Here is a 72,089-nt window from a genome sequence, read left to right as displayed (position 1 = left end):
CCTAGGTAAATTTAAATTCTCCGAAAGCAAAATTCGTTGGTCTTTCAAAATTAAATTTTAATAGGTCCAGGGACTAAGGTAAATTAATTATTTTGCTAAATTTTAACCCTTGGTCCCTAGGGTTAAGTCAAAGTCAAAATTTTGAGGAAATTAATTCAAAAATTTAATTTTTGAATTAATTAAAATGCATTAAATTGAAAAATTTGAATTTCCTTAAGAATTTACAATTTTGACGGATGAGATTAAAAGAAATTTTGATTATCATCAACGGTAAAAAATGCTTTAACGAAGATCACTCGAACTAGCCGTTGGAGGATTTATCTTTAAATAGGAGGTCAATTGTCAGTCAGTTGATCCGATCTTTTGATCGTGTGCTAAATGAAAATCTCTCTTGTAATAATTTTATTAGCAATAAATAAAGAATTTGGGGTTAATTTTTGCTGGTGTTACTCTCCGTGGAAATAATGTTAGATGTGTTATTTTCATGCATAGATTTCTTTTTAGCCATTGATAATAGCTTTCTGAAGAGCGATTTGAGTATAGGTATCTTGCTCAGTCGTTGGGGTTTGAATGATAATTTAAGTTTTGAATATAATAGTAGGCATTTCTATTTATTTGAATTTAATTATCGTTTTCTCGGTCTATGTTGATGGTTGAATTGAGTTTTGCAGTGAATTCTTGATTATTAGATTAGCGAGCGTTCGGTGTTGAAAATGCAACAAGATGATGGCGCTTAGTGAAAGGAAGTCGCCTTCACTGAGTGGGCCCGCAGGCTATTTTTGGCGCAAAGTCTATTTTTAGACTATATCCAATTTTAGACATATGGATCATGGTTTATGAGTTGCAGGATGCTATTTGTGGATGATTGGTCATGTCGGTAAAAATAGATGGACTTCTATTTTTAGACATATGGGCGGAGTCTAATTTTAGACTGCCAGTCTAAAAATAGTACAGTCGAATATTATTAACTTTTAATAATATTAGGACTATAAACATTAACTTATCCTTTTGGAGCACTTCAGTTCGAGCTACGAATGTGGCACATGCAGTTTCCAGAAGGAAATACGCTTTTCTTATGGGTCAGTTGAGCTATTGCATGATGGACTTCTGTTAGAACTCAAGTGATTGAGTTTGGTGGAGTTGATTGAGGAGTTGATGGAGTTGTGTTCAGTTTGACTTAGTTGAACTAGTTGTATTTAGTCTAACTGCAGAATACACTAGTGATGAGTGATGTGAATTAATTATTAATTAATTCACTAATTATTAACTCATAAAGCAACTAAAGAATACATTAATTAACTCAGTGCATGGACAATTCAATGGAGACAAGTGTTAGAGGTGAGTGAAGGGGCAAGATTGCTATCAGTTGTGACTATAGTTGTGCATGAGATCTTGCACAATCAATGGGATTGAGTAATGCCAATGAGGATTGCGTGGCTCAGCCAAGGAAATACGAGTTTTCTTCAGCCATTCATCATTATTCTCATGCATGATTGCGTAGTGGAGGCAGGCAAAGCAATGGAGGAGATTTGAACCTGTGATTGATTCAGATCTGAGCTAGTTTTGTGTGTAACAAGTGGAGATAGTACTGAGTACTTGTGAGGAGTATTGTACTAGGTATCGTTACATGTTCTCAATCATTATAATATACAGATAGTGTGGGGTTTTCAGCTGTATTCTTTCCTCGGGTTACATACTGTGTTAATATGTGCATGCGATTGATGTTTCATTGTTTTTAATGCTACTAAATTGATGATCAACGTAGAGGAGGTTATGTATTATGCATGTATTCTGAAATAGTGTGTAATCGGGATAATCTCTATGAATAAGTGTCATATTATTCAAAATTTCTACATGGTATCAGCGCTGTTGATCATCAGATCTATTATTCAGAAAGTGTTTACATTTTATTTCTTCAGGCAGAGTCTGTAATCGGGCCAGGTAACCTCTGGATTCATCCTTCCTTTGGAAGGTGAGATATCCGGTAAAATCCTATACAGTCAATCTCTGTACGAGAAATACTTTGTTCTCACGAATTCTAGATAAGAGGCGGTTGAGTTTTGATCTGGTGGAATTCGAATTTGCAGCAGTGTTTTCTTGGCGTCAACGTGGCAATGTCTTTCAACGGATTACGATTGGAGTATGCTCTTGAGGGCAGCTCGAATTATATTGCATGGAAAGACAGGATGGAGGCGTTATTAGATGATAATGGGTTGAAGGAGTTCATAGAGGTTAAGGTCCCAAATCCTACTGATACTGCACAAGTTGATGCTTGGAAAAATAAGACAACAAAGTGTCGAAGGATTCTATTGGAGGGTGTGAAGGATCACATTGTATCCAGCCTGCATGGAAAGGATTCTCTATACTTGATGTGGAAAGCGTTGACAGATTTATTCCAAAACAAGAGCGACCAGAGGAAGTTGGCGCTCAAGGATAAACTCAGAAACATTAAATGTGAGAAAATAGACAGTATGCCCAAGTATCTCACGAAGTTCACCCAATACCTGGATGTGCTGGGAAGTGTGGGGGTGACTGTCGATGATGAGGACTTGGTGAGCTTGGCTCTCCTTGGTCTTCCGAAGAGTTGGCATTCCTATCAGGACTCTGTCAATGGTTGGGAGAAATTTCCAGGATGGGAGAGACTTTGGTCAGATCTTGTGCAAGGGGAGATCAGGCGGAATACCAGGGATGGACCTTCATCAAAGGCATCTGATGAAGAAAATTGTGCTTTGGCTGCCAAAGCAAAGAAGGGGAAGGAGAAGGGTTCTCTTTCTGAATCCAGTTCTTCCAATGATGGGAAGAAGGTTGAAAAATCGAAAGTGTGATGCTTTCGTTGTCATGAGGTGGGCCATATTGCTGCAAATTGTCCATGGAGGAAATCCAAGAAGGGATCCGGGGAAGGATCTAAAGGTGAGGCACTTGCTTCACAGTTTTATTTGGATTTCACACTCTTTTCATGCATGGTTTCATCTATGGTGGGAAGTGGTTGGTTTCTTGACAGTGGAGCTTCTTTCCACATGACCGGTGACAAGAGTTTGTTCAGTACTTTGGAGGAGAAAGATCTCCAGATACTCATAGCGATGGGTAATGATGAGTAGTATAGTGTCTCAGGTGTAGGCACGGTTATTTTTCAGAGGGGGCATGGAGCTCGCCTTACCTTGACCGATGTCAAGTATGTACCAGGACTGAAGAGAAACTTGGTGTCGATCGCGATGCTGGAAGACGAAGGCTATGATGTAGTCTTCAGTAAGGGAAAGGTTTTCCTTAGACACATCATCACTAGACAGGTGAAGCAAATTGGTTCACGGGTCAAGAACCTGTATGCTCTTGAGGTTTAACATACATGCAAAGCCTTGAGCAGCGAGGCAACTAATGGAGACTTGGTGGTTGAGAGGGAGTGTATATTACCTCTCAACATGCAGAGCCAGAAGAAGTCTCAGACGATTGTGGAGGAGCCACGATTGGTGCAGCAGCTTCAGGAGGTTGTGGAGCAGCCACAACAAGGGGAGCTGAGAGGAGATCGAGTAGAGACATCTACTCATGCAGAGACCTCCAGTAGGGGGAAACTTCGAGCCAGGTGGGCTGAGGGATCACATGCAGCGATACCTCCAGGTAGGAGGTGGGGCGATATAGAGTGATCATCCTAAGGAGGAGGGGCAGGATCCTTGAGGTACCCAACCTCTTGGATGAGACCTTGCTATGGGAGCCCCGATGTGGAGTAGCAGGAACTGACTGATTGGGTAGAGACAGATGCGGTTGGAGCGGCAGAGAGAGCGACGATGTATGGAATCCCAGGACAACGCATAGCTAGCAGGCTACAACAATGCTAGAGGCACAAGTGTTTTTCATAGTGCTAGGTGGCACAGAGAAGTGTGCAATGGTGCGAGATGCATGGAGACATTGCAGTAGCGCAGATGTCAGAGAGGGAGCACTTGTCAGCAGCAGGTAGAGCTTCAGCATCAGAGTATGTTCCTAGCCCAACAGAGTGGTCAGTTGGGAGTGTTTTTTTGTTCCTAGTGTTGTTGGAGTAAGTGGACCGGGCAAATGTGTTGCATGCAGAACATTCTAGAGTTGCAGGATACGGGTTGCAGATAATCCATATCTTGTTGAGAGGGAGTGTTGAAAATGCAACAAGATGATGGAGCTTAGTGAAAAGAAGTCGCCTTCACTAAGTGGGCCCGAAGGCTATTTTTGGCGCAAAGTCTATTTTTAGACTGTCTATTTTTAGACATATGGATCATGGTCTATGAGTTGCAAGATGCTATTTGTGGATGATTGGTCATGTTGGTAACAATAGATGGACTTCTATTTTTAGACATATGGGCGAAGTCTAATTTTAGACTGCCAGTCTAAAAATAGAACAGTCGAATATTATTAGCTCTTAATAATATTTTGACTATAAACATTATCTTATCCTCTTGGAGCACTCCAGTTCGAGATATGGATGTGGTACATGCAGCTGCCAGAAGGAAATACGCTTTTTTTATGGGTTAGTTGAGCTATTGCATGATGGACTTCAGTTAGAACTCAAGTGATTGAGTTTGGTGGAGTTGATTGAGGAGTTGTGTTCAGTTTGACTTAGTTGAACTAGTTGTATTTAGTCTAACTACAGAATACACTAGTGATGAGTGATGTGAATTAATTATTAATTAATTCACTAATTATTAACTCATAAAGAAACTAAAGAATACATCAGTTAACTCAGTGCATGAACAGTTTAGTGGGGACAAGTGTTAGAGGTGAGTGAAAGGGCAAGATTGCTATCAGTTGTGACTATAGTTGTGCATGAGATCTTGCACAATCAATGGGATTGAGTAATGCCAATGAGGATTGCGTGGTTCAGCCAAGGAAATACGAGTTTGATTCAGCCATTCATCATTATTCTCGTGCAGGGTTGCGCAGTGGAGGCAGGCAAAGCAGTGGAGGATATTGGAACCTGTGACTGATTCAGATTTGAGCTAGTTTTGTGTGTAACAGGTGGAGATAGTACTGAGTACTTGTGAGGAGTATTGTACTATGTCTTGTTACATGTTCTCAATCATTATAATATACAGATAGTGTGGGGTTTTCAGCTGTATGCTTTCCCCAGGTTACATACTGTGTTAATGTGCGCATGCGATTGATGTTTCATTGTTTTTAATGCTGCTAAATTGATGATCAACGTAGAGGAGGTTGTGTATTATGCATGTATTCCGCAATAGTGTGTAATCGGGATAATTTCTATGAATAAGTGTCATATTATTCAAAATTTCTACATTCGGGGAGGTTTTCAGTTGGACCAGCCAACTTCTGATTCTTGTTTTCTGAAGAGCCCAACTTAATTTGATTTTAGGTTTATCATAAGATATTTTTTATGGGTGATGCATGAAGGGTTTTGAGCTCAATACCTCTTCTAAAATTCAATATATATATATATATATATGTGTGTGTGTGTGTGTGTATGTATGTATATATATATATATGTGTGTGTGTATGTGTGTGTGTGTGTGTGTATATATATTGGTGCTAAATCGATAGATCTGGTTGTAGGGAGCTTCAAAGTATCAGATCTAGGAGCGGAGTTGGACTCACATTCCCTAGATCTTATAGATCTTCCATTCATGTACATAGATCTGTAATTATTTCGGTTTTCTGACTTGGGTTTTTGTATATATCGTTTGGGTGTTTTATCGTTATCTTGCAGTTACAGATCTGAAGGAGAAATCTGTATAGAGTCCAGATCTAGGCCCTACAGGGTAAGATTTGGATCTATGGGGTTCATCAACATCATTTTGTAGGAATATTTTTCAGCGTTTTGTAGTCTGGGGGTTTAAATTTAAATTCAGATTTGGAAATTTTGTGAAGGTTTCAAGGTTAAATTTGAAGCAAGTGGATTCAAAGTTTTAAATTATTAAGATTTATGGGAATTTTTTAAAGAGGGTTTAGTGGATTTAAAGAGTTTTTGGGCCACCTTTCGCAGATTTTGATTTGATGTATGGATTTAGGGTTTATTGTGCAAATTTCAAATTTTTTATAGTCCTCACTGTCATATCTCTCTGCCTGTGTTTTCTCTATATCTCCTCTCTTCGCGCAGTCCATTACTTGTTATCCCTCTTTTTTCCCTTCGATCTATTGTCCACGCTTTCTGTTTGCAGCCTCCTGTGATTTCCGTCAACTCTCATTCGACTATCATGTTCACACCTATAGTCCCTTTTCCTTCCACGCAGTCCTCCAAACGCTGCCCCTTCTCGTTCTGATCCGCATCAATTATTATCGCAACTCTACAAACCTAATTCCATCTATGTATCCATTTATCCCTCCTCGCCGCCTCTATCAAATCCGCAACCCTTTGAAAGCTCTGCCCATCAGCACCTGCCCAACTCTCTGCTCCTCCTTCCTTACCCGCAGATCTGCCCTCACGGGCCCCTATCCTTCTCCGTTCCTTTGCGGCACTTTGACACTCACTACCACAATCATGTTTTTCTCCTAAGCTCCCATGAAAGCATTCACATCATCCCTCTTTGATCTTTGCTGACCTGCAAACTATAGCCCTAGCTCTATTCCTCTCCCGCCGCTGTCCAAGACTCTCACAAACCTGCGTTCACAACAACAAACATTCGATTTTTTTTATTTGCTATGTATGCGTAGGATTAGGGTTAGATTTGGTTGTTCTCTCAATTTGCTTTATTTTGTATAGTTTTGATTTATTTCGATTTCATTTTGTTTAGTTTTAGGTTTGTATTTAGTTGGGGTTAATGTATGTATTATATTTTTTATTTTCCTTTTTTTTTTTTTTTAACTTAGATTTGATTTGATTTTTTGGTTTTGGATTTCTTTTTATTATTTTTTGTTTGCTTATTTCAAATTTGATTTTGTTTTGATCTTTTTAGATTTTGAATCTATTCATTTTCTTTTTCATTTTTATCTTCTTATATCTCGATTTGATTCTTTTTCATTTCATTTTTATTTTTTATTTTTTTGTAATTTATGACTTTTATTTTTGACTTTAAAAAATCTAAAATATTCGAAATCATAAAAAAAAATCCTAAAGGTTAAAAATCTAAAAAAATTAAAAAATTTCTAAACATTTAAAAATCATAAAAAAATTAAAATTAAAAGAAAAATAAAAAAATTATGACTTTGGAATTTGGGAATAAAATAAATTGAAGGATTTACACTTTCACATTAAGCATTTTTAATGTGGCCTATGACTCATTAAAAATCTATTTTATTGACCCTTTGATTTATTTGCCACATCTTTCACATTAAATTAAGTTCCTAAGGAATAATTACATTTAAACCTAAAGTACCTTAGTATTATTTGGTGATTAAATGCATTTTTTATATTTCTCTATGGTCAAGATGCTAGAAATGTTTTAAATTATATTGGTTGTACGAGAAATTTAATTGTTCTAGATTTGGGCCATTAAGTGAAGATCATTTGAAATCTGGAATCTCTTGCTTGTTAAAGTTTTGGGCATTCACATTAATTGTTCATGATCATCGCTTTGTCATATCTATAAGTTTTCTAGATGACTTGTTATTACTTAATCTATGGTTAATTCAATATAAAAGGCATTGGTCCGTAGTCATTTATATTTTGCGATTGTGCCTTATTTTATCCATCCATTTTAATTGACCGATACTTATTCTACATTCGTCAAGTTGTCCATCATTAAAATCTCTTAGAGCCTGTGTTCCGCACGCTTTCTCAGCCATTTACCTTAGGGACTACCCCCCTTGACTTGTTTAGGAGAGAGTCTAAACGGCGTGAGTAAGGATCAAGAGTGACAACCCTTACTCTGAGTGTTGTCGCAGTGCCTAGACTCTTTGTACGACAACATATTTTGGCGCCGTTGCTGGGATTGATTTATTGGGCCTTGGCTTTACGACATTCATCTTTCATCTTTCTCGTCTCTCAATTGAGCCGACAAAGCCAACACTTCATGGCATTGCCATTGAGGGCAAAGTTTTTTATGTCCTTGGTTTCTTCGACATCGTTTTAGTCATCTCATCTTTTTTTCCATTCATTAGCCTATCAAGCAGCACAACATTTCCTGGCGTCATTTGCTCTTTTCATCACCTTGCCTTTCGTCATCTCATTAATCATTTCATCTACACCTTTAGCACCTGGACATATCGATTCGTTTCTTTTTTGGTTGGCGACTCCACTTATTCATCAATTATTTCTTAAACAAGAAACCCTCCCTTATATCCAGTTGTTTTCCTTTTGGATCTTAGATCTAGAGTCATGTTCAAGTGGCGACTCTACTTCTTTCATTTCTTACAAGAATTTCTAATAGAAGCTCGCTTCTTGTTGATCTCTTTATTTTCTTGAGCAGGGGTTTCTCTCTGGCATCCATTTGGTCCCTCCTATCCCTTCAAGCAAGTCATCATGGATGATTCGTTTACCCCATGTCATTTTATTGATTTTCTCCATGATATACTGGAAGAAGCCATTTGTAAATTGCATTTGTTCTCAGGTGGTGATTTAGTCATTGTTAGAAAGCATCTATTCATGTTTACTCATATAATAATCAAATATTGTAGTTCTCCCCAATATCAACATGAAGATTTCAAGATGCATCTATTTGTCTTTTCTTTAGAGGGTGATGATTTGAATTGGTTTAATAATTGTTCCAAAGATTATTTCGCTTCTTTACAAGACATCATCAATGTTTTTTCAGATAGATATGGTTATCAAGGTAGTTCGCCTTGTGCCCCTAAAATTATGCAACAGAATGAAAGTGATCTTGTAAAGGATCCAACTATCAGTGAAAGATTTCAAGATTCTCCATATCAGAATGTGCCATCCGCTCGTACCGTTTCAAGTCAAATCCATGAAAATGGGAAGACAAGGACAAGTTGTAAGATTAGTGTCGATAATGAAAGGGAAAATGATAAGAAAATTATAAAAGAACTAACACAGCTCGTAAAAAATATGGAGCTTAATCAAGAAAAATTTGTAACCGATTACGTTAAGGATATGAGAACTTTGTACACCCACCTGGAAAAATGTGAAATCATGAAAATTAAACACTCTGATCATGTAACCGACATGCAGAGTCAGCATGCTAACGAAATGGAAACCATAAAAGCTAATAATGACAGGGAAATTAATTCTATGTAAAGAGGGTTATTAGTCCTAGAGGAAAAGATGACGATCATGGAATTCAATCTTTCAAATCAAGTGACTGCCATGGAAGCAAGTTATCAAGAAGAAATAAGTTCGATTCAGAACAAATTGTTAACTATGGATGAAGAAATGACCATCATGAGATTCAAATATAATAATCAGTGAGCTCCCATGCAAGAAAATCATAAGAAAGAGATAAAATATATGAAAAATTGTTTCATGGTCATGAAAGCAAAGAATGATAAAATTATAAAGGACATGGAAGTTGGTCAAATATCTCTTCAGAATAGATTATTGGCCATAGAAGAAAAGAAAGTACCATGTGTCATAAATACAGATGGAATACATATCACTGAAAACATATTAAAGATAATGGAAGTTAATCATTCTAATCAGATGTCCATTATTCAGAATCAAATAAAGGCTATGCAAGCTAATCATGTCACTCTGCAAGAAAAATTCATGAAAATTGAACTCAATCAAGCGAAGTTAATAGTAACACATGCTAGAGAAATGGGTTCATTACATAAGAGGTTGGAAGAGAGGAAATCACAGGTCCCGTCTTGTTGTGAATATCCCGAGAAAGAGGCTAACTCCATTAACGAAGATTTAACTAAGAATGACATGATCAAAGAAGAAATTAAAAGAGGTCAAGTTATAAGTCATGACACCTGTGAGACTCATCCATCAGTCTTGACAGAGTAGATGCAAAATGAAGAAATACATGTCACACATATCTTACATACTTCATCTGAGAGTTTTGAAACAGAATGTTTCACATCATTAGTGATATAGCCTGCCACAAAGAAAAAACGCAAGAGAAACAGAATGAGAAAGCAATTTGATGCATCCGATGGTCGCGAAAAAATTGATTTTCAGATAGGAAAAAGTCCTACCGTATGCAGGATTGGAAATGGCACATCCAAGAAACAACCGACAGATTTCCCTGAAAGCAAGCAAATGCTCAGTATGAACTATATTGAACACATTTGATTCCATGGGGCATCTTTGTATTGTATTTCTAACCTTATGTCGGTTATTTCAATATTTCATTTTGTAGTTAGATTTGTGTTTTTCATGTTATTAGACTAGTTAATAAATGAATAGCTTATATCTTTCCCGTGCTTAATGTCATATGATGATTTTTGGATGGACACTACTTATGTTATGTTGTGTGTTGCGTGGATGTAGATTCTGGATTCTCACATTCCTCTAGTGTAGCAACGTGTTCCCAAGTAGAGCCAGATGTTGACCACTACATCTCAACGACCCATAGCAGTACACCCCTTTTTTTCCGCAAAAGGGATAGTGCCTGATTGATGTGTTTGTGTCATCCAGCTATCATCATCAGCTTGATCATCATCTTATAATGTAAACCCAATATGCATGTGTATAATGTAAATAATCTCAGCAGATCCGTGTTGTGTATGTAATTACCTAGGCAAACCTACTTTTCTGGTGACGATCTACATTCCGGGAGGTTTTTTGTCTTACCGATCCATTCTCAGATGGTCAACAGAGTTTTCCTTCAGCCTTACCCCAAAGCTGAAATGGATTTTGTCACTGGGATCTTAGGGGAGTCCTAGTGTTCTAGATCGAGTCCATGTAAAAGTGATTTGGGAATGATCCTAACTATTTGGTTAGGTTATTTTATTACAAATTGATTAATCTGCTAGATTATATTTGTGTCGCAGAACTGGGTAGTCTATGAGGGTCTTTTGCAAATGGGTTTCCCCCCTTGAGATGTAAAATATTTGAAAATCATGACGTAATGTGTTTTGAGGGTTGGAAAAATAATTTATCCCCTCATAGTTTAATTACTTAAATTTTTTGGTCAAAAATTAATTTAAATCCTAAGCCAGAGATTTAATTAATTCTAGGTCCTAGGTAAATTCAAATTCTTTGAAGGCAAAATTCATTGGTCCTTCAAAATTAAATTTTAAGAAGTCTAGGGACTAAGGAAAATTAATTATTTTGCTAAATTTTAAGCCTTTGGTCCTTGGGGTTAATTCAAAGTCAAAATTTTGAGGAAATTAATTCAAAAATTTATTTTTTGAATTAATTAAAATGCATTAAATTGAAAAATTCGAATTTCCTCAAGAATTTACAATTTCGACGGATTTGATTAAAAGAAATTTTGATCATCATCAAAGGTTGAGATTGCTTTGGCAAAGATCACTCGAACTAACCATTGGAGGATCTATCTTTAAATAGGAGGTCATTTGTTAGTCAGTTGATCCGATCTTTTGATCGTGTGCTAAGCGAAAAACTTTCTTGTAATCTTTTTATGAGCAATAAAGAAAGGCTTTGGGTTTAGTTTCTACCGGTGTTACTCTTCGTGGAAAGACTGTAAGAAGTGTCATTTTCATGCATATATTTCTTTTTAGCCATTGATGATAACTTTCTGAAGAGTGATTTGAGTACATATATCTTGCTCAGTTGTTGGGGTTTGAAAGATAATTTAAGTTTTGAATATAATAGCAGGTATCTCTATTTATCTGAATTTTATTATCATTTTCTCGGTCTATGTTAATGGTTGAGTTGAGGTTTGCAGGAAATTCTTGATTATTAGATCATTGGGCATTCGGGGAAGTTTTCAATTGGACCAGCCAACTCTCGATTTGTGTTTTTTGAAGAGCCCAACTTAATTTGATCTCAGGTTTATCATAAGATATTTTTTATGGGTGATGCATGAAGGGTTTTGAGCTCAACACCTCCTTAAAAAAATGTTGTGCTAAATCGATAGATCTGGCTGTTGAGAGCCTCAGATTATCAGATCTGGGAGCAGAGTTGGACTCACACTCCCTAGATCTAATAGATCTGCATGTGCATAGATATGTAATTATTTTTGGTTTTCTGACTTGGGTTTTTCTAGGTTTTTGTATATATCGTTTGGGTGTTTTATTGTTGTCTTGCAGTTACATATCTAAAGGAAAAATCTGTATAGAATCCAGATCTAGGCCCCAGAGGGTAAGATATGGATCTGTGGGGTTCATCAACATCATTTTGTAGGAATTTTTTTAGCGTTTTGCAGTCTGGGGGTTTACATTTAAATTCAGATCTGGAAATTCCGTGAAGGTTTCAAGGTTAAATCTGAAGCAAGTGGATTCAAAGTTTTAAATTATTAAGATTTCTGGGAATTTTTTATAGAGGGTTTGGTGGATTTAAAGAGTTTCTGGGCCACCTTTTGTAGATTTTGATTTGCTACCTAGTTTTAGGGTTTACTATGCAAATTCAAATCTTTTACAGACCTTGCTGTCATATCTCTCTGCCTGCATTTTCTCTATATCTCCTCTCTTTAGGTAGTCCATTACCTGCTATCCCTCATTTTTCCCTTCGATCTGCTATCCATGCTTTCTGTTTGTAGCCTCCTCCTATGATTTCCATCACCTCTCCATTCGACTGTCATGTTCACACTTGCAGTCCCTTTTCCTTCCATGCAGTCCTCCAAATGTTGCCCCTTCTCATTATGATCCGCATCCATTTTTCTCATAGCTCTATAGCCCTCATTCCATCTACGTATCCCTTTGTCCTTCCTCTCTTCCTTTATCAAATCCGCAGCCCTTGGAAAGCTCTGCCCATCAGCACCTGCCCACCTCTCCGCTCCTCCTTCCTTACCCACAGATCTGCCCTCACGCGTCCCTATCCTTCTCCATCCCTCTACGGCTTTCCAATGCTCACTATCGCAATCACGTTCTTCTCCTTAGCTCCCACAAAAGCATTCACAACGTCCCTCTTTCATCTTCGCTAACCTACAAACCGTAGCCCTAGCTCCATTTCTCTGTCGCTGCTGTCCAAGACTCCCACAAACTTGCATTCTTAACAGCAAACATTCAATTTTTTTTTATTTGCTATGTATGCGTAGGATTAGGGTTAGATTTGGTTGTTCTCTCGATTTGCTTTATTTTGTATAATTGTGATTTATTTTTATTTCATTTTGTTTAGTTTTAGGTTTGTATTTAGTTGGGGTTATTGTATGTATTATATTTTTTATTTTCATTAAATTTTAACTTAGGTTTGATTTTACTTTTTGGTTTTGGATTTCTTTTTATTATTTTTATTTTCTTATTTCAAATTCGATTTTGTTTTGATCTTTTTAGATTTTGACTCTATTCTTTTTCTTTTTCATTTTTATCTTTTTAGATTTTTACTTGACTCTTTTTCATTTCGATAGTGAGAATAATTTCGGCAAAATCACATAGAGAATCATTTGTCGATGCGTTTCAAACCAACTGGTGTGGTTCATCGTCAGGACAAGTTGAGGAACAAATTTGAGCGATCAGTTAAATAGGGAATGCAGGTTCTTCAATGACTATATTTGACCGGGCAATGGCTAAAAAGACTCCTAACGACTAGATTAGATCTGGGCTCAAGGTTTGTTAACTAAATTATTCAAATAATATTATAATTTCTAATCTTATGGTAAATCATATTTAAAGAGACCATAGTTTAATTTTATATTATTATTCCAATTATTAAATAAATATTATTAATCTAATAATAGACTACGACAAATTTTTTTTTTAATATTATCAATAGTCATATTATTATATTAACTTCAAATTAATATTATTAATACTATTAGCCTAGGGTAAATTTACTAATTAATAATGTGAGTAATTTGATCAAAGGAATAATATTACTATTGTTACTATTTTAATCGTCTTTTGATGATACTCGTTATATTTAAAGAGACTAAACTGACATAATTATTACCTTAATTCTCTGGTAAAAATTCACTATTACTAAATAATAGTAATATTATACTTAAAACTAATTGTATTGGTCTAGGATAAATAATTAATTATTATTAATTAATAAAGTGACTAATGTTATTAAAAGAATGATATTATTATTACTAAACTATTGTTACCATATGAAAACAACGGACAGCTAAACAAACAGAGAAGGGTAAGGCAAGGAAAAAACGAAGAAGAGGCTAAGACAAAAGAGTTGGGATCCAACAACTACTAATCTTTTTCATTTCATTTTTTTTTTGGTAATTAATGACTCTTATTTTTTACTTTAAAAGATCTAAAATATTCAAAACCATAACAATAAAAAAATCCTAAAAGTTAAAAATCTAAAAACATTAAAAAATTTCTAAGCATTTAAAATCATAAAAAAATTAAAATTTTCTAAAAATTTTAAAAATCTAAAAATTAAAAAAAAAAAATGTGACTTTGAAATTTGGGAATAAAATAAATTGAAGGATTTATGCTTTCACATTAAATATTTTTAATGTGACCTATGGCCCATTAAAAAACTATTTTATTGACCCTTTGATTTATTTACCTTATCTTTCACATTAAATTAAGTTCCCAAGGAATAATTAAATTTAAACCTAAAGTTTCTTATTATTATTTGGTGATTAAATGCGTTTTTTATATTTCTCTATGGTCAAGATGCTATAAATGTTTTAAATTATATTGGTTGTAGGAGAAAGTCAAGTGTTCTGGATTTGGGCCATTAAATGAAGATCATTTTAAATCTGGAATCTCTTGCATGTTAAAGTTTTGGGCATTTACATTAATTGTTCATGATCGTCGCTTTGTCATATCTATAAGTTTTCTGGATGACTTGTTATTACTTAATCTATGGCTAATTCAATATAAAAGGCATTGGTCCTAGTCATTTGTATTTTGCGATTGTGTCTTATTTTATCCATCCATTTTAATTGACCGATATTTATTCTACATTCATCAAGTTGTCTATCATTAAAATCTCTTAGAGCCCATATTCCACAAGGTTTCTCATCCATTTACCTTAGGGACTACCCCCCTTGAGTTGCCTAGGAGAGAGTCTAAATGGAATGAGTAAGGATCAAGAGTGACAACCCTTACTTTGAGAGTTGTCGCGGTGCCTAGACACTCTGTGCAATAAGAAACCCATAGGGAGATAAGTTGAAAATACGAGTTGAAAAATAGTTTTTCATTTTTCCATCTAAAATTTGATGATTTAATCTAATATTATTTTATTATTTCCTTAGGAGGCCCATTTTAGACCGTCAAATTTCCCCTAATGGTTAATGACTAAGCTGTGATTGACTTTTATTGATTCTTTTGTATGAAATCTACGATTTGTATGAATCTCTAGTGAGAAGTCTTATGAATTTTGAAAGATTTTTAGATGCCTTGTAGATATATATTTGTGTGAACTGTTTCTAGGGCTTGATATATGTTGATGTAATGTATGTCATACCTTTGGAAGGAACATTGAAAACCTAGATGGAATGAAAATTGTCATGAAGTAGTCTAGGGTCTATGATAAAGCCCTATTGTAGCGACTACAACCACCCTCCAAAATTTTGCTTATGCTTCATTTTGGAGCCTCCCTCCTAAATCATAACAACTCATCTCGCACTTACCCAGGTATTTGTGCTTTGATTGAGTTTATCCTATGCATTATGGCTTGTGTTTTCTTACTTGGTTTACTGTCTAACCCACAAGTCAATCTCTTGATTTGGTCTTCACTTGGTTCCAGGATTGCTTTAGTGAACTGCACAATCCTTGAGGGTAACCAACCTTGCTCTTGGGAATTGCGCAGTTCAAGCTAACGGTGAGCCTTCAACTCCAAAATTGTGCAGAGCGAGTGGAAAACCAACCTTCAGCTGGGAAATTGCACAGAACATAAGAGGCAACCCAAAGCCACTCAACCCAAAAATTGCACAGGACCTCACTATGCTCAGAAACTGCGTAGTGCATGAGCCAGAGAGTTGCCCAGTCCTTCACAGAAATATGCAATATTTTTAGGCAATGCATGGCAGGTCCCCCCTAGGAAAAGAAAGAAAACTAAAGGGAAAGAAGCATCCCTAGGAAGAAGGGATCTATTATTAGTTTCTCGTGGGTGACACATTGCTATCCTTAGAAGTTTCCGCCAAGTGTCGCTTTTGTCCTTGATCTCATGCATGTGCATCATAAATTCCAGTTTGCTCAATTATATGTAATGAATGCCTCTAGATCCAATTTTACATTCGATCATCAAGCCCTAGCATTCCCAAGGAGATCAAGGAGCTTTCAGAGCATTGTCATCGCCTTTCTAGGTGAGTTTTGTTTTTATCGTCTTTTGCCACTTTTTTTTATCGCATTTCATTGTTTAGATTGTCAGAGTGTTGTTTCACTTGTTTTTTTGAACGACCATTGGAATTTTAACTTGTTTTAGGTTCTAGAAGTTTTGTTTCAAGTTATAGACTGCCTTTCTCAAGTGTTGCATGAGATTTCCCGTTTTTCACTAACAGTAGCTGTTGCGGCGACTCTTTTCACATCCCTCATTTTCGTTCAATTTAATCAATTGTTGCAATTGTTTCACATGCATGCATCAACATAGTCAGATTTGCACCCATCATCCTTTAGATTTGCTTGATTTTAACACTCCCCATGGGAAAATTTTGGCTCCCCTTGCCTGGATCTCACACTGCACTGCATGCATTGTGCAATCTGGGAGCTCAAGGTCTCTGCCTTGGCTTCTGGAATTGCATAGAGTTTGTCCTAGCTTGGCTCCAACTGTGCGCACAATTCCAGGAGTTAGTATCCCAAATTGGACACTAAGACTACGAATGCGCAATCTCTCCTAGGCCTTGGCCCAGATTGAACTGCGCATTGCACAATTCTAGTCATTAAGATTACACACTGACTATTAGGACTGCACAATGTGTAATTCCCACAGTCAGTCAGTCACCCCCGTCAGTCAAACTTGCACAATCCCTCTCACTAGATGCCCTGATTGCAGCTTGATATTATTGTGAAATTAGATTTGTAAGAGCTAATGTTTGCTTGCCATGGGTATCCCTTTTGTCCCACAAGTACCACACTCATGAAGCACTTCTCTGCAATAGTCATTGTACCATGGCACCAAAGAAAGCTGCTTCAAGAGAGACCACTAAAAGAAGTACTGGGGAGTAGTGGAGCAAGCGCAAATTTACTTGCCAATATATGTGGACACTCAACTGTTTATAGAAAAGGAGTCAACACTAACATGGCAGCAAGTCCAACAATAGTAGCAGAAGGCAGAAATCTAGTACAATATCAGGGAAAGGGGAAGTTGTTGACACAATAAAGGGAGAACAAAGTTGTAGAGTGAAAGTAGATTCAATATTCATGGAAGCATATTTGGGAGTAGAAGCAAAAGGAAGCAGAGGACACATACAACAGATCAAAGGAAGAAAGAAAAGTAGAGCTTGCAAGTAGGAGAGCTAAGATCGTAGCAAGTAGAATAAGAACTGGAGAAAGAACGAGAGTCGAGGAGGAAAGAACAGGAAGAGAAGAAGAAGTAGGAATAAGAACAAATGTAAGGTGCAATGACAAAGAAAACAACGACAATACAGGTTGATGAGCCAAAACAACCAACAACTGAGGAAGAGAGTGAACATATGTAGGTTCCCTCACCGATGCTGAACACAAGAACTGAGTCCGGTTTGAGATCGATGAGTACATGGAAAAAATAAGGCGAGCGGCCACCAAAGATGACTTGGAGTTGAGTGCAAAAAACATGCAGAAGTACATTGATGGTCATGTCATGGTCAACACCATACTACACATTCTCTAGGATGAGATGGACACAGGTTCCAAGACCATATACCCAGAAGCTATGGAGGTAAGGGCCCGCTATCAGAAATACACCATCAAGTAGTTTGGGGACATCATCGCATAGTACCAAGCTTGGCATCAGTAAGTGACTGAGAAGCATCAAGTGGAGGTGTCGAGTTGGTCTTTCCCCAAACTTCAAAGTCATAGTTTTTTATCTTGTTATGTTGTCTCTATTGTATTTTGTCTCACATGGGTACTTATGGAAAATGTATGTTATTTTTAAATATGTTATAAGTGAAATTCCAAGCGTCACTAGCAGAATGTAAACAATCACTATGTATTGTAATGAGTTATCTGTAAAGATGTTGAAGAGTCATTAGGATAGTCAAAGAGTCACAAAGGGGAATGTCAAGGGTCACCCCACCCTTTATTATAAATAGAATTTCATAACTCATAGAAGAGGCTTTTGGGAGCCAAGTTTTTGGCTAGGCTTAGGCTTAGAAAAGGGTTGGTAGTATTGTGATGAGCCTTGGCTTCTCCAAAACATAGAGCGAGTATATTTCTTTAGAGGAGCAGGTGTTCTTAATTGTAATGTTTCACTATTGGGACTAGTGGTTGTCAATGATGTATGTATGGATGGAAGTTTAACTCATAATAATAATAACAAAGGCAACACATTTTCTTGCATATGTTGTTATTGTAGTTGGACTATTCTGGTTGCTTTAGAAATGTATGTTATTCAACTTACACATGTGCTTATGAACTAATTTGTATGAAACTGTATGAATCTTGTTGAATGCATGTTGTTGGATTAATCGATCACTTTAACTTGTGGACTATTCTGCATCTTAGCCTATGATGTCATTTTGCTCGCGTATTCCTTTCAAGTTGCGTACTATTACAACCTTCTAAGGGGCACACTTCCTTTTCCCCTTTGTGTGTTAGAACTCCCATGCATCTCACTTGACGTGTTGCAAAGTCACACACTTGCTTCCACCCATAGTCGCTTCCACCCATAGTCATCATACTGTTGTGTTGTACAACAACTCCCATTTGTTAGAATCCTTTAGATAACAAATGGGGACCCTTTAGAAAATAATTTGATTTAAAATACATTAAAATCTAAGCAAAAATCCAAAAAACCACTCCAAAGATCAAATCGCATTTCGCATTTTGCGATATGAACAAATCTTGTGTGTAGTAGTTAACGTTACCAATTTAAGCACCACGGATTTGCGATATGAACAGAATCCAAGTATATTCTTTTCGGGTCAAATCAAGCCAAACTTTTCGCATCACAAAAAAGAAATGAAACATGTTAAAACCTTCCTTTAGGTATTGCAATAGCCGTAGTCTAAATAGCTAGAGGAATTGCTCGGAAAGTTATGGAAATTTCAGGCATATTTAGAGAAAATACAACAATGATTTTTGTAAATCCAAATTATAGTTGTTAAACTTCAAAATTTTAGGTGTCCTAGACGTTTTTGATGGTGTTGAATCCATTTCCACGATCAAAAACACGATTCAAGCACTTTCTCTACAAGATTTTTTGAATTTTTTTTGCCTGGATTTCGGCCACTTTTGGCTGTCCGGGCAATTCCTCTGCCTTGTTAGACAACTCCATTGTAATATCCTGATGGACCCGAAAAACGAATTAATTGTAATATCATAATAATTTCACATCCATCGTATCGCGATTTCGCAAATCACATAATTGTGAAATTGACAATTAAACATACGATGTGACATTGCGAATAGCTAATTTGCGATGGAATACAGACCCACTGACACATCATTAAAGTTATATTTCACATATTAAGGGTGGTACATTAATAGGTTTTAATAACTTGCTCTGAAAAGATCGTTAGCATAATGTGAATTAATCCGAATCTTACGCGGATATCGTTTCAGATTATGGATATTTATGATTCCGCGGCTCAAGAAATTCAATATCTTTTCACCATTACAGATGCATTTAAGTGTTTCAGTTTCATTAATTTGAATAAGGTTTTCATATTTGCATGTCGTTATACTCTTATTTCTCATTCTCTGCAATATCACTCTCGTCTTCTTTGTGGTGACAGGACTGTAACAGAGACTCGATTACTCAGTTGAATGATCAAGATGAATAAGGGAAAGGGAACACAGTCCATGACTGAAGATGTACTAGAGTCATCACCTTTGTTTTCTGATACAACTTGTATACCAGAGTGTGGTACCGACTCCTGGGAAAATGTTTATAGCTTATTCGAGAGGGAAATACAGAAGGAAGCCATGATAGATGATATGCAATCTTCAAACGCTTCTTATCCTGAAGTTGCATGCTTTATCTTGCATAAGATAACAGCTAGACCAAATTTATTACCCTATCTTGATATGGTCAAATGGATTATTGAAAATGTAAATATTGAGGATAGAGAATTCGTGACCTCAAGGCAAGTGGTCATCGACTCCTTCAAATCAGAGGATATCAGAAAAATGTATCATCTACCTTTGCCGCACAAGGATTATGATAAAGAATTTGTGGAGAAATTTGCTGCTAAAAATGAAGAAGCCTCTGAAGTTATAAAACAATGGAGGGCAAATCCGAGCAAACAAAAAATGGATAGAACTGGTATGTATTCAGTAGCCTCTCTCGCTGCTCCTTATTTATACATTGCTGCAATGCTATGTAGGTTATTTGGGTACGCAGATGCTACCAAGTTTTCGGTGGAATGGGTACCTCTCATTGACGCTTCTTCTAATTATATAGTCATGGAGTGGGCCACAATTTTGTCAAATAACTTAGCCTGCCATATCATAGAATATAGAATGAACCATTATGTTACTACAAGAAGCATTCCTCCATTTTATATGTCTACCTATGTCATGGATGCTGTATGTTTCGTTTTTCCTTTTCCAATTATGGGATGGAAGTGGACTCCTCAGGATCATGTACATGAGGGTGGCATTCTTATCTCGTGCCTTTTCCGTCGAGGGAATTCCTTGTCCTCTCTTGAGCCACTCCCCTTCTAAGGAAAGAAGTAGCGGGTTGTGTCTTTGTTCCTCCCTTTGGATTGTGGGTTTTTCATGGGACTTGGTCATTTCTGATTTCGTGGTGTGCGCTTTGCGGACATCCCTCTCTTTAGTGGCCTTGCACCATCGATGTATTTGTGGCTCATGGATTTCTCTGGAATTGAGTGTTGGCTTGTGACAACTCCTCTTTGGAGTTTGATTCTTGACCTTGTTAACTTTCTCGCTAGAAAGGTTGTTGGGCGTTTTGTACACGGAGGGATGCAATAGAGAGGTGGGTTTGTTATTAGTCTATTTGTCATTTGAAGCCTTGTACCAGGTTGGGTGGTTGTTTACCTCCTAGTGACGTGCTCCAGACACTGGTCTCGTCGTGGCCCTCGTCTTTTCTAGTGGTCAAGTTTAGGTTGTGATTTATTTTCTTGGTTGTTTGATTGTTGATTGTTATGTTGTAAGCTAGAAAGGGTGTTGTGACGTAATGTATGTGGGAGGGTGAAGTGGTGGGATGATTTTTGATTGGGTGCCTTGTTTTCTCTCTTTTTGGTTAGGAAACATCTCCTTGTTGTGCTGTTGAGCTTCTCTCTTTTCTTGGGATTTTTGTTTCTTTGGTGTTGTTTTCTTCCCTTCTTCCTTTTGCCCCTAGCTTTATGGAGAAAAGGTGGGATTGTTGTGGAATGGTGCTCGGGAAGGACGAAAAGCAGTGCAAGTTCCTGGGGTGCCCACCCTATCCTTCTCGATTGTCATCCCCTGCAGTTCCCCCCTTTTTGCGAAGGCATGGGGTTTGGGAAGCTTGTTCTCTATTTGAGCCTCCCCTTGTGAGCCAGTAGCCACATTTGATATCTCTTTCTTTCATGTTGTTTTCTTCCCTTCTTCCTTTTGGCCCCTAGATTTACGGAGAAAAGGTGGGATTGTTGTGGATTGGTGTTCGGGAAGGATGAAAAGCAGTGCGAGTTCTTGGGGTGGCCACCCTAGTCCTTCTTGATCGTCGTCCCCTGCAGTTCCCCCCTTTTTGTGAAGGCACGGGGTTTGGGAAGCTTGTTCTCTGTTTGAGCCTCCCATTGTGATCCAGTAGCCACGTTTGATATCTATTTCTTTCATCTTGTTTTCTTCCCTTCTTCCTTTTGGCCCCTAGCTTTACGAAGAAAAGGTGGGATTGTTGTGGATTGGTGGTCGGGAAGGACGAAAAGCAGTGCGAGTTCCCGGGGTAGCCACCCTAGTCCTTCTCGATTGTCATCCCCTGCAGTTCCCCCCTTTTTACGAAGGCACAGGGTTGGCGAAGCTTGTTATATTTTTGAGCCTCCCCTTGTGAGCTGGTAGACACGTTTGATATCTCTCTTTCTTTCATGTTTTTTTCTTCCCTTCTTCCTTTTGGCCCCTAGCTTTATGGAGAAAAGGTGGGATTTTTGTGGATTGGTGTTTGAGAAGGACGAAATGCAGTGTGAGCTCCCGGGATGGACACCCTAGTCCTTCTCAATTGTTATCCCCTTCAATTCCCCCCTTTTTGCGAAGGCACGGGGCTTGGGAGGCTTGTGCTTTGTTTGAGCCTCCCCTTGTGAGCCAGTAGCCATGTTTGATCTCTATTTCGTTCACCTTGTTTTCTTCCCTTCTTCCTTTCGGTCCCTAGCTTTACGAAGAAAAGGGGGAATTATTGTGGACTGGTGTTCGGGAAGGATTAAAAGCAGTGTGAGCTCCCGAGGTGGCCACCCTAGTCCTTCTTGATTGCTTTTCCATGCATTTCCCCCCTTTTTTGAGGGCGTGGGGCTCGGGAAGATTGTTCTCTGTTTCAGCCTCCTCCTGTGATGGGGTAGACATCTTTGTTTCTCTTTCTTTCATGCATTTTTCTTCCTTTCCTCCTTTTGGACTTTAGCCTTACATTTGTGGTGGTGGGTGCCCCTATTCGGTGTTGTGGCAGATTTTTCGATAATACGTGGAAACGAATCTCGGCAACGGATATCTCGGCTCTTGTTACAATGAAGAACGTAGAGAAATGCGATACTTAGTGTGAATTGCAGAATCCCGTGAATCATCGAGTTTTTGAACGCAATTTGTGCCCAAGGCCTTGGTTGAGGGCACGTCTGTCTGGGAATCGCATCCCATTCAAATGCGCTTGCTATAATATGTTAGGGAGCAACGGATCTGGTCATCCATGCACAATGTGGTGCACTTAGCTGAAATACCTCAGGCGATGTTTCGTGGCGTGCGTCGGCGAGCGGCGATTTTGTCCCCTTGAATGGGTAGTTGGTGTTAGCTAATGCGGGCTTTTTGTGGCATCGCTCGAACTTGCTTTTCTCTCTCTTACCCTCCCATCGGGTAGGGCAGATTTAGCTCCAACTTTGTGACCTTAGCTCAGGTGAGAACACCCATTGAGTTTAAGCATATAATTAAGCGAAGGAAAAGAAACTTACAAGGATTCCCCTAGTAGCGGCAAGCGAATCGGGAAGAGTCCAACATAAAAATCGGGCGGCAGCGTTGCTTGAATTATAGTCTGTAGAAGCATCCTCAGCGGCGGACTTGGGCCAAGTCCCTTGGAAGGGGGCGCCTGAGATGGTGAGAGACCCGTTGGGCAGGACCCTGTCGCATCATGAGGTGTTGTCGTTGAGTCAGGTTGTTTGGGAATGCAACCCTAATTGGGTGGTAAATCCATCCAAGGCTAAATACGAGCGAGAGACCGATAGCGAACAAGTACCATGAGGGAAAGATGAAAAGGACTTTGAAAAGAGAGTTAAAGAGTGCTTGAAATTGCCGGGAGGGAAGTGGATGGAGGCTATCAATGCATCTCAATTGGATGTGGAACGGCTCGGGCCGGTCTGTCACTTGACTTGAGGTGCAAACCACATGGGCTGCTATATCATCACAAGCGCAGGTGGATTATTGCCTGTTGGTTTGCCGTTGTAGTGGTCGAGGAACAAAGCGTGCACCCTTGTGGCGGGCTGTGTGCACCTGCACGCTCATGGTGTTGGTTGTGTTGTCGCGCAGATTGACACGACAACGCTCAGACCGGGGGCTGCCACTTTGATCCCCAATCCCTCCGTTTAAGCCTGTCTCCCACGGCTAAGGGGGGTAGACCCTATGATATGACGAAGACCAACTGTCGACCAGTTGGTTGGGAGACAGGAGACATGATATGATAAGCACTAAAAGGATTTGATTAATTTAGCAGACCAGTGCCTTAAGTGATTGTTGTTAAAATTATTACTTGTTAGATGATATAAAAACATAAACCGTGAACAACAATCATTTGTCATCAGCTAAACTCACAATGCTCTTAAAATGACCAAAACGATATCCAGCAACTGAGAATTTTGAAAAGATGAATGCTTTAAACCACCACGAGAATCATAAATCATTAACCAAATATCATATTCGTATCCAGACTTGAAAATTTAAATCTCAGCATAAAAGATATAACATGATAATTCCGTGAGGAAAACAACTGAATCTGGCAAAATTTCCACGATGCTTTTTACGCTTTTCAATTTTTTTTTTTTTTTTCTAAAGGTAAAATTAAAACTAAAATAAAATCTGAATAAAATTTAATCTAATCTAAAACCTAATTCAAAACCAAAATAAAACAAAATATATTTATTTTTTATTAAAACCTAAAAGCTCAAATCTATTAAAATAAAACTAAATGAAATTGAATTAAGCTAAAATAGAAATTAACTCTAAACTAAAACGTAATGTTCAAAAATAAAAAAAATTAAAGATTATTAAACATCTAAATTAAAATAAATTCAAATCTAAAATAATCTGAACAATATACAAAAGACCTAAACCTAAAGAACGACATTCGATTTCTTTACATAAAATATATATATATATATATATATATATATATATATATATATATATATATATATATATATATATATATATATATATATACAAACCTATGCTATGAAAATGAAACGACTAAAAAAAAACTACGTTATACCTGCTACTTACCATACCGCATATGTGAAAGGTCTGAGCCAAATCGCAGTCACGTTCTTCATGTGTACGCAGAGAAAAACTCCCACCGTTGACGGCTACGCATATACAAACCAGCCCGATACGTTTCGTTTTACAATTCTTTTTCTTGACGGCGGACAGAGAAAGCTCCACGCCTGCGATTTTATTTCCTTGATATTTCCTTTCAGCACAAGTTGCAGGTAGAGAAAGGCGGCGACAGTGGTTTGAGAGGCCTGCTTGTCAATTTTGGACGGCGGACAGAGCAGCGTGGAGACAGGTGCCCGCGCGGAATGACCTTTGACACTCATCCACAGGCATTTGCTCAACCAATACGTTAAGCCGTTTGCGTGGAATGTCCAAACACTGGCGGATGATGAGAGTTTCGATGGTCTTTGCGCAGGTAGTAGAGAAGCAGTGGGAAGACTTCGACTTGAAGACTTGCCAATGGCGTGAGGAGGAGTAAGAACCTCAGTCCACGCAGCACGTGAGATGCTGGATAAACAGAGGACCTTAACGCTGATGATCCGTTTTTATTGATACTCTCACACAGCCATACCCACACAAAAATTTAAGAAAAGAGTTCGATGCTTGATGTTAGACTCCTGATCAATAACAAAGCTCTGAGCATGCACATGAAATTTCGACCAGCATCCAGTTCTTTTAGAGATTGAAGGATAGATGCCTCTGCGGGTTCATAGACCAAACAGCGACGATTTGAAGAAAAACGTGTGGGCTGCTTTGAGGCCAGTGCTGTTATTTAAGTCGAAATGCCTCAGTGGAAACCACACGCCGGCTTCTGGGGATGCGATGAAAGCATACAGGTTCACGCTGATCACAAAACTTTCTGTTTTTCTCGCTCAGAAACCCCTGGAGAAAAACCCTATACCTGCAATTTCAAGGAAACAAAACCCTAATGAAAACTGTATAAAAAAAAATTTGAAACCCTAGAACAACTGATTAATGTACAGATTTTTGGCCCTTTCACAGCCAGATTCAGCAATAAGAACAGAAATATTTTAAAGAACAAAGATTTCAGATTTTCACTGTGAAGAACTTCAGAAAATCTCTCATGCAAATTAGGAAAAATAAACTGAATGATAGACCCAGGATCAAATCCAACTGGGCTCAGCAAAAAATGCTTGCGGGAGTTGGCTGGTTCAGCCGAGAACTTCCCCAAACGCCCACAAATTTTCTTCAGAAAGGGTTTTCTGCACAGCTCAAAACAACCATCAGTAAAGAGGGCAAAAATGCTGCTAGATCTCAAAAAGTAATGGAGATACCTGCCATTACTTCAGAAACCCTAACAACACTCAAACCCTAGCAAGTGAACAAGATACCTGTGCTCACAATACTCTACAATAAGCTATTATTAATGGCTGAAAATAACATATGCAGAAAATTAAACAATCTCACAGCATTTCCAGAGAGTAACACCAGCAAGATTTGGACCCCAAAGTCTTCTTTTATTAACCAGAAAACAGATTACAAGAGAGCTTCTTCAGTACCAGACTCACAGATCCAATTATCTGAAATGACCCCTAGCACCCTATTTAAAGGAAATGATCCTAACGGCTAGTTCGAGTGATCCATGTCGAAATGATCTCGACTGTCGATGAGGATCAAGACATCTCTTAATCTCATCCGTCGATTTATTAAAAAATGATATTTTGCATGCATTCACTTAAAATATTATTATTTTATTATTTAGGGTTTTTTGCTTTATTTTATAAATTTTATTATTATTATTTTTTATTTCATTTTTTAATTTTTATTTATTTTATTATTTTATTTATTTTCTTAAATGGATCATCGAACTAAGCCTTTGGAAACATCACCTAGGACCTAGGACTTAGGACTCATGAGGGGATTTAAAACATTTTCCAACCCTCAAGACACATTACATCATGACTTTTACAATTTACATCCTAAGGGGGAAAACCCCTTTATCATAGACCCTCATAAATCACCCAGTTTCTGCGACACAACTATAATCTAGCAGATTAACACACTAGGATTCTCCTAAAATTCTAATGACAAAATCAATCCCGGCTTTGGGGTCAGGCTGAAGGAAAACTCTGCCGATCGTAGATCGGTGAGACGAAAAACCTTCCGGGACATAGATTATCATTAGAAAGTTAGGTCCACCTAGGCAATTTTACATAAACGACTCATATTTGCTAAGATTATTTACAATTCATACATGCAGATTGGGTTTACAATTAAAATGATCAAGCTGCTGATGACTGCAGGCTGGCACGAACACGTCGATCAAGTGCTACCCCTTTTTGTGAAGAAAAGGGGGTGTACTACATGGGTAGTTGACCGGTGGTGGTCAACAGGTTGGCAGGCTTTCCATTCGACCTGTCTTGAAACACAGAGCAAGGAGTCTAACATGTGTGCGAGTCGGTGGGTTTGAAAACCTACGAGGCACAAGGAAGTTGACGGGCGAGATCCCCTCTCTGGGGGGTGCATCATCAACTGAACTTGAGCTTATGCAAAGGGTTCGAGTGCAAGCACACCTTTTGGGACCCGAAAGATGGTGAACTATGCCTGAGTAGGGTGAAGCCAGAGGAAACTATGGTGGAGGCACATAGCGATATTGACGTGCACATCGTTCGTCTAACTTGGGTATAGGGGTGAAAGACTAATCGAACCATCTAGTAGCTAATTTCCTCCGAAGTTTCCCTCAGGATAGCTAGATCTCATGCGCGAGCTTTATCGGGTAAAGCAAATGATTAGAGGCGTTGGGGGCGTAACACCCTCAACCTATTCTCCTTTTGGCCCCCATCTTTATGGAGAAAAGGTGGGATTGTTGTGGATTGGTGTTCGGGAAGGACAAAAAGCAGTGCGAGTTCTTGGGGAGGTGACCCGAGTCCTTCTCAATCACAGTCCCTTACAGTTCCCCCCTTTTTGCAAAGGCATGAGGTTTGAGAAGCTTGTTCTCTGTTTGAGCCTCTCCTTGTGAGCCAGTAGCCACGTTTGATATCTCTTTCTTTCATGTTGTTTTCTTCCCTTCTTCATTTTGGCCTGTAGCTTTACGAAGAAAAGGTGGGATTGTTGTGGATTGGTGGGCGGAAAGGATGAAAAGCAGTTCGAGTTCCTGGTGTGGCCACTCTAGTCCTTCTCGATCGTCATCCCTTGCAGTTCCCCCTTTTTACGAAGGCACAGGGTTGGGGACGCTTGTTCTCTGTTTGAGCCTCCCCTTGTGAGCCGGTAGACACGTTTGATATCTCTCTTTCTTTCATGTTGTTTTCTCCCCTTCTTCCTTTTGATCCCTAGCTTTATAGAGAAAAGGTGGGATTGTTGTGGATTGGTGTTCGGGAAGGATGAAACGCAGTGTGAGCTCCCGAGGTGGCTACTCTAGTCCTTCTCGATCGTTGTCCCCTTTAATTCCCCCCTTTTTGCAAAGGCATGGGGCTTGGGAGGCTTGTGCTTTGTTTGAGCATCCTCTTGTGAGCCAGTAGCCACGTTTGATCTCTATTTCTTTCACCTTGTTTTCTTCCCTTCTTCCTTTCGGTCCCTAGCTTTATGGAGAAAGGGGGGAATTGTTGTGGACTGGTGTTCGGGAAGGATTAAAAGCAGTGCGAACTCCTGGGGTGGCCACCCTAGTCCTTCTCGATTGTTGTTCCATGCATTTCCCCCCTTTTGCGAGGGTGTGGGGCTCAAGAAGATTGTTCTCTGTTTAAGCCTCCTCTTGTGAGGGGGTAGACACCTTTGTTTCTCTTTCTTTCATGCAATTTTCTTCCTTTCCTCCTTTTGGCCCTTAGCCTTACATTTGTGGTGGGGGGTGCCCCTATTCAATGTTGTGGCGGATTTTTCGGTAATACGTGGAGATGACTCTCGGCTCTTGTTACGATGAAGAACGTAGAAAAATGTGATACTTAGTGTGAATTGCAGAATCCCATGAATCATCGAGTTTTTGAACGCAGTTTGTGCCTGAGGCCTCGGTTGAGGGCACGTTTGTCTGGGCGTCGCATCCCATTCAAATGTGTGCCCTGCAATATGTTAGGGAGTAGCTGAGCTGGTCGTCCGTGCCTAATGCAGTGCGGTTGGCTAAAATACCTCAAACGATGTTTTGTGGCATGTGTTGGCGAGCGGTGATCTTGTCCCCTTGGATGGGCAGTTCGTGCTTCGAACTTGCTTTTCTCTCTCTTTCCCTCCCATCGGGTAGGGTGGATTTAGCTCCATCTTTGCGGCCTCAGCTTAGGCGAGAACACCCGCTGAGTTTAAGCATATAATTTAGCATAGCAAAAGAAACTTACAAGGATTCCCCTAGTAGCGACGAGCGAACCGGGAAGAGCCCAACATGAAAATCGGGCGACAACATCACCTGAATTGTAGTTTGTAGAAGTGTCCTCAACGATGGACCTAGGCCAAGTCCCTTGGAAGGGGGCGCCTGAGAGGGTGATAGCCCCATCAGGCCGGGACCCTGCCACATCACGAGGCATTGTCGATGAGTCAGGTTGTTTGAGAATGCAGCCCTAATTGGGTGGTAAATTCCGTCCAAGGCTACATACGAGAGAGAGACCGCTAGCGAACAAGTACCCAAAGGGAAAGATGAAAAGGACTTTGAAAAGAGAGTTAAAGTGTGCTTGAAATTTCCGAGAGGGAAGTGGATGGAGGTTGTCGATGTGTCTTGGTCGGATGTGGAATGGCTCGGGCTGGTCCACTGCTTGACTTGAGGTGCAAAACAACACAGGCTGCTGCATCATCAAAAGCGCGGGTGGATTACTCCTTGTCGGTTTGTCATTGTGGCGGTCGAGGAACGAAGTGTGCGCCCTTGTGGCGGGTGTGTGCACCTGCACGCTCGTGGTGTTGGTTCGCGGGCTTTCCATTCAACCTGCCTTGAAACACGGACCAAGGAGTCTAACATGTGTGCGAGTCGGCGGGTTTGAAAACCTGTGAGGCGCAAGGAAGCTGATTGGTGAGATCCCCTCTCTAGGGGGGTGCATTGTCGACCGACCTTGTTCTTATGTGAAGGGTTCGAGTGCGAGCACATCTGTTGGGACCCGAAAGATGGTGAAATATGCTTGAACAGGGCGAAGCCAGAGGAAACTATGGTGGAGGTTCATAGCGATATTGACGTGCAAACCGTTCATCTGACTTGGGTATATGGGTGAAATACTAATCGAACCATCTAGTAGCCGGTTTCCTCCAAAGTTTCCCTCGGGATAGCTGGAGCTCACGTGCAAGTTTTATCAGGTAAAGCAAATTATTAGAGACATCGGGGGCATAATTCCCTCGACCTATTCTCAAACTTTAATTAGGTAAGAGGGAGCAGCTGCTCCATTGAGCCGTGCTATGGAATTGAGAGCTCCAAGTGGGCCATTTTTGGTAAGTAGAACTGGCGATGCGTGATGAATTGAAAGTTGAGTTACGGTGCCGAATTGTGCGCTAACCTTGATCCCACAATGGGTGTTGGTTGATTAAGACAACAAGATGGTGGTCATGGAAGTCAAAATCCGCTAAGGAGTGTGTAATAACTCACCAGTCAAATCAACTAGACTTGAAAATGGATGGCGTTGAAGCATGCAACCTATACTCGACCGTTGGAGAAATTTCCTGGCTCTGATGAGTAGGAGGACGCGGGGGTCGTTGAGAAACCTCGAGCGTGAGGTTGGGTGGATCAACCCTCGGTGCAGATCTTGGTGGTAGTAGAAAATATTCAAATGAGAACTTTGAAGACTGAAGTGGGCAAAGGTTCCATATGAACAACACTTGGACATGGGTTAGTCAATCCTGAGAGATGGAGAAGCCTTGTATCAGGGGTGCACTCTGCACGAGCATCGAAAGGGAATCGGGTTAATATTCCCGAACCAGGATATGGCGGTGGGCGACAACATTAGGAAATCTGGAGACGTCATTGGGGGCCCCGAGAAGAGTTATCTTTTATTTTTAACAGCTTTCCCACCTTGGAATCAATTTACCCAGAGATAGGGTCCAACCGCTGGAGGAGCACCACACGTCTTGCGATGTACGGTGTGCCCTTGATAGCCCTTGAAAATCTGGAGGACCGAGTACCATTCATGCCCGGTGGTACTCTTTAACTGCATCAGGTCTCCAAGGTGAAAAACCTATGGTCAATAGAACAATGTAGGTGAGGGAAGTCGACAAAATGGATTCATAACTTTGGGAAAAGGATTGGATCTGAGGGTTGGGCCTAGGGGTCTGCGCCTTCAACTCATGGGTTGTCGGCAGTCTACCCAAGCTGTTCTCACTGCGAGGGCGGGCAGTCGCTTGCCAATTGGGCTATAGGCGTAGAATTCCCCCTGCTGGCGGATTTTCCCTAGGTGGCGGGCGGTGAACAATAGACTCATAACTAGTACGGACAAGGGGAATCTGACTGTTTAATTAAAACAAAGCATTGCGATGGCCCCTGCGAATGCTGATGCAATGTGATTTCTTCCCAGTGCTCTGAATGTCAAAGTGAAGAAATTCAACCAAGCCTGGGTAAACGGAGGGAGTAACTATGACTCTCTTAAGGTAGCCAAATGCCTCATCATCTAATTAGTGACGTGCATGAATGGATTAACGAGATTCCCACAGTCCCTATCTATTATCTAGCGAAACCACAATGAAGGGAACGGGCTTGACAAAATCAACTGGGAAAGAAGACCCTCTTGAGCTTGACTCTAGTCCGACTTTGTGAGATGACTTGAGAGGTGTAGAATAAGTGGGAGTCATTTTCAGTGCAAGTGAAATACCACTACTTTTAACGTTATTTTACTTATTCCGTGGGGCGGAGACGAGGCACTGCCCCTGTTTTTGGCCTTAAGGTACGTTTTGACGGGTCGATTTGGGCGGAAGACATTGTCAGGTGGGGAGTTTGGTTGGGACGGTACATCTGCTAAAAGATAATGCAGATGTCCTAAGACGAGCTCAACGAGAATAGAAATCTCGTGTGGAACGAAAGAGTAAAAGCTCATTTGATTTTGATTTTCAGTATGAATATAAACGTGAAAGAATGGCCTATCTATCCATTAGATTTTCAGAATTTGAAGCTAGAGGTGTCAGAAAAGTTACCACAGGGATAAATAGTTTTTGGCAGCCAAGCGTTCATAGCAACATTGCTTTTTGATCCTTCGATGTCGACTCTTCCTATCATTGTGAAGCAGAATTTACCAAGTGTTGGATGGTTCACCCACCAATAGGGAACGTGATCTGGGTTTAGACCATCGTGAGATAGGTTAATTTTACCCTACTCATGAACTGCACAACAATAATAATTCAACTTAGTATGAGAGGAACCGTTGATTGACAGAATTGGTCATCACGCTTGGTTGAAAAGACAGTGGCGCAAAGCTACCATGTGCCAGATTATGACTGAACGGTTGAATTGACCAGTGCGTGTCAACTACCCATAGCAGTACACCCCCTTTTTTCGCAAAAGGGATAGCGCTTGATCGATGTGTCCGTGCCATTCAACTTCCATCATCAACCTGATCGTGTTATGTTGTAAACCCAGTCTGCATGTGTAAATTGTAAATAATCTTAGCAGATATGAGTCATGTATGTAAATTGCCTAGGTGGACCTAGTTTTCTAGTGATAATCTACGTTCTGGAAGGTTTTTTGTCTCACTGATCCATGATCGGCAGAGTTTTCTTTCAGCCTAACCCCAAAGCTAGAATGAATTTTGTCATTAGAATCTTAGGGGAATCCTAGTGTGTTGATCTGCTAGATTATATTTGGTCGCAGAACTGGGTGGTCTATGAGGGTCTATGTCAAATGGGTTTTCCCCCTTGAAATGTAAAATTGTAAAAGTCATGATGTAAAGTGTCTTGAGGGTTAGAAAATGTTTTCTTCCTCTCATAAGTCGTAAGTCCTAGGTCCTAGGTAATTTTTCCAAAGGCTAAGTTCGAGGATCCAAAAAAAAAAAAATTAAAGAAATTAAAATAAATAAATATTTAAAAAATAAAAATAAAATAAAATTTAGAAAAATAAAAAAAATAAAATAAAATAGTAAAATAAGTCGAAATTTTGAGAAAACAAATGCAAAATTTTAATTTTTAATTTATTAAAATTCGACGGATGAGATTAAATGATATCTTCATCCTCATCGACAGTCGAGATCATTTTGACATGGATCACTCAAACTAGTCGTTGGGAATTTTTCCTTTAAATAGGGTGCTAGGGGTCATTTGAGATCATTCGATCTGTGAGTCTTGTACTGAAGAAAGATCTCTTGTAAACGTTTTCTTGAGCAATAAAGAAAGACTTTGGGGTTGAAATCTTGCTGGTGTTATTCTCCTGAAGTGCTGTAAGTTGTTTTATTTTCTGCATAATTTTATTTTCAACCATTAGTAATAGCTTGGTAAAGGGTGATGTTGAACACAGGTATCTTGTTCACTCACTAGGGTTTTAATGGTAATAGAATTTCTGAAAGTAATGGCAGGTATCTCCATTGGATTTGGAATTTAGTACTGTTTTTCCCTCTTTATTGATAGTTGAAGTGAGTTGTGCTGGAAATCTAGATTGAGAAAATTAACGGGCGTTTGGGGAAGTTCTAGGCTGAACCAACCAACCCAAAAAGAATTCTCTTGTAGAGCCTAGCCAGTTTCGATTCTGAGTTTGTCATTTAAGTTTATTTTTTGAATTGCATGGGAGATTTCTGAAGTATCTCATAGTAAATCTGAAATTCTGAAAATATTATTGAGGATTACTGACAAATATGGCTATTGTAGAGTCATAAAACTGTAAATATTGTAGTTGGTTTGTAGGGTTTTAGTTTTTGCATATATATTCTCTGGTGTTTGTTTTTTCCATTGTAGGTTGCAGGTCTGAAGTCGAAATTGGATTTTGAAGCTAGATCTAGGCCTGGGGAGGGGGGGAAAGATAAGATCTTGCCTCAGAATCGGTTATTGCAGGAATACTTGTTTCAGAGCTAGAAAATCTTTATGGGGTTTGTTAACTGGAAATTCTAAAGCAGAGGGGTATCACTTTAATTGCAAATTCCTGAGAAATTTTAAAGGATTTACCAGTTTCTGGCTGCGTGTTATATTTCTCTGGAAAATTAAAAAAAGAAATTGTTTGCCCTCTGGGATCTATTCAAGCATAGTTATTTTCGAGTTTGTTTTTGAGCGTTTGATGCTTTGTGAGCTATCCCTAGCCTCTGGCTATTCCTTCATCTCATCTCCCCTCCTTGCAGTCTTGTGTTTTTTCTTTTTCTTCAAATCCATCGCTCAAACCCTCACACGCATCCTCCATCTACGCAAATCTTCCTCCGCCATTCATCTTGTCGTTTCCCTTGCCATCGTGCCCACTGCATTTTAATCTATAGCTCGATCCTCCTCTGCCAGCGTGTTGTTTTTCCCATGCTTTTTTTTCTCATCTAGATCTTCTGTAGCCCACATTTTCACCTGCAAATCGATTCAACCTTCATGCCAACAATCCCTTCACGCTGCCATTCCTGTACTATTTCCATGCTCAGCTCGAGTTTACACCTGCAAACTGCAAGCATTTGAAATATCTCTGCCTGCGTCTGCCCAGACTTCTCATACATTGCCTACTCTATACGCTAATGCCATTCCTCTCCACCGCAACCTAGTTCACTATCTCTGCACGCAATATTTTCGCTGCCCCTTACCTTGCCGTCCCTCCATTTGACCTCCAGCCTGCGGCAAGCTTGTTTCTTCTGGCGTACTCTTCCATCATCTACCTTTGAATTCTCTAGACCTGCACATGATAAGGACTTAAACCAAATTTCGATTTCAAATTTTATTTTTTACGATGTAAATGTAATACGTTTAGGTTTTAGTTCTTTTTTTCATATGTAGATGCGATTAGAGCTAGGTCTTGTTTAATATATAGAGTATGTTTTAATATATAAAAAAATAAAAACGTAAAAAAATTTCACTTTGTTTTTTGGTTCTAGTTTAGCCTAGGTTTTGATTTTAGATATTTAGATTCTAAATTTTAGTTTTAATTTTAGATTTATTTAATTTTGTTTAGATTTAGATTTTAACATTAAAAAATCATGAAAATATAAAGATTTGGAAATTCTCTTTTTGTTTTTTCTATTTAGTTTTCATTTGATTTAGCATTCATATTTTGTTTCATATATATTAGATGTTAGTTTAGTTTAGATTAGATTTAGGTTTTATTTGGATTTTAGATTTAATTTTTAAAAAAATTTTGACTCTAAAAAATAATATATATATATATATATATATATATATCATAAAAAGTCGTCTCTTTTTTGAAATATTTTTTTGTGTCGTATTTAGTCTTAGAACATTTTGTCACGTCTCCAAATTTTGGTGTATTTAGCTAAGGCTAAATTGATTTTTGATGTGGGATTAATATTTATTATTTTTATGTGGTTAAACATTCTTAAATGTTCATTTGAAGATTAGCTATATGAAAGTGGTAGTTGTTTAGCATTTAAAATTACGTGGTTATTTAAAGCATTTAATCTTCTGAATTTTAATTGCTAGAATATTGTTAAGCCATCAAGCATTTATCGATTATCTCGCATTTTGTAAAAGTTAATCTTTGTATGAGTTATTTGATGGTAAATTATTGTTAATGAGTTCATGTTTTTGCAGCATTTGATAAATAATCGTTTAATCATTTATTTCATAAGGCACTGGTCTATTAACTTATAAAATCAATTAAGTGCTTGTTTCCCCTTATGTCTCCCAACCCAACTGGTCCACATTTGGTCATCTATTCCCCCATAGGGTCTACCCCCCTTAGCCGTGGGAGACAGGCTTAAACCGAGAGATCAGGGATTAGGGTGACAGCCCCCGATCTGAGCGTTGTCGTGATAATCTGTGTGACAACATTTTTTGGCGCCGTTGTCGGGGATAGAGTTTTTTCTGCCCTTGGTCCTTTCATTTCGAGGTTTTCCGTGTTTCACTTCCTGTCCGGGTGGTGAATCCACTTCATATATTATCTACAAGAGTGTATACTAGAAGACATCCAAGCAGTTTGTGCAATCCTGCTCCTGATCCTGAAAGGTCCCTCAGGGTACGATTACACAAACTCTCTTCTCGTACACTTCTTGTTAACCTTGGACAAGAAGCCCTCTTTGATATTCATTTGCTTTTTACTAGTCTAGTTGGGCACGACATCATGGATATTTATGCCCCTTGCAATTTTTCTAACATTCCAGGGTATCCCAATGATCTTCCATCACTTGGGATAGATAAGTTTCCTAGCTCTCAGGGAGATAATGCGATTAGTGCTAATTCGCATCTGAGAGATTTTAGTATATGGATGGCTAAGTACGCACGGTTTGCTGATTTCGATCATGAGGATGTTAGAATGACTCTTTTTGTTTTAACCTTGGGGGGCGATGCTCATGAGTGGTTTACTGAAAAGCCTCATAATTCATTTGATTCCTTACAATCGATCATTGATGCCTTTAAAGAAAAGTATGGAGATAAGAGAAAAGGAAGACACCTCGTGAAAGCTATTAGTATAATAAAAAAGAGAGAGAATGAAACTGTTGAAGAATTTAACAAAAGGTTTAATGGTATTGTTAGAGAATTACCTCAAGACTATAAACCTACCAACAAATCTCTTCGAGATTTTTACATTGATGCCTTTAGTCCTGAGCCATCTTATGAATTGAGGTGTGCTAGACTTAATGATTATAGGGATTGCCAAACCTTAGCTATAGAGCTTGAAAAGGACAAGGCAACATCCGGGAAGTCTGAGATCCCAGGTTTTGATATGGCTGCTACGAAACTAAAAGAACCTAAAGGAAAAGCAGTTCAAGAGCCTGAAAGTGAACTTGTTCTCAAATTGCCCCATAATATTGAAACCATGGAAATTAATCATAATAAGGAGATAGATACTTTACAGAATAGGTTGGTCCAAATGGAAAGAGCACAAATGCAAAATTTCCAACCTTGAAATAATAATATCAGAAATAACATTTGGCAAAAGAAGGGTCAATCTAGTGAGCAGGGACCTCCTAATCTGTTTACTAATTTTGTCGATAATGCTCCTCCTTACTGTCGGGTTTGTGATACTCTTCATGAAGAGGGCACTTGCCCCATCGTTAGAAGAATCTTGGATAATGGAATGTTTGGGGCAGGTGATCAAATAAATGTAGTAGGTAACAAGTTTCCTTTGTCTATGGATAATTGGATGGAGGTCAAGGAAAATAGTTGTGACGTTATGAATCCTTCATCAACTTTTAGTATAAATAACCTTGAAAATCAAGATGACATTTTAGCTAAGTTATATGGTGAAAAACCCTCTCCTGAGCAAATCATGGAAATTGCTAGAGATAAAGGTTTGACCTATCAGAGAAGGGATAAAGATAAGAGCGGGAATCAAATTCCCCCTCGAACTTTTAACCCTGGTTTAAACTCTGGATTAGATGTTGATTTGGGAAGTTGGTTCAACAATGCAAAAATCTGGGTTCTTGTCTCAGAGATTGCTAAAATCCCTTCCCAAAGAGATAAGTTACTAAAAGCTATTCAAGGTCCTCAAGTAAATATTTCTCGACAAAAGACTCGGGAAGTTGACTATCACAATGCTCCCATATATTTGCAAATCTTAGATGAGGATAACAAAGATCACCAACCTTTCTTTATCACCTTGTTAGTTAATGGATATAAATTGAATAATTACATGTTGGATTCGGGTGCATCAACTTGTGTCATGATTAAGAGACATGGAACAACTTAAGAGTTTCTAGACCCTACTATAACATATGTGCCATGGATTCTAAGAAAATTGAAGTGCATGGTTTGATCAAAGATTTACAAGTTCATCTCTCAGTTTACCCAGACATCATGATTGTTATGGATATAGTTGTCGTTGATGTGCCTGATGCCTGGGGTATGCTTTTATCCATAAAGTGGGCCTCTGATCTAGGAGGAAGTATTCAAATGAATTGGTCATATGGTATGATTTCTTCTCCTAGAGGTGATGGTTTTGTAAGACTTAATAGAGAGCCCAAAAGAAAATTCCATGTTGAAGATCCTAAGAGACCTCACAACGAGATACTAAAAGAGCAATATGACATTGGGAATTACGCTATCATGTCTAATTTCATAATTCCTCCCGATGATAAGATTAAGGATCTCAATGATAGAGTTTGGTACATGTACTTTGATGGTGCATCATCTAGGCATGGTAAGGGTGCTGGAATAGTGCTTAAGTCTCCCCTTGATCACATTTTCAGGTTTGTCTATTTTAGAGTTTGAAGAAACCAACAATGTCGTTGAATATGAGGCTTTATTGTTGGGACTTGAATTGGCAAAGTCTTTGAAAATTAAGTTGTTTAGCATTAAGGGGGATTTTGATTTAATTATCATGCAACTTAAAAATAAATTCACATGCAAAAATCAAATATTAAAGAATTATCGAAACGATGTTTGGGATACTATGGAGCACTTTGATGCCCTTGACCTCGAAGCTATCCCAAGAGAGTAAAATAGTTTAGCAGATGAACTTGCCATAGCTGCTACTACCTTCCAGTTATCTGATGTGATAATTAAGGATAAGATCAAAATGGAAGTAATATTTAGACCATCTGTTCCAGATAACTCAGAGCATTGGCAAGTCTTTAATGATGAAAAACAAGTCATTCGTTTTCTTAATAGTCTGGATGAGTTTGAAGATTTCTGGATAGATTCTAAGGAGGATGGATCTTTAAATCATGAGCATATCATAAATCCTACTCCTAGGAATGTGGTTGCCTTAGAGCAACATTTTTATTATCACGATGCCATGAAGTTGAGAGAGGAAAATAAAATGGACCCAGGAGAATATCTTGAGATAAGCATTGGTAATTTTGAGAACCTGAAGATTGTTAAAATTGGTAAAGGTACTAGTGTGGAGGAAATAAAAAAGTTAGCTAATTTACTTTGCGAATATCAAGATGTTTTAGCTTTTTCTTATGATGAATTAGAGGGCTATAAGGAAGATGTCATGGAACATACTATCACCTTAAAAGATGAAAATGCTAAACCCTTTCACGAGAAGCTTAGGCAGATTAATCCTAAGTTAGCCCCTTTGGTTCAGAAAGAGCTTGTGAAAATGCTTGCGGCTGGAATTGTCGCTCAGATAAGGCATTCGACATGGTGTTCAAATCTGGTGATTGTTGGGAAAAAGAACGGTACGATAAGGCTTTGTGTTGATTTTCGAAATCTTAATTTGGCATGCAAGAAAGATAATTACCCTTTTCCAAACATGGAGACTTTATTGCAAAGAGTAACTGGTTCTGGAATGATGTCGTTGCTACATGGTTTTTCTGGGTACAATCAGGTATGGGTTAAAAAGGAAGATCGTCATAAAACCACATTCACCACACCATGGGGTACTTTTGAATACATTAGAATGCCGTTTGGATTAACCAACGCTGGGGCTGCATTTCAAAGGGCTATGGATTATGCCTTCAAGGGGTTAATCAGGAAATTTATTGAGATTTACCAAGATGATCTTACTGTATTTTCTAAAGATGGTATCAGTCATATTAATCATCTTAGGTAGGTTTTCGATAGATGTAGAGAATACGGGATTTATTTGAATCCATCTAAGTCTGTTTTTGGAGTAACCAAAGGGAAATTACTTGGCCATATCATTTCTATGGATGGAATCAAGATTGATCCTGAAAGAATTGAAACAATCCAAAAGATTCCTCTTCCTCATAATCTTAAATCCCTTCAGTCTTTCCTTGGAAAGACAAATTTTCTTAGAAGGTTTATTCCAAATTATGCAGAAATAGCTAAGCCTATTCAAATTCTTCTGAAGAAAGATTTAAAATTTGTTTGGCAAGAAGACGACAAAAAGGCTTTCCAAGAAATCAAATGCGCTATTGCAAGAGCTTTTGTCTTAGTTAGTCCCGATTATTCCAAGGATTTCATGATTTTTTCTTTCGCTTCCAAAGATACCATTGCTGGTGTCCTGTTACAAAAGAATAAAGATGGTCATGAGCAGCCTATTGCTTTCATGAGTAGAGCACTTCAAAATTCCGAATTGAAGTACAATACCATGGAAAAGCAAGCTTATGCCCCGGTTAAGTCTCTTAAGCACTTCAAAACTTATGTGGGTTATTCTAAAATCATTTCTTTCGTCCCACATTCTGTTGTTAAAGATATATTAACTCAAACCGATTGCTTAGGGACTCGTGCTAGGTGGGTTACTAAAATACAAGAATATGATTTAGAGATCAGACCCACCAAGCTAGTCAAAGGCCAAGGTTTGGCTCAAATGTTGACTGAAGGTAGCGAAAAGACTCTTGGTTTATTTTGTCTTAGTGATCTATCTTTGCCTGAGTTGCAAAGATTAGGAGAGCATGAGTGGTACAAGGACATATTGATGAATCTTACATGTCCTAACCATTTAGCTGCTCATAAGAGAAGGTCTCTTAGACTAAGAACCACTAAGTATTGCCTTATGAAGGATGGCCTTGGATGGAGAAATCCTGAAGGCATAGTGCTTAGGTGTGTTGATGACATTGAGTCTAAGAAATTAATCTCTGAGTTTCATTTAGGATTTTGTGGTGGTCATTATGCTGCTAGAACTATCGCCCAAAAAATTCTGAGAGCTAGTTATTATTGGCCTTCAATTTTTTCTAATGTGCATAAGTTTGTTAGAACTTGTCAAGCCTATCAATTATTCACTGGGAAATAGAAGCTTGCTGCCCTGCCCCTACAACCTGTCATTGTAGAGGCACCTTTTCAGCATTGGGGTCTGGACTTCATCGGGAAGTTCCATGAAAATTCTAGCAATGGCTACTCATGGATTTTGACTGTTACGAATTATTTCACTAAATGGGTTGAAGCCATTCTTGCTAAGAATGCCACTGAAAAGGTTATTATGGATTTCATTGAAAATAATATCATTACTAGATTTGGTGTCCCTGCTAAGATCACTATTGATAATGCCAAGGCTTTTAGTTCTTTAGAGTTTTCATCTTTCTATTTCAAATATGACATTATCTTATCTCATTCATTAAATTACTATCCTTAGGGTAATGGTTTGGCTGAATCAAGTAACAAGAATCTCATAACCATTATCAAGAAGATAGTAGGGGATAATAAGAGATCATGGGATAGCAAAATCAAGTATGCTTTATGGGAATATAGGATCACTAAGAAGAAAGCTACTGGTAAATCTCCCTTTGAATTAGTTTATGGATTGGATGTAACCTTACCTGTGCACCTGAAATTGCTAGCTTATCAGCTCCTTCAGCATTTTTCTACTAATAAAGATGTTGTTCAGAATAGAATAGATTAGATTGTGGAGTTAGATGAAGCTCGTAGAACAACTTTTGATGCTCTATGTAAAAATCATTATAACATTATGAAAAGCTTTGATAAATCCTCTCGATCTAGATCTTTGCAGGTGGGAGATATGGTACTTCTTTGGGATCGCAAGAATGAAAAACCAGGAAAACATAAGGAGTTCGACAGTTTGTGGCTGGGACCGTACATCATTCGAGATATAGCTGGACCAAACTCATTCCACTTGAGCAAATTGGATGGCCAACCACTTGATCTACCCGCAAATGGTCGAATGCTCAAGTTGTTCTTCAAAGATGATATCTGATGCCATGGGGCATCCTTTGTATTGTATTTCTAACCCTACTCGTCATTTCAACATTTTATTTTTGTTTTAGGATTAGATTTACTTTCCTTGTTACTAGATAGTTAATAAATGAAGAGCTTATATCTTTCATGTGCTTAATGTTATATGATGATTTTTGGATGGACGCTACTTATGTGTTGTTTTGGTTGCGTGGATGCAGATTTTGGATTCTCACATTCCTACAGTGCAGCAACGTATCCCCAAGTAGAGCTAGATGTTTACCACTACGTGTCAACTACCCATAGCAGTACACCCCCTTTTTTCGCAAAAGGGATAACACTTGATCGATGTGTCTGTGCCATTCGACTTCCATCATCAACCTGATCGTGTTATGTTGTAAACCCAATATTCATGTGTAAATTGTAAATAATCTTAGCAGATATGAGTCATGTACGTAAATTGCCTAGGTGGACCTAATTTTCTAGTGATAATCTACGTTTCGGAAGGTTTTTTGTCTCACCAATCCATGATCGGCAAAGTTTTCCTTCATCCTAACCCCAAAGCTGGAATGAATTTTGTCATTAGAATCTTAGGGGAATCCTAGTGCGTTGATCTACTAGATTATATTTGGTTGCAAAACTGGGTGGTCTATGAGGGTCTATGTCAAATGGGTTTTCCCCCTTGAAATGTAAAATTGTAAAAGTCATGATGTAAAGTGTCTTAAGGATTAGAAAATGTTTTAGTCCCCTCATAAGTCGTAACTTCTAGGTCCTAGGTAATTTTTCCAAAGGCTAAGTTTGAGGATCCAAAAAATAAAAATAAAAAAAATTAAAGAAATTAAAAAATAGATTAAAAAAAATTAATTAAAAAAAAAAAGTCGAAATTTTGAGAAAACAAATGCAAAATTTAATTTTTAATTTATTAAAATTTCAACGGATGAGATTAAAAGATATCTTGATCCTCATCGATGGTTGAGATCATTTTGACATGGATCACTCGAACTAGCCATTGGGAATTTTTCCTTTAAATAGGGTGCTAGGGGTCATTTGAGATCATTCGATCTGTGAGTCTTGTGCTGAAGAAAGCTCTCTTGTAAATGTTTTCTTGTGCAACAAAGAAAGACTTTGGGGTTGAAATCTTGTTGGTGTTACTCTCCTGAAGTGCTGTAAGCTATTTTATTTTCTGCATAATTTTATTTTCAGCCATTAGTAATAGCTTGGTGAAGAGTGATGTTGAACACATGTATCTTGTTCACTCACTAGGGTTTTAATGGTAATAGAATTTCTGAAAGTAATGGCAGGTATCTCCATTGGATTTGGAATTTAGTACTGTTTTTCCCCTCTTTATTGATAACTGAAGTGAGATGTGTAGGAAATCCAGATTGAGAAAATTAACGAGCGTTTGGGGAAGTTCTACGCTGAACCAACCAACTCCCGAAAATCATTCTCTTGTAGAGCCCAGCCAGTTTCAATTCTAGGTCTGTCATTTAAGTTTATTTTTTAAATTGCATGGGAGATTTCTGAAGTATCTCATAGTAAATCTGAAATTCTGAAAATATTATTGAGGACTACTGACAAATCTAGCTGTTGTAGAGTCATAAAACTGTAAATATTGTAGTTGTTTTGTAGGGTTTTAGTTTTTGCATATATATTCTTTGGGTGTTTGTTTTTTCCATTGCAGGTTGTAGGTCTAAAGTCGGAATTGGATTTTGAAGCCAGATCTAGGCTTGGGGGGGTAAGATCTGGCCTCATAATCGGCTATTGCAGGAATACTTATTTCAGAGCTGGAAATTTTTTGTGGGGTTTGTTAACTAGAAATTCTGAAGCAGAGGGGTATCACTTTAATTGCAAATTCCTGAGAAATTTTAAAGGGTTTACCAGTTTTTGGCTACGTGTTATATTTCTCTGGCAAATATATATATATATATATATATATATATATATATATATATATATATATATATATATATATATATATATATATATATATTTGTTTGCCCTCTGGGATCTGTTCAGGCATAGTTATTTTCGAGTTTTATTTTGAGCGTTTGATGCTTTGCGAGCTATCCGTAGCCTCTAGTTATTCCTTCATCTCATCTCCCCTCCTTGCAGGCTTGCATTTTTTCTTTTTCTTCAAATCCATTGCTCAGATCCTCACACGCATCCTCCATCTACGCAAATCTTCCTCCGCCATTCATCTTGCCGTTTCGCTTGCCATCGTGCCCACGACATTTCAATCTGTAGCTCGATCCTCCTCTGCCAGCATGTTGTTTTTCCCACACAATTTTTTTTTCTCATCCATCTCTTCTGTAGCCCACGTCTTCACCTGCAAATCAATTCAAGCTTCACGCCAACAGTCCCTTCACGCTGCCATTCCTGTACTATTTCCATGCTCAGCTCGAGTTTACACCTGCAAACTGCAAGCATTTGAAATATCTATGCCTGCGTTTGCCCAACCTTCTCATACGTTGCTTGCTCGATACGCTCACGCCATTCCTCTCCACCACAGCCTGGCTCACTACCTCTGCACACAGTCTTTTCGCTGCCCCTTACCTCGTCGTCCCTCCGTTTGACCTTCATCCTGCAGCAAGCTTGTTTCTTCCTGCGTACTCTTCCGTCGTCTACCTTCGAATTCTCTAGACCTGCACAGGATAAGCACTTAAACCAAATTTCGATTTCAAATTTTATTTTTTATGTTGCAAATGTAATACGTTTAGGTTTTAGTTCTTTTTTTCATACGTATATGCGATTAGAGCTTGCTCTTGTTTAATATATAGAGTATGTTTAAGAAAAAACAAAAAAAAAACAAAAAAAACAAAAAACAAAAAACGTAAAAAAATTTCATTTTGTTTTTTGGTCCTAGTTTAGCCTAGGTTTTGATTTTAGATATTTAGATTTTAAATTTTAGTTTTAATTTTAGATTTATTTAATTTTGTTTAGATTTAGATTTTAACAATAAAAAATCATAAAAATATAAAGATTTGGAAATTCTCTTTTTGTTTGTTCTATTTAGTTTTCATTTAATTTAGCATTCATATTTTGTTTCATATATATTAGATGTTAGTTTAGTTTAGATTAGATTTAGGTTTTATTTAGATTTTAGATTTAATTTTTTAAAAAATTTTGACTTTAAAAAATAACATTAAAAAAATTAAAAAAAATTAAAAAAATATATCAAAATCATAAAAAGTTGTTTCTTTTTTGAATATTTTTTGTGTCGTATTTAGTCTTAGGACATTTTGTCACGTCTCCATATTTTGGTGTATTTCGCTAAGGCTAAATTGATTTTTGATGTGGGATTAATATTTATCATTTTTATGTGGTTAAACATGCTTAAATGTTCATTTGAAGATTAGCTATATGAAAGTGGTAGTTGTTTAGCATTTAAAATTACGTGGTTATTTAAAGCATTTAATCTTCAAAATTTTAATTGCTGGAATATTGTTAAGCCATTGAGCATTTATTGATTATCTCGCATTTGGTAAAATTTAATCTTTGTATGAGTTATTTGATGGTAAATGATTGTTAATGAGTTCATGTTTCTGCAACATTTGATAAATAATCATTTAATCATTTATCTCATAAGGCACTGATCTATTAAGTTATAAAATCAATTAGGTGCTTGTTTCCCCTTGTGTCTCCCAACCCACTGGTCCATATTTGGTCATCTATCCCCCCATAGGGTCTACCCCCCTTAGCTGCGGGAGACAGGCTTAAACGAAGAGATCGGGGATTAGTGTGATAGCCCCAGGTATGAGCGTTGTCGTGACAATTTGTGTGACAACAGGCTGTAAGTCAGAATCCACGCTAGAAGCAGTGCATGTCATTCTTTGACTGTATCTCAACCCGCAGTAGGGGCGTCGCTTTGTTGCCCCAGGGGTCTATGTCATTTGCAAACCGCAGCCATGAAGCATCTCAGTCGGGGTAGCATTGTAGTTCAATTCCAAACGGTCGTTGAGAAGAATTATTTACAGATGACATAAATACACGATGAGGTATTGTAAGTGGCAGAGTGGCCTTGCTGCCACGATCCACTGAGATTCAACCCTTGTTCGCCTTGATTCAGAGCTTTGCTCTTGCCACACATTATTCAAATAGATCCGGACAACTCTCCTGCTCTTGAACCTTTGCCTCTTCCTCTAAACAACTATTTATTATTGCTCACCATCTCAAAAATTATTTGCTTGGGTACGAGAAATTTGGGGTTTCCACGCCATGACGGAAAAGATGCCGAAGCCTGGGAAAATTGGTGTTTCCATGTCGTGCCCCGGTGCCCAAAATTTGGGGTTTCCACGTCCCACCTCGACGCCCAAAATTTGGGGTTTCCATGTCGCACCCTGGCGCCCAAAATTTGGGGTTTCCACATTGCGACGGAAAAAGTGCCGAAGCCCGGGAAATTTGGGGTTTCCATGTCGTGCCTCGGCGCCCAAAATTTGGGGTTTCCACGTCACGACGGAAAAAGCGTCGAAGCTCGGGAAAATTGGGGTTTCATTGTCGCACCCTGGCACTCAAAATTTTGGGTTTCCACGTCCCGCCCTTATGCCCAAACCTGGGGAAACTTTGGGTTTCCATGTCGCACCTCGACGCCCAAGCCTGGGAAACTTGAGGTTTCCATGTCACGCCACGGCCAAAACTGGCGACGCCCAAATATGGGGAAACTTGGAGTTTTCCATGTTGCGCCACGACCGAAATCGGTGGCGCCCAAATATGGGAAACTTGGGGTTTTCCATGTCCCGCCCTTGCCTTTGATGGAACCATGAGTTTCCTTATTTTATGACACGATGGAAACGTGGGGAACTTGGGGTTTCCATGACGATGGAAACCAGCTCGCAAGTCTAGGGAACTTGGGGTGTTTCGAAACCGTTGCCCAAGTTTGGGGAAATTGCGGTTTCCATGTCACGGTGTGGCTAGAACCATCGACATAAACCACCCAAGTCTAGGAAACCTGGGGTTTCCATGTCTGGCACTGGCGTGGGGAACTTGGGGTTTCCATGTTGCGGCATGCCCTCAATCGCTCAAGATTCTGTGAAACTTCGGATTTCCATGTCGTGGGGTGCCGAAAAGCCGCCAAAGTCTGGGGAACTCAGGGTGTGCATTTCGTGGGAATGGAAACTGCTACCCAAGTCAATGGACACATGGGGTTTCCATTTCGCGTCACGACAAAAATTGCTACCCAATTTTTGGAAACACAGGGTTCCCATGTCGCGCTGCGACTAAAACTGCTACCCAAGTCTGCCAAGCTTCGAGTTTCCATGTCATCGGGTGACAGGGAATGGCTGCCCAAGTCTAAGGAGCTTCAGGTTTCGATGTCATCGCGCGACAGGGAATGACTGCCCAAGTCTACCGAGCACGGGGCTTTCCATTTTGTGGCATGACAGAAACCACCCAATTATGGGAAACTCGGGTCTTCCATGTCCCACCACGACAGAAACCGCGACCTCGATGCAGGGAACTCGGGTTTCCATTCTGTGGAACAACAGAGAACTTCCCAAGTCCGCAGAACCTGGGGGCTTCTATTTCGTGGCATGAGGGAAACCGCCTAATTCTGGGAACCTCTAGGTTTCCATCTCCCACCTGGGCGAAAATCGCGGCCCTGGTGCGAGGAACTTGGGTTTCCATGTCGCAACACGACCGGAATCATGCAAGTTTGTGGAACTCATGGTTTCCATGTTGCAGCATGATGAAGAATCGCCCATGTCTTGCGAACTCGGGGTTTCCATTTCGCAGTGGGGTGGAAAACGCTTGCCTGGTCTGTCTCTGGAAGTTGGGGTTTCCATGCCTCATTGCAACAAAAGTCGTCCAAGTGTGGGGAAAGCTGGGTTTCCCTTCCCTGTCGTGATGAAAGCTGCCCCAGTGCGGGAAATCTAGGGTATCCATGTCCCATCGTGCCGGAAACCTCTACCACGTAGGGGGGGCCTATGGTGTCAGGTATTTGAACCCATATTATGGGCACGCCTTGATGTGCGACGGGTAGCCGCATTCAGTTATATGCGAAGGCTTGGCATGACATTCGCTTATGTGCAATGGTGATGGGTACACTCATAGCGGGCGCACCGTGTTGGGCAGGGCAACCACCCCTTGATACATGCACAATGGGCGAGTCATCGGCGGAAGGCAGGAAGGTGACCCGTGTTGGGTACCCAGATGAAAGAGGTGACCATGTGCAGATGAGTTAGGATGCGGGTAGGTGTGCGACATGCAGCGACGATTGTAATCGGCTAAGTGTTGGAGCCGACCCATGGGTGTGACGATGCACACGAAGGGATGCGACGGTTCATTGGAATGGGGTGTGTTAAGGTTATGTGGCAGGTTGGATGGGCATGCATGTTGATGAAGATGACCCTTGTTATCCTCGAGAGACAAGGCCCTTGGGCGAAAGGGCCTGTATAAGTAACGAGGATGGCTTTCGACCAAGGGACATCGAACACAGACTTCCACATCACAAAACAAGTGCGAAGGAAGAGAAGGATGTAGGTAAAAGGGCTGCACCGGTAGGTGGATTACAGTGGATGGGTCAGACTTGGTAGTGTGGACAAGAAGAGTGGGTCGGGTTACCGGCCGGGTAGGCATGGCGCATTGCATGTGGGCCATGTGCCCTCACTATGGCCCACACCGACAGGCAAAGTTTGGGTGTTGCGGAATGGGAAGTCATGCGGATAGGTGGCATACTTGGCGCGGGTGACACCGATCGGAGTTTAGGTGTGGAGTTGTGTCGTGCACGCCGCGGGCAATGTAGCACGACCACATGACACGACGGGATGAAAGAATAATTGAAAAAGATAAATTGATGATAAGTTATTTTTGTTGCATTGTTAAGAACAATTGTTGGAAAATTGACTGAGTGTTGAAGTAGGTGCAGACTATGTACTCAAGTATTAGTAAAATGAAAAAGTACGGAGGTGCCACACATGCTCATGTGTGGTTGAAATACTACCACTAGGATAGGGGTGTGACATGGGGTCTCCTAGTCTCTCCTCAAAAAAAGTCGCCAAATTGTGGGGAACCCGGGGTTTCCATGTCCCGCCTTATCGAAAGCCTCCCAAGTGCAGGAAATTTGGGGTTTCCATGTCTCGTCACGATGGAAATCACGCAGGTGAAATAAACTTGGTGTTTCCTTGTCCCTCCCGCGACAGAAGTCGCGGCCCAAGCACACGAACATCGAGTTTGCAACCTCACATTAAGAAAAAGGCTCGGTTGGTCAAGAGAATGAGGGTTTCTTCATTGGTAAAGGATCTCACTAAGGATGAAAGGTTGGAGTCTCTTCTAGAGCTAGTCTACCAAGGACTATCAAAAGTAAAAAGAAGGATGAAGTGTCGAAGAAACAAAGTGTAGAGAGGAGGAAGGACTTGACTTGTGCTTGGAGGATATTCTTGTCAAGGGTCTAGGGTTTGGCATTGATCAGAAAGAAGCTTCAATAACAGAAATTTACGAAAGGATTTTCCTTTGAGAGAGAGAGAGGTTTTCCCCTTGTAGAGAGCCAACATCTTGTGTTCTTGTTCTTATGTTTTTGGCACCAGTTTGATGAAGTAAACACACATGCATTGATAAGTAGAGAAGAAGAATAAGCTAACAAGATAAATTGTAAAAGAGCTTCAAAAATTGTTATCAAGTCTAGAAGAATCCTACTATAGCCCATTTCCCCATATTCTTCGACACGGTATCAGAGCTAAGGTGACACATCAAGGAAAGGGAATCTCAAGAACATCTGCAAGGTTGAAGCATCAAGCCAAGAAGTCTCAATCACATCAAGGACAAGAAGGTCTACCATCTATCATTCATCATGGAAGGCTACTGATCTGGATTTAAACAGGAATGCAACAAATTATAGAGATAACCATAAACACATATATGCAGTGGAAATAATACTTCATTTCATTAATGTAAAATACTGAAATATGCTTACAAACAGTAATGGAAATAAACCAGCTAGGGCGATGGTAGCTTCTCTTTGAGAAGAGATGTGGCAGCTACATGCCTCTGAACTATCTTACAATGAGACTCGAAGGCCTATTTATTGTTTAGAAACAATGGAAAACCCTAAACATAAAAAAACCTAACCCTAGAAGATGAAACACCAAACTGTGGGCCTCGTTTGGGTAAATTGGTACATCAACTTCCCGGAGTCGTAACATTGGCATATGATCTCCGTTTGACGTGCACAATATCTCATTAGAAAGATCTATTCGAGAACTAAAACTTTGGGAAGATTAACATCAGTCCATGGACCCATGTTGCTCCCATTTTTCATAAAAATTGTCATTTAGGGCCTTAAAATGGCTCCGGAAGTTCAAGACTCGAAAAACTGTTAAAAATAGTAAGTTGTGCTACAATTAAGTAAATTGAAAATGCCGAGAGAAACAATGGTGGGAATCCAAGTGGACTTGGTAGGAGGCCACCAATATCCACTTGTATCATTCCTCCCCCCTTAGGAAGCAATGGTCCCCATTGCATTGAGTTCCTCCATGAGATGAGGAAACTTTTGCTGAACTTGGTCCCTGGTGAGCCACTTGCCCTTGTGAAGGAGTTGGCCTGCTTTGACAACTCGTTACAGTTGGATATTCTGTTGGCGAGTGTTCTTGATCTGTGTGTCCATGATCCGATCAGTTGCAGCTTGTTCCATGCAATCTGGATCTAATTTTGTGGGTGTGAGTTGTTTTGCAATGTCGGATGTGTCTAGTAATGGTGGAAAGTATGGCCGAAGGTGGTCCACATTGAACACTGGGTGCAAGCCAAGGAATGGGGGACTGCTGAGCTCAAATTCATTATCTACCATAGCCTTGGTAATGGTGTAAGGACCATATCGGAGTGGTCTCAGTTTTCGATAGGCTCCAATAAGGCATTCCTTTTGCAAATGCAACCATACTTTGTTCCCACCTGAAACTTGTGTGGCACCTGATGTTGATCATGTCGCTGCTTGTACTTGGCATTTGATTTCTACAGAATGTCATGGACTTGCTGGCAGATATGTTGGATGTGCTCAATGAAGCTAGTTTCCTTGTCTGTTTCGGACTGGACATGAGTCGAATCTGTGTGAGTAGCTGCAAGTGGCATGGCCACATCAATGGGACATAGTGGCTGGAATCCTAAGCCGACCTGAAAAGGGTTGTGCCCAGTCGAGCTATGAAGAGCTAGGTTGTAGCTGTGCTGAACATAGGGGAGGTTCTCGTCCCATGTGCGTGGATGCTTTGAGTTATACATGCACAGAATGTGTACAATCATCCTGTTGACGACCTCTATCTGGCCATCAGTTTGAGGATGGAAGGTTATGGACTTAGTGAATTTTGTGTCCAGCATTGACCAGAGACAGGACCGAAATGTAATGAGGAACTGACTATCTTGATCTGAGATGATAGACTATGGGATCCCAAAGTTCACCCACACTCGTTCAAAGAAGAGTTTAGCAGTGGCTTCTGCTGTGATATTCTTCTTGCAGGCCGCCATAATGGCCATCTTTGAGAACGTGTCGACGACCACAAAAACATAGTCATTTCCATGCTTAGTGGAAGGAAGGCCTGACATGTAATCCATGGAGATGGATTCCCAAGGTCGACTAGGGGTAGGCAGTGTGGTATAGAGGTCTTTCTTTTTGATGGTCGGTTTGGCAATGGCGCAGGCAGTACATGATCTGATGTACTTCCCGACATCCTGTCAAAGATTCAACCAATAGAAATACTTTTGCAGTACTGCCACTGTTTTCTCGACCCGAAATGCCCAACAGCCTGACTGTAGTGTGCTTCCCAAATAATATTGGCATGCTTGCTTAAAGGAACACAAAGGTGACCCAGGTGGCATAACAAGCCCTCATGGAGGTGAAAATCTGGAACATGCCCACCCTCCAAGAGTGTTTGGTATGTGTGGTTGAATTCTGGGTCGCTTTTGTAGAGAAGTGGCCAATCAGAAGTCTCGTGCCCACAAGAGTTGAGCATGGTGTTTAACGCCATGATTGGTGGTCAACTGAAGAAATCTGCAACATTATTGGTGCTGCCCTTCTTATACTTGATATTCAAATGGAACTGTTGCAAGTATGTAGACCACTTCTGATGGTGAACATTCTACAATTTCCCTTGGGTCTGTATGAATTACAGAGGTCGTGGTCTGTGTGGATGACCGTTTCCTTCCCCAAAATGTAATGCTTACATTGTCGGCAGGCCTGCATAATGGAATACATCTCTTTTTCATAAGTGGGATACGTCCGAACTGTGTCTGAAAGTGTCTCACTGTGATATGCCATTGGATGCCCATGTTGAGTAAGGACTACCCCAATAGCATAGTCAGAGGCATCTGTCTTGACCTCAAATGGTTGTTGCAAATATGGTAACATGAGCACTGGTGCTATGCAGAGGTGATATTTCAACTTTGTGAATGCCTTCTGTTGAGATTCATACCAAAAGGATTTTGCTTTTGCTCCTCCCTTGGTGACTTGACTCAAGGACCAAGTGATATGAGAAAACCCCAACACGAACCTGTGGTAGAAGTTGGCAAGACCTAGAAAGTTGCGGAGCTCTGTCAGAGTGGTTGGAGATGACCAATCCCGAATGACTTGGATCTTGGCTAGATCCACATGCATCCCCTTTTCATCAATAATGTATCCTAGATACTGAACTTGGGTCATGCCAAAAGTACATTTCTCCAAATTGGCACATAGCTTGTGTTGCCATAGTGTTTGGAGAACCTGTCGGATGTGGTGGAGGTGATCTTCCCAGCTTTGGCTGAAGATCAGAATATCATCCAAGTATACCACTACAAATGAGTTGATGAATGGCCGAAAGATGTCATCCATTAGCCTCATGAAGGTTGCAGAACCATTCGTCAATCCGAAAGGCATAACCAACCATTCGAAAAGGCTCTCCTTGGATTTGAAGGCAGTCTTCCACACATCAGAGGGTTCGATTGGTACCTGGTGATATCCTGACTTAAAATCGATCTTACTGAAATATTTTTCCCCCTTTAGTTGGTCCAGGAGGTCATCAATCCACGGGATCGGGTACCTATTATGGAAAGTGATCTTGTTCAGTGCCCGATAGTCAATACAGAGTCTCCAAGTCCCATCCTTCTTCTGTACCAACGCGATTAGGCTCCCACAAGGTGATGAACTCAGACGGATGTGACCTTTTTGCAACAACTCCTGAACCTGCCTCTTGATTTCATCGTTCTCCAGAATGGAGCGCCATAGATTGGTCCATTGGGTAGCGGTGCACCTGGGGTAAGATCAATGGAGTGATTGACCTGATAGTGCAGAGGAACCCTTGCGGGGGAGGTGAAGATGTCCTCGTACTCCTCCACAACCTTGTCCTTCTGTATTTTTCGTGTGGAGGGGCCCTGTCTGAAGGTCGTGGCCACCATCTTCTTCTTTCCTTGAGGGCATATCATCAGCAAAATAAATTTCCTAGTTTTGGAAATGAGCTTACTGCATTGTTTTGCAGTAACCAAAGAGATGGCGGTAGGCAGTGCTACCTCCGGTATCCTGTACAGCTTATTGCCTAATGTAATAATAACAACACGAGGCCGTGATTCATACACAGCATGTCCCTTCCACAAGTATTGTTGTCCTAATAATACATCACAAACTCCAAGGGGAGCAATGTCACACAATACCTCATCCATGAAGGGTTTGATGTTGTATGGAAAGCGACACTGTTGGCTCATGCGAAGATCCCGTCCTTGGTGAAGCCACCCAATGGTGTACGGTTGTCTATGTGCGGTGGTCAGTAAGCCCAACCGCTTCATGACCTCTACTGAAATGAGGTTCTTTTGGCTCCCGCTATCGACAATGAACTGTAGCGGGGAGCCCTTTACCCACATCTGGGAGTGGAAGAGACGCTCCTCGTCCTCTGGATCTTCGGGTTCCTCCTTCTGTATCTTCGTGGTGGAAACGGTGGCGTTGGGCTCCGCATTGATAATCTGCTTCCCTTTGTCATTCCCCTTGTCGGGTTTTGACTCAGAGTCGGAACATGCATCTGATTCTAAAACCTTTAGCTCAGCCACTAGTGACTGCTTGGCCCAATACTCACTTATGTTGTGAGTGGAGCTCTTATGGAACTCACACCATTTTCTCGTGTCCTTTTTTGGCTTCGCAGCGCTATTCTTTGATTTCAGCTTTGGCGGGTTGTCTTGGGCTGCCCTGCCTTGGCTTTGTCCTTTGTTCTGTGGTTTAGGGGCACCTTTCCCTTGCTTCAGATTCGCAGATCCAAAGTCTCGCTTCTTCTGTTTAAACTTTTGTTCGACCTTGATGGCATATCGGTATGTTGTGCTGAGCGAGGAGATGTTCAGGAATTCTATTTCTTCCTAGATGTACTTGTGCAGGCAGCCACAATATTTTAGTATCAAATGCTGCTTCGAATCATTGATACCCATCTTTGCGTGAAGGGTATGGAAAATATTGGTAAACTCCGGCACGTCTTGGTCCCTTCCCTGCCGCAACGTGGTCCACTTTATGTATTGATCCTCATAGCTTTTGACAGGGTAGTAATGCTCCTTGATGGCATCCTGGAATGAATTCCAGGTGGGTGTGACTGAAAATAGTGCGCTGGTATTTTCATCCTTTTGCTCGTAGTAGGTTTTCCACCAGTCCTTGACGTGGGGGGCTGTTTTCAGAAGAGCGAAAACAATCTTTTCCCGACTCGAAAATTCATGAACAGAAAAATAACCCTCTAGCAAATTTAACCATTTATCTATAGCATCTACGTCTATCTAACCCTCGAATATGGGGATTTCAAAATTAACTTGTACCTTAAAGGGCGTGGCGTTTCCAGAGTAGCTGCTGGAAGCTGATGCATCGCTTCTAGGTAGCCGCTGAAGGATCCGGGCAAAGTTTTCCATCATAGCATTCCTTTGTTGCTAGAGGGCTTCTTCGAGCAAGATTTTGGTAGGATCTCCTGCCCCCTCATCTTTCTTCTCATTCGCCATGGGAGGCTGTCGGGATTTGCGAGGTTGGTCTTGCAAAGGTTCGACCAGTTCAAGCCCTAACTCCTTATATCTCGACCTCATTGGGGACATGGAAACAAAAACAAATAAAAAACAGACCACTCTGATACCACTGATCCGGATTTAAATAGGAATGCAAAAAATTACAAAGATAACCATAAACACAAATATGCAGCAGAAATAATACTTCATTTCATTAATGTAAAATATTGAAATATGGTTACAAATAGTAATTGAAATAAACCAGCTAGGGCGATGGTAGCTTCTCTCTGAGAAGAGATGTGGTGGCTACATGCCTCTGAATTGTCTTACAATGAGGCTCGAAGGCCTATTTATTATTGAGAAACAATGGAAAACCCTAAACATCCAAAAACCTAACCCTAGAAGATGAAACACCAAACTGTGGGCCCCGTTTGGGTAAATTGGTATATCAACTTCCCAGGGTCGTAACATTGACATATGATCTCCGTTTGATGTGAAAAATATCTCATTAGAAAGATCTATCCAAGAAATACAACTTTGGGAAGAGTGACATCAGTCAATGGACCCATGTTGCTCCCATTTTTCCCAAAAAAATGTCGTTTAGGGCCTCAAAACGGCTCTAGAATTTCAAGACCCGAAAAACTGCTAAAAATAGTAAGTTGTGCTACAATTAAGGAAACTGAAAATGCTGAGAGAAACAATGGTGGGGGTCCAAGTGGACTTGGCAGGTGGCCACCAATATCCACCTAGATCAGCTACAAATCAAGAAGAAATGTCTTGTATAAAGGCACGTACAAGAAGAACAAATCAAAGAGGGACCTACATCAAGCTACACCATCTTCAAAAAGCAAAGGCACTATGAGTCAAGTCATCAAGAAAGTCCATATGAAGAAAGAAACTTGAAGAACATCAAGAAAGTCCATATGAAGAAAGAAACTTGAAGAACATCAAGATCTAAGGAATGCAAGCCATCAAGTCTTCAAGAAGAAAGCAACTTGAAGAACATCAATATCTAAGGAATGCAAGCCATCAAGTCTTCAAGAAGAAAGCAAGTTCACTACATCTCAAACTCTATCAAGTAAGTATATGTCCCGTTCTAAGTATACCTCAATGTATTTCTGCAAGGAAAGTAACAAATTGGCTGGGAACACTACATGTCCAAAGTCCAATGATTTGGATGCCAAGAATATGGACGGTACAAAAGGAATTGTCCTAAACTTAAGAAGGACAACAACAACAATAGAAAAAGGGAAGAAGCTCATGTAACTCAAGAAGTCAAAGAAGAAGACAAGAAGCAAAAGAAGGAAGATCCCTAAGATCTCTACTATGACTAAGTCAACCTCTTTGCTTAAAGTATTCTTTCAAAGTTTTGAGTAGTATAGGAGGATATAGAAATAGAACAGATTGCATGGTTAAAGATATATTCTAGATTATAGGAGCATGGTGTAGATATAGCTCAAGATATTCATATAGAAGGATCATACCTATTATAGGGCCTCATCCACAATGAAAAAATGATTGATCATGATTAAAATTATTAGAAGGCCTCCATCATCAAAGGAAGAAACATTTGCAAGATAAGGGTCTTCAAGATCCTCTGATAGAATCTTCAAAATAAGGTTCATACATAAGGGCAGATGTCTCATTGGGAGTCCCATTTATGGGATCCAAGAATAAATGATATACAGGCGAGAGAAGATGAAGCAAGAAAGGCTACACCAATCAAGGAGAACTATCAAATAAAGTCGAGGTGATAAAATCATAATCAAGATGAGGTATGTATGCATCAAAGTTTAAGTCGTGTCATGATATATATTGGGTCATGGGAAAATTTATAGAATCATGATCAAGAATAAAAGGATCTCTTTCGCCAACAATATGCTTGGAGGCATGTACTACAATGGAGTAAAGGTAAACATGAAGAAGTGCTCTCATAAGGAGTATAAGGTGGTTGACAAATCAGTCCAAGAAGAAGAAAATGAAGAAAGAGATCAAGCATGTGAAGAACATCGTGGTCACAAAGAATCACTATTTGACAAGATTCCTCAACATCTCTCAAAAGAAGGCATGGCAACTCTGACAAAGGAAGAAAAAGATCAAAGGACCCTTGACACCTACGAAAGCCTTGGAGATAGTAAGGTGTAGATAACCAATTCAACTCTACAAATATGTCATAATGAAGAAGCCATCCAACAAAAGCACCATTTGATGTTGAAGCAATATCATGATGAAGTCATGAAAGGTCACTAAATCAAAGTATGGGAACAAGTAAGTACAACTAAGCATCCACATGATAAGTATTATGAAGGATAGACAATATGACAAAGGAATAGCTAGATGACAAAAGGACCTAATATATATCAAGAAGGCCACCTTCCACGAAGTAGCAATGACATCATAAACCGCGAAGGAAAGTGATTGATGGCTGGTACCCTGCCAAGAATAAGTTCAAACAAAGACTTCATGACATCGAAGGAAAGAAGGAGATCAAGCAGCTAAAGGACCCATGAAGAAGACGTTGCTAAGGAATGAACAAGTCCCTAGCTAAGAGGGAGTTCTAACAAGTTCCCAACTACAAAGGAGCTTGGGTAAGTTCCTTGTCAGAGGAAACTTGGGCATGTCTTCCCCAAGCAAGGGGAAGAGATAGACACAACATTCTTGTCTTCACTTGGAAAGAAAGAATGGGAGGATTGGGTAGTCATCTGGCATCTGATGCTCTTTGAGGATGTGTAGGGCATCCAAGACAAGAGTAGGCAAGAGGACTGATATTCTTTGAGGGCTGGGAACCCAAGATAAGAATTGTCCTAGAAGGTCATACTTAGGGAATACCTGGGTTGGTATGTACCTTGAGAGACAATGACTAAGGTGTTGATAAGCCATTGGTCTCACCAACATTGTGCTCTGATATTATGAGAGATCAAGCTGTTAGTCAAGGCCTTGCTATGAATAATGTTTGCTACTATGATGCTATAACAGATGGATTGGCAATCCAGTTTCTCATCTGTGAATTATTCAAGATTGAAAAATAGCCAAACACTTTGTAATGATTTATGAATATCTCCCTAGTTAAGAGCGGGTGTTGAAGAATGTGTAATTAGGTTCGATCTTGATAAATGCAATTTTTATATTTGTATTTATTCAAAAAAAGATATATATATATATATATACATACATTTATCATTAAGTTTCTTGCTCATTGAAATAGGCCTGGCACATGTTAAAGTGTTATAGGTGAGTCGAAGAGTCAAAAGAAAATGTTGAAGACCTTAAGGGCATTTTACACTAGGTATATTTATGTATTAGAGTGAATGATATTCCTACTCTCGTGCCTTCATTTGGGTCGTGAGCCCATTCAAACCCCAAATTTTGTTCGGGCGGGCTGGGTTGTTCCGTGCCGTGTGTGGTGCCTAGGCACACGTGGTCATGTCGAAAATGCTAAGTCATGACCACTCGTGTGTCTTATGCATGTTCATGTGGCCTATTTTCCCGACACTCCCTCGTGCCTTCGTTCGGGTCGTGCACCCATGAAAACCCAAAAGTTCATTCAGGTGGGTAAGGTCGGCTCGCCCAGGGTAGGTTGGGTCATGCCATGCCATGTGTGGGTGCCCGGGCACACGCGGTCGTGCCAAAAATTCTAAGTTGTCACTGCCCATGTGTCTTCTGTACGTTTGTGCAACCCATTCACTCGACGCTCCCTGTTGCCTTCGTTCGGGTCGTGCCAATGGAAACCCCAAATTTTGTTCGGGCGGGTTAGGTCATGTCATGTGTGGGTGCTCACGCAAATGAGTTCAGGCGGCTTGGGTTGGCTCGCCCAGGGCGTGTTGGGTCATGGCATGCAATGTGTGGGTGCTTGGGAACATGTGGCCATGCCAAAAATGTTAAGACATGACCGCCCGTGTGTTTTCTATACGTTCATGCGACCCGTTTTCCTGACACTCCCTCGTGCCTTTGTTCAGGTTGTGAACCCATGGAAACCCCAAATTTCGTTCGGGCAGGTCGGGTCGTGTTGTGTGTGGGTGCCCATGCAAATGCGTTCGGGCGAGTCGGGTTGTGTCATGGCGTGTGTGGGTGCTCTGGAACACGTGGCCATGCGGTGTGTGGGTGCTCGGGCACACGTGGCCGTGCCGTGTGTGTGTGCTAGGGGACACGTGGCCGTGCCAAAAAGGCTAAGTCGTGACAGCCCGTGTGTCTTTTAAACATTCGTGTGACCTGTTTGCCTGACGCTCCCTTATGCCTTCATTTGGGTCGTGCACCCATGGAACCCCAAATTTCGTTCGGGCGGGTCGGGTCGTGTCGTGTGGTGATGCCTGTGCAAACGCGTTCGGGCGGGTCAGGTCAACTTGCGCAGGGCCGGTCGGGTTGTGTCGTGCCGTGTGCGGGTGCCCGGGCACATGTGGCTATGCCAAAAATGCTAAGTCATGACCGCCCGTGTGCCTTTTTCACATTTGTGTGGCATGTTTCATCGATGCTCCATTGTGCCTTCATTCGGGTCATGCACCCATGGAAACGCCAAATTTTGTTCGAATCATGCACCCATGGAAACCCCAAATTTTGTTTGAGCGAGTAGGTTCGGGTCGTGTCATGTGAGGGCGCCGAGGGCACACGTTCCCATATAAAAAGTGCTAAGTTGTGACTGGGGGTGGGCCTTGTGCATGTTCGTGCGACCCATTTGTCAAACCCTGCCTTGTGCCTTTGTTTTAGTCGTGTGTGGGTGCCCATGTAAACTCGTTTGGGCAGGTCGTTTCAGGGCGCCTATGTAAACTCGTTTAGGGGGGTCGTTTACCTATGTAAACTCTTTTGGGCAGGTCGTTTGAGGGTGTTTATGTAAACTCATTCGGGCGAGTTGTTTTCCGTGTAGACTCGTTCGGGCAGGTCATTTGCCATGTAAAATCATTCAGTTTGGTCATTTGAGGGCACCTGTGTAAACTTGTTTGGGAGGGTCGTTTTCCATGTAAATATTTTGAGTGGGTCGTTTGTCGTCTAAACGCATTTGGGTGGGTCATTTTAGGGCGCCGATGTAAACTCATTTGGGTGAGTCATTTGAGGGCACCCATGTAAACTCATTCGGGCGGGTCGTTTTCCATGTAAACTCGTTCAGCTAGGTCATTTGAGGGCCCCTATGTAAACTTGTTCGAGCGGGTCATTTGTGGGCACCTGTGTAAACTCATTTGGGCGGGTCGTTTGAGGGTATTTTTGTAAACTCATTCGGGCAAGTCATTTGAGGGCGTTCGTGTAAACTCGTTTGGGCAGGTCGTTTGCCATGTAAACTCGTTCAGGCGGGTCATTTGAGGTCACCTCTGTAAACTCGTTCAGTTGGGTCGTTTAGTGTGAGGGAGCGCCCAGGCACACGAGCCGGTATCAAAAATTCTATGTTGTGACCTGGTGTTGGCTTTGTGCATGTTCGTGTAGCTCATTTTCCCGACTCTCCCTTACGCCTTCACTTCGGTCATGTGTGGGTGCCCATGCAAAATCATTTGGGTGAGTCATTTGAGGGCGTCCGTGTAAACTTCTTCAGGTAAGTTGTTTGAGGGCACCTGTGTAAACTCGTTCGAGGGGGTCATTTGAGGGCGTTCGTGTAAACTCTTCCGAGCAGGTTGTTTGAGGGCATTCGTGTAAACTCGTCTGAGCAGGTTGTTTGAGGGCGTTCGTGTAAACTCGTTCGAGTGGGTCATTTGAGGGCGTCCGTGTAAACTCGTTCAAGCGGGTCGTTTGAGGGTTTCATGGTGTGAATTTTGTGGACATCCCTCTCTTTAGTGGCCTTGCACCATCGATGTATTTGTGGCCCGTGGCTTTCTCCAACATTGAGTGTTGGCCCGTCACAACTCCTCTTTGGAGTTTAATTCTTGACCCTATTGACTTTCTCGCTGGAAAGGTTTTTGGGTGTTTTGTACACAGAGGGGTACAATAGCGGGGTGGGTTTGTTATTAGTCTATTTTCTGTTTAAAGCCTTGTATCGGGGTGGGCGGTTGTTTATCTCTTAGTAACATGCTTCAAACACTAGTCTCATCGCAACCCTCATCTTTTCTAGTGGTCAAGTTTAGGTAGTGATTTATTTTCTTGGTTGTTTGATTATTGTATGTTATGTTGTAAGCTAGAAAGGGTGTTCTGACGTAATGTATGTGGGAGGGTGTGAAGTGGTGGGATGATTTTTGATTGGGTGCCTTGTTTTCTCTCTTTTTGGTTGGGCAACATCTCCTTGGTGTGCCATTGAGCTTCTCTCTTTTCTTGGGATTTTTGTTTCTTTGGTGTTGTTTTCATCCCTTCTTCCTTTTAGTCTCTAGCTTTACAGAGAAAAGGTTGGATTGTTGTGGATTGGTGTTTGGGAAGGACGAAAAATAGTGCGAGTTCTTTGGGTGGCCACCCTAGTCCTTCTCAATCGCCATCCCCTGTAATTCCCCCCTTTTTGTGAAGGCACGGGGTTTGGGAAGCTTTTTCTCTGTTTGAGCCTCCCCTTGTGAGCCGATAGCCATGTTTGATATCTATTTATTTCAATTTGTTTTCTTCCCTTCTTCCTTTTGGCCCCTAGCTTTACGGAGAAAAGGTGGGATTGATGTGGATTGGTGTTAGGGAAGGATGAAAAGTAATGCGAGTTCTTGGGGTGGCCACCCTAGTCCTTATCGATCGTCGTCCCCTTTTTCCGAAGGCATGGGGTTTGGGAAGCTTGTTCTCTATTTTAGCCTCCCCTTGTGAGCCGGTAGCCATGTTTGATATCTCTTTCTTTCATGTTGTTTTCTTCCCTTCTTCCTTTTGGCCCCTAGCTTTACAGAGAAAAGGTGGGATTGTTTTGGATTGGTGGTCGGGAAGGACGAAAGTAATGTGAGTTCTTGGGGTGGCCACCCTAGTCCTTCTTGATTGCCGTCCCCTGCAGTTCCCCCCTTTTTGCGAAGGCACGGGGTTGGGGAAGCTTGTTCTCTATTTGAGCCTCCCCTTGTGAGTCGGTAGACACGTTTGATATCTCTCTTTCTTTCATGTTGTTTTCTTCCCTTCTTCCTTTTGGCCCCTAGCTTTATGGAGAAAGAATGGGATTGTTGTGGATTGGTGTTCGAGAAGGACGAAATGCAGTGTGAGCTCTCGGGATGGCCACCCTAGTCCTTCTCGATCGTTGTCCCCTTCAAATCCCCCCTTTTTGAGAAGGCACAAGGCTTGGGAGGCTTGTGCTTTGTCTAAGCCTCCCCTTGTGAGCCAGTAGCCACATTTGATCTCTATTTCTTTCACCTTTTTTTCTTCCCTTCTTCCTTTCAGTCCCTAGATTTATGGAGAAAAGGGGGAATTGTTGTGGACTGGTGTTTAGGAAGGATTAAAAGTAGTGCGAGCTCCTGGGGTGGCCACCCTATTCCTTCTTTATTGTTGTTCCATGAATTTCCCCCATTTTTGCGAGGGCGTGGGGCTCAAGAATATTGTTCTCTGTTTCAACCTCCTCCTGTGATGGGGTAGACATCTTTGTTTCTCTTTCTTTCATGCAGTTTTCTTCCTTTCCTCCTTTTGACCCTTAGCCTTACTTTTGTGGTGGTGGGTGCCCCTATTCGGTGTTGTGGTGGATTCTTCGGTAATACGTGGAAAAAACTCTCGGCAATGGATATGTCGGCTCTTGTTACAATGAAGAACATAGAGAAATGCGATACTTAGTGTGAATTGCAGAATCCCGTGAATCATCGAGTTTTTGAACGCAATTTGCACCCGAGGGAATTCCTCATCCTCTCGTGAGCCACTCCCCTTCTAAGGAAAGAAGTAGCGGGTTGTGTCTTTGTTCCTCCCTTTGGATTATGGGTTTTTTGTGGGACTTGGTCATTTCTTGGTTTCATGGTGTACACTTTGCGGACATCCCTCTCTTTAGTGCCCTTGCACCATCGATGTATTTGTGGCCGATGGCTTTCTCCAGTATTGAGTGTCGGCCTGTGACAACTCCTCCTTGGGGTTTGATTCTTGACCCCCGTTGACTTTCTTGCTGGAAAGGTTGTTGCGTGTTTTGTACACGGAGGGGTGCAATAGCGGGGTCGGTCTGTTATTAGTCTATTTGTCGTTTGAAGCCTTGTGTCGGGTTGGGCAGTTGTTTACCTCTCAGTGACGTGATCTAGACACTGATCTCATCGTGACCCTCATATTTTCTAGTGGTCAATTTTAGGTTGTGATTTATTTGCTTGGTTGTTTGATTGTTATTTGTTATGTTGTAAGCTAGAAAGGGTGTTGTGATGTAATGTATGTGGGAGGGTGTGAAGTGGTGGGATGCTTTTTAATTGGGTGCCTTGTTTTCTCTCTTTTTGGTTAGGCAACATCTCTTCGGCGTGCTATTGAGGTTCTCTCTTTTCTTGGGATTTTTTTTTATTTGGTGTTGTTTTCTTCCCTTCTTCCTTTTTCCCCTAGCTTTACGGAGAAAAGGTGGGATTGTTATCTATTGGTGTTTAGGAAGGACAAAAAGCAATGGGAGTTCCTGGGGTGGCCACCCTCGTCCTTCTCGATCACCATCCCCTGCAGTTCCCCCCTTTTTGCAAAGGCACGGGGTTTGGGAAGCATGTTCTCTATTTGAGCCTCCCCTTGTGAGCTAGTAACCGCGTTTGTTGTCTCTTTCTTTCATGTTGTTTTCTCCCCTTCTTCCTTTTGGCCCCTAGCTTTATGGAGAAAAGGTGGGATTGTTGTGGATTGGTGTTCGGGAAGGATGAAAAGTAGTGCAAGTTCTTGGGGTGGCCACCCTAGTCCTTCTTGATCGCCATCCCCTGCAGTTCCCCCCTTTTTGTGAAGGCACGGGGTTTTGGAAGCTTGTTCTCTGTTTGATCCTCCCCTTATGAGCCAGTAGCCACGTTTGATATCTCTTTCTTTCATGTTTTTTTCTTCCATTCTTCCTTTTGGCCCCTAGCTTTACGGAGAAAAGGTGGGATTGTTGTGGATTGGTAGGAAGGACGAAAATCAGTGCGAGTTCTTGGGGTGGCCACCCTAGTCCTTCTTGATCGTCGTCCCCTGCAGTTCCCCCCTTTTTACAAAGGCACGGGGTTTGGGAAGCTTGTTCTCTGTTTGAGCCTCCCCTTGTGAGTCGGTAGCCACATTTGATATCTCTTTCTTTCATGTTGTTTTCTTCCCTTCTTCCTTTTGGCCCCTAGCTTTATGGAGAAAAGGTGGAATTGTTGTGGATTGGTGGTCGGGAAGGATGAAAAGCAGTGCGAGTTCCCGGGGTGGAAACCCTAGTCCTTCTCGATCATCGTCCCCTGTAGTTCCCCCCTTTTTGTGAAGGCACATGGTTAGGGAAGCTTGTTCTCTTTTTGAGACTCCCCTTGTGAGACAGTAGACACGTTTGATATCTCTCTTTCTTTCATTTTTTTTTCTTCCCTTCTTCCTTTTGGCCCCTAGCTTTATGGAGAAAAGGTGGGCTTGTTGTGGATTGGTATTCGAGAAGGACAAAATGCAGTGCGAGCCCTCGGGATGGCCGCCCTAGTCCTTCTCCATCGTCGTCCCCTTCAATTTCCCCCTTTTTATGAAGGCACAGGGCTTTGGAGGCTTGTGCTTTGTTTGAGCCTCCCCTTGTGAGCTAGTAGCCACGTTTGATCTCTATTTCTTTCACCTTGTTTTATTCCCTTCTTCCTTCCGGTCCCTAGATTTACGAATAAAAGGGGGAATTGTTGTGGACTAGTGTTCGGGAAGGATTAAAAGCAGTGCGAGCTCCCGGGGTGGCCACCCTAGTCCTTATCGATTGTTGTTCCATGCAATTCCCCCCTTTTTTCAAGGGTGTGGGGCTCGGGAAGATTTTTCTCTATTTCAGCCTCCTCCTATGATGGGGTAGAAATCTTTGTTTCTCTTTCTTTCATGCATTTTTCTTCCTTTCCTCCATTTGGCCCTTGGCCTTACATTTGTGGTGGTGGGTGCCCCTATTCGGTGTTGTGGCGGATTTTTTGGTAATATGTGGAAGTGACTCTCAACAACGGATATCTCGATTCTTATTACAATAAAGAACATAGAGAAATGCGATACTTAGTGTGAATTGAAAAATCCCATGAATCATCGAGTTTTTGAACGCAATGTGCACCCGAGGGAATTCCTCATCCTCTCGTGAGCCACTCCCCTTCTAAGGAAAGAAATAGCGGGTCGCGTATTTGTTCCTCCCTTTGTATTGTGGGTTTTTTTGTGGGACTTGGTCATTTCTTGGTTTCGTGGTGTGCACTTTGCGGACATCCCTATCTTTAGTGGCCTTGCACCATCAATGTATTTGTGGCCCATGGCTTTCTCTAGCATTGAGTGTTGGCCTCTGACAACTCCTCCTTGGAGTTTGATTCTTGACCCCCATTGACTTTCTCACTGGAAAGGTTGTTGCGTGTTTTGTACACGGAGGGGTGCAATAGCTGGGAGGTTTTGTTATTAATCTATTTGTCTTTTGAAGCCTTGTGCCGGGTTGGACAGTTGTTTACCTCTTAGTGACGTGCTCTAGACACTGGTCTCATTGTGGCCCTCGTCTTTTCTTGTGGTCAAGTTTAGGTTGTGATTTATTTGCTTGGTGGTTTGATTGTTGTTTTTTATGTTGTAAGCTAGAAAGGGTGTTGTGACGTAATGTATGTGGGAGGGCGTGAAGTGGTGGGATGCTTTTTGATTGGGTGCCTTGTTTTCTCTGTTTTTGGTTGGGAAACATCTCCTCGGCGTGTTGTTGAGATTGTCTCTTTTCTTGGGATTTTTTTTTCTTTGGTGTTGTTTTATTCCCTTCTTCCTTTTGCCCCTAGCTTTACGGAGAAAAGGTGGAATTGTTATGGATTGGTGTTTAGGAAGGACGAAAAGCAGTGGGAGTTCCTGGGGTGGCCACCCTAGTTCTTCTCGATCGTCGTCCCCTATAGTTCCCCCCTTTTTGCGAAGGCACGAGGCTTGGGAAGGAGCCTCCCCTTGTGAGCCAATAGCCATGTTTGATATCTCTTTCTTTCATGTTGTTTTCTTCCCTTCTTCCTTTTGGCCCCTAGCTTTATGGAGAAAAGGTGGGATTTTTTTGGATCGGTTTTCAGGAAGGACGAAAAGTAGTGCGAATTCTTGGGGTGGCCACCCTAGTCCTTCTTGATCGCCGTCCCCTGCAGTTCCCCCTTTTTTTTGAAGGAACGTGGTTTGGGAAGCTTCTTCTCTGTTTGAGCCTCCCCTTGTGAGTTAGTAGCCACGTTTTATATCTCTTTCTTTCATGCTGTTTTCTTCCCTTCTTCCTTTTGGCCCCTAGCTTTCCGAAGAAAAGGTGGGATTGTTGTGTATTAGTGGTTGGGAAGGACGAAAAGTAGTGCGAGATCTTGGGGTGGCCACCCTAGTCCTTCTTGATTGTCATCCCCTACAGTTCCCCCTTTTTGCGAAGGCACGGAGTTGGGGAAGCTTGTTCTTTGTTTGAGCCTCCCCTTGTGAGCTGGTAGACATGTTTGATATCTCTCTTTCTTTCATGTTGTTTTCTTCCCTTCTTCCTTTTGGCCCCTAGTTTTATGGAGAAAAGGTGGGATTGTTATGGATTGGTGTTCGGGAAGGATTAAATGCAGTGAGAGCTCCCGGTGTGGCCACCCTAGTCCTTCTCGATTGTTGTCCCCTTTAATTCCCCCCTTTTTGCAAAGGAATGGGGCTTTGGAGGCTTGTGCTTTGTTTGAGCCTCCCCTTGTGAGCCGGTAGCTACAATTGATCTCTATTTATTTCAGCTTGTTTTCTTCCCTTCTTCTTTTTGGTCCCTAGCTTTATGGAGAAAAGGGGGAATTGTTGTGGACTGGTGTTCGGGAAGGATTAAAAGCGAGCTCCTGGGGTGACCACCCTAGTCCTTCTCGATTGTTGTTCCATGCATTTCCCCCCTTTTTACAAGGGAATGGGGCTTTGGAAGATTGTTCTTTGTTTGACCCTCCTCTTGTGAGGGGGTAGACACCTTTGTTTCTCTTTCTTTCATGCGTTTTTCTTCCTTTACTCCTTTTGTCCCTTAGCCTTACATTTATGGTGGTGGGTGCCCCTATTTAGTGTTGTGGTGGATTTTTTGGTTATACGTGGAAACGACTCTTAGCAACGGTTATCTCCGCTCTTGTTACGATGAAGAAAGTAGTGAAATGCGATACTTAGTGTGAATTGCAAATTCCCGTGAATCGTCAATTTTTTGAACACAATTTTCACATGAGGCCTTGGTCGAGGGCACGTCTATCTGGGTGTCGCATCCCATTCAAACATGCTCCGTACAATATGTTAGGGAGAAGTGGAGCTGGTCATCTGTGCCCAATGCAGTGTGGTTGGTTGAAATACCTCAAGTGATGTTTTGTGGCATGCATCAGTGAGAGGTGATCTTGTCCCCTTGGATGGGCAATTGGCATTAGCTGATGTGGCCTTTTTGTGGCATCACTCAAACTTTCTTTGCTCTCTATTTCCCTCCCATCGGGTAGGGTGGATTTAGCTCCAACTTTACAACCTCAGCTAAGGCGAGAACACCCGTTGAGTTTAAGCATATAATTAACTGGAGGAAAAGAAACTTACAAGGATTCCCCTAGTATCGGCGAGCGAACTGGGAAGAGCCCAACATGAAAATTGGGCAGTAGCGTCGCCTGAATTGTAGTTTGTAGAAGTGTCCTTAGCGGTAGACTTGTGCCAAGTCCCTTGGAAGGGGGTGCCTGAGAGGGTGACAGCCCCGTCAAGCCAGGACCCTGCCACATCACGAGGCGTTGTCGGCGAGTCAGGTTGTTTGGGAATGCAGCCCTAATTGGGTGGTGAATTCCGTCCAAGGCTAAATACGGGTGAGAGACTGATAACGAACAAGTACCATGAGGGAAAGATGAAAAGGACTTTGAAAAGAGAGTTAAAAAGTGCTTGAAATTATCGAGAGGGAAGTAGATGGAGGTTGTTGATGCGTCTCGGTAAAATGTGGAATGGCTTCGGCTGGTCCGTCACTCGACTTGAGGTGAAAACCAACACGGGCTATTGCATCATCACAAGGATGGGTGGATTACTGCCTGTCGGTTTGTTGTTGCGGTGGTCGAGCAATGAAGCGTGCACCCTTGCGGTAGGCTGTGTGCACCTGCATGCTCGTGGTGTTGGTTGGCGGGCTTTCCATTCGACCTGTCTCGAAACACGGAACAAGGAGTCTAAAATGTGTGCGAGTTGGCGGGTTTGAAAACCTACGAGGCGCAAGGAAGATGACGGGCGAGATCCCCTCTCTAGGGGGGTGCATCGTCAATCGACCTTGAGCTTATGTGAAGGGTTTGAGTGCGAGCACACTTGTTGGGACCTGAAAGACGGTGAACTATGCCTGAGCAGGGCCAAGCCAAAGGAAACTCTGGTGGAGGCTCGTAGTGATACTGACGTGCAAATCGTTCATCTAATTTGGGTATAGGGGTGAAAGACTAATTGAACCATTTAGTAGCTAGTTTCCTCCAAAGTTTCCCTCAGGATAGCTGGAGCTCATGCGCAAGTTTTAGCGGGTAAAGCAAATGATTAGAGGCATTGGGGGTGTAACACCCTCGACCTATTCTCAAACTTTAAATAGGTAAGAGCGTGCGGCTGATCCATTAAGACATGCCGTGGAATCGAGAGCTCCAAGTGGGCCATTTTTGGTAAGTAGAACTAGTGATGCGGGATGAACCGAAAGTCGAGTTACGGTGCCCTATTGCAAGCTAACCTAGATCCCACAAAGGGTGTTGGTTGATTAAGACAGCAGGACGGTGGTCATTGAAGACGAAATCTACTAAGGAGTGTGTAACAACTCACCTGCTGAATCAACTAGCCCCAAAAATGGATGGCGCTAAAGCGCACAACCTATACTTGACCATCAAAGAAATTTCCTGGCTTCGATAAGTAGGAGGACGCGGGGGTTGTTGAGAAACCTTAGGCGTGAGCTTGGGTGGATCGGCCCTCGGTGTAGATCTTGGTGGTAGTAGCAAATATTCAAATCAGAACTTTGAAGACTAAAGTGGGGAAAGGTTTCATGTGAATAGCACTTGGACATGGCTTAGTCGATCCTAAGAGATGGGGAAGCATTGTATTAAGGGTGCACTCTGCATAAGCCTCGAAAGGGAATTGGGTTAATATTCCCAAACCGGGACATGGCGATGAGTGGCAATGTTAGGAAATCCAGAGACATTGTCGGGGGGCCCAGGAAGAGTTATCTTTTATTTTTAATAGCTTGCCCAACCTGGAATTAGTTCACCCGGAGATAGGGTCTAGTAGCTGGAAGAGCACCGCATGTCTTGCGGTGTCCGGTGCGCCCTTGGTAGCCCTTGAAAATCTGGAGGACCGAGTACCGTTCATGCCCGGTCATACTCATAACCGCATCAGGTCTCCAAGGTGAATAACCTTTTGTCAATAGAACAATGTAGGTAAGGGAAGTCAGAAAAATGGATCCATAACTTTGGGAAAAGGATTGGCTCTAACAGCTGGGTCTAAGGGTCTGCACCCTCAACTCATGGGCTTTCAGGAGTCTGCCCGAGCTTCTCTTGCGGTGAGGGTGGTCAGTCATGTGCCAATTGGGATACGAGCGTAGAATGCCCCTTGCTGGGGGCTTTTCCCTAGGCGCTAACAGGCGACTCAGAACTGGTATGGACAAGGGGAATTCGACTGTTTAATTAAAACAAAGTATTGTGATGGTCCCTGCGGATGCTGACACAATGTGGTTTTTTCCCAATGCTCTGAATGTCAAAGTGAATAAATTCAACCAAGCGCGGGTAAACAATGGGAGTAACTATGACTCTCTTAAGTTAGCCAATTTCCTTGTCATCTAATTAGTGACGTGCATTAATGGATTAATGAGATTCCCACTATCCCTATCTACTATCTAGTGAAACCATAGCCAAGGGAATGGGCTTGGCAGAATCAGTGGGGAAAGAAGACCCTATTGAGCTTGACTCTTGTCCATCTTTGTGAAATGAATTGAGAGGTGTAGAATAAGTGGGAGCTATTTTCGGTGCAAGTGAAATACCCCTACTTTTAACGTTATTAGACTTATTCCATGGGGCGTAGATGGGGAACTGCCCCTCCTCTTGGCCTTAAGTCACGTTTCGGTAGGTCGATCCGGGTGGAAGACATTGTCAGGTGGGGAGTTTTGCTGGGGCGACACATCTGTTAAAAGATAACGCAGGTGTCCTAAGATGAGCTCAACGAGAACACAAATCTCGTGTGGAACAAAAGGGTAAAAGCTAATTTGATTTTGATTTTAAATATGGATACAAACCATGAAAGAGTGACCTATCGATCCTTTAGATTTTTGGAAGTTGAAGCTAGAGGTGTTAGAAAAGTTACCATAGGGATAACTGGATTATGGCAGCCAAGTGTTCATAGCGACATTGCTTTTTGATCCTTCGATGTTGGCTCTTCCTATCATTGTGAAGAAGAATTCACCAAGTGTTGGATTTTTCACCCACTAATAGGGAATGTGAGATGGGTTTAGATCGTTGTGTGACAAGTTAGTTTTACCCTACTAATAAACAACATCACAATAGTTTTTCAACTTAGTACGAGAGGAACTGTTGATTCACACAATTGGTCATTGTGCTTGGTTGAAAAGCCAGTGGCACGAAGCTACCATGTGTCGGATTATGACTGAATGCCTCTAAGTCAGAATCCACACTAGAAGTGGTGCATGTCACTCTTCGAATGTATCTCGACTCGCAGTAGGGGCATTGCTTTGTCACCCCCAAGGGACCATGTCATTTGCAAACCGCAGCTGTGAAGCATCTTGGTTGGGGCAACTTTGAAGTTCAATTCCAAATGGTTGTTGAGAAGAATCCTTTGCAGATGACCTAAATACGCAATGAGGTATTGTAAGTGGTAGAGTGGCCTTGCTGCCATGATCCACTGAGATTCAGCTCTTGGTCGCCTCGATTGAGAGCTTCGCTCTTGTCACACATTATTCAAATAGATCTGGACAACTCTCCCACTCTTGCGCCTTTTCCTCTTCCTCCAAACAACAACTTTTTATTGCTCACCATCTCAGAAATGCTTTGCTTGGGGGTGGGAAATTTGGGGTTTCCATGTCATGACAAAAAAGGCACTAAATCCCAAGAAAATTGTGGTTTCCATGTTGCGCCCCGGCACCCAAAATTTGGGGTTTCCATGTTCCGCCCTGACACCCAAAATTTTGGGTTTCCATGCCATGCCCTGATGGAAAAAATTTGGGGTTTCCACATCGCGACGGAAAAGGCGCCGAAGCCCAGGAAATTTGGGGTTTCCATGTCGCGCCCTGGCGCCCAAAATTTCGGGTTTCCACGTTGCGACGGAAAAGGTGCCGAAGCCTGGAAAAATTGGGTTTTCCTTGTCGCGCCCCGACACCCAAAATTTGGGGTTTATACGTCCCGCCCTGGCGCCCAAACCTGGGGAAACTTGGGGTTTCGATGTCGCACCTCGACTCCCAAGCCTTGGAAACTTGGGGTTTCCATGCTATGCCACAGTCGAAACTGGCAGCGCCCAAGTCTGTGGAAACTTGGGGTTTTTCATGTCCTACCCTTGCACTTGATGAAACCATGGGTTTCCTTATTTTACAACACGATGGGAATGCATGGTTTTCAACAAAGCCTCAATGCGAGGAACTTGGGGTTTCCATGATGATGGAAACCAACTTGCAAGTCTAGGGAATTTGTGTTATTTCAAAACCGTTGCCCAAGTCTAGGGAACTCGCGGTTTCCATGTCGCGGTATGGCCGGAACCACTGACGGAAACCAGCCAAGTCTAGGAAACCTAGGGTTTCCATGTCTAGCCCTGGCATGTAGAACTTGGGGGTTTCCATGTCGCGGTACACCTTGAATCGCTTGAGATTCTGTGGAACTTTGGATTTCCATGTTGTGGGGTGACGAAAAGCCTCCAAAGTTTGAGGAACTCAGGGTGTCCATTTCGTGGCACGATGGAAACTGTTACCCAAGTTAGTGGACACACAGGGTTTCCATTTCATGTCACAACAAAAATTGCTACACAAGGTTGGGAAACACGGGGTTCCCATGTCGCTCTGTGGCTTAAACTGCTGCCCAGGTTTGGGGAGCTTCGGGTTTCCATGTCATCGTGCGACAGGGAATGACCGCCCAAGTCTACCGAACACGGGGCTTTCCATTTCGTGGCATGACATAAACCTCCCAATTATGGGAAACTTGGGTCTTCCATGTCCCGCCACGACAGAAACTGCGACCTTGGTGCAGGGAACTCGAGTTTCCATTCCGTGTAACGACGGAGAACCGCCCAAGTCTACAGAACCTGAGGGCTTCTATTTCGTGGCATGAGGGAAACCACCTAATTCTGGGAAACTTTGGGTCTCCAACTCCCGTCTGGGTGAAAACTACAATCCTGGTGCGGGGAACTTGGGTTTCAATGTCGCAACATGACCGAAATCACCCAAGTTTGTGGAACTCATGGTTTCCATGTTGCGGCATGATGAAGAACCGCCCAAGTCTTGAGAACTCGGGATTTCCATTTCGCAGTGGGGAGGAAACTTCTTGCCTGGTCTATCTCTGGAAGTTGGGGTTTCCATGCCGCGTTGCAATGGAAGCCGTCTAAGTGTGGGGAAAGCTGGATTTCCCTTCCCCGCCATGACGACAGTTGCCCAAGTGCGCAAAATATAGGGTTTCCATGTCCCATCGTGCCGGAAACCTTTACCATGTAGGGGGGCCTGGCGTGTTAGGTATTCGAGTCGGGAGCGCCTAAGAGAGTTGAAAGACTAAACCTGTAGTACGGGCATGCCTTGATGTGTGATGGGTGCCCACGTTCACTTATATGCGAAGACTTGGCACGACATTCGCTTATGTGCGATGGTGATGGGTGTACTCATAGTGGGCGCATCGTGTTGGGCAAGGTGCCCGCCCCTTGATATGTACACGATGAGTCACTGGCAGAAGGCACGTGGGCGACCCATGTTGGGTGCCTAGATGAAAGAGGTGATCATGTGTAGATGAGTTAGGATGCGGGCAGGTGTGCGACATGCGGTGACAGGTGTAATTGGCTAAGTGTTGGAGCCGACCCACGGGTGTGATGATGCACACGAAGGGACGTGATGGTTCATTGGAATGGGGTGTGTTGAGGTTATGTGGTAGGTCGGTCGAGCATGCATGTTGATGGAGCCGACCCTTTTTATCCCCGAGAGACACGACCCTTGGGCGAAAGGACCCATATAAGTAAGGAGGATGGCATTCAACCAAGGGACATCAAACTTAGAC

At 41.3% G+C, this 72,089-nt stretch overlaps 5 non-coding genes and 2 pseudogenes across 5 annotated transcripts; all 7 read left to right on the top strand.

The window, feature by feature from the left end:
* The first annotated feature begins 22,584 nt into the window (after nucleotides 1-22,584).
* On the top strand, nucleotides 22,585-22,738 carry LOC149265807 (5.8S ribosomal RNA). Its single transcript, XR_016261368.1, has one exon. It is a non-coding gene; the product is annotated as a 5.8S ribosomal RNA (ribosomal RNA).
* Nucleotides 22,739-28,422: 5,684 nt separating this feature from the next.
* On the top strand, nucleotides 28,423-28,574 carry LOC149265806 (5.8S ribosomal RNA). The gene has a single exon (XR_016261436.1). It is a non-coding gene; the product is annotated as a 5.8S ribosomal RNA (ribosomal RNA).
* A 219-nt stretch (nucleotides 28,575-28,793) lies between these two features.
* Nucleotides 28,794-32,171, top strand: LOC149265805 (25S ribosomal RNA). The gene has a single exon (XR_016261392.1). It is a non-coding gene; the product is annotated as a 25S ribosomal RNA (ribosomal RNA).
* A 29,387-nt stretch (nucleotides 32,172-61,558) lies between these two features.
* LOC149265804 (5.8S ribosomal RNA) lies at nucleotides 61,559-61,707 on the top strand. Its single transcript, XR_016261439.1, has one exon. It is a non-coding gene; the product is annotated as a 5.8S ribosomal RNA (ribosomal RNA).
* Nucleotides 61,708-63,893: 2,186 nt separating this feature from the next.
* On the top strand, nucleotides 63,894-64,042 carry LOC149265803 (5.8S ribosomal RNA; annotated as a pseudogene).
* Nucleotides 64,043-65,968: 1,926 nt separating this feature from the next.
* On the top strand, nucleotides 65,969-66,122 carry LOC149265802 (5.8S ribosomal RNA; annotated as a pseudogene).
* Nucleotides 66,123-66,369: 247 nt separating this feature from the next.
* Nucleotides 66,370-69,779, top strand: LOC149265801 (25S ribosomal RNA). The gene has a single exon (XR_016261387.1). It is a non-coding gene; the product is annotated as a 25S ribosomal RNA (ribosomal RNA).
* Nucleotides 69,780-72,089: the final 2,310 nt, after the last annotated feature.

Source organism: Pinus tabuliformis, chromosome 6, assembly GCF_031772625.1.
Source record: "Pinus tabuliformis cultivar Carrire ecotype Pingquan chromosome 6, CPIR1, whole genome shotgun sequence".
NCBI lineage: Eukaryota > Viridiplantae > Streptophyta > Pinopsida > Pinales > Pinaceae > Pinus > Pinus tabuliformis.
Note: the sequence above shows the minus strand (reverse complement) of the source record. Positions and strands in the feature narration are given on the sequence as shown.